The sequence below is a fragment of the Lactuca serriola genome, chromosome 7 (genome assembly GCF_051521515.1).
Source record: "Lactuca serriola cultivar US96UC23 chromosome 7, Lser_US96UC23_V15, whole genome shotgun sequence".
Taxonomy (NCBI): domain Eukaryota; kingdom Viridiplantae; phylum Streptophyta; class Magnoliopsida; order Asterales; family Asteraceae; genus Lactuca; species Lactuca serriola.
Genome location: NC_136414.1, coordinates 32,179,802 through 32,251,890, shown reverse-complemented (window position 1 = coordinate 32,251,890; position 72,089 = coordinate 32,179,802). Strand labels below are relative to the sequence as shown.

At 34.7% G+C, this 72,089-nt stretch overlaps 2 protein-coding genes across 2 annotated transcripts; one reads left to right on the top strand and one right to left on the bottom strand.

Moving 5' to 3' along the window:
* The first annotated feature begins 2,746 nt into the window (after positions 1 to 2,746).
* Positions 2,747 to 8,270, top strand: LOC145061985 (glutamate receptor 2.7-like). Its single transcript, XM_079009578.1, has 5 exons — positions 2,747 to 3,049; positions 3,224 to 4,503; positions 5,364 to 5,673; positions 6,639 to 7,030; positions 7,535 to 8,270. The coding sequence occupies exons 1-5, from the start codon at positions 2,794 to 2,796 to the stop codon at positions 8,057 to 8,059; spliced, it is 2,763 nt and encodes a 920-aa protein (XP_078865704.1). The 5' UTR covers positions 2,747 to 2,793; the 3' UTR covers positions 8,060 to 8,270.
* Positions 8,271 to 25,849: 17,579 nt separating this feature from the next.
* On the bottom strand, positions 25,850 to 56,915 carry LOC145063847 (ATP synthase F1 complex assembly factor). The gene is made up of 8 exons (XM_079011421.1): positions 56,850 to 56,915; positions 40,028 to 40,088; positions 39,350 to 39,499; positions 27,690 to 27,907; positions 26,919 to 27,200; positions 26,483 to 26,562; positions 26,289 to 26,347; positions 25,850 to 26,216 (listed from the first exon to the last, which is right to left on the bottom strand). The coding sequence occupies exons 1-8, from the start codon at positions 56,913 to 56,915 to the stop codon at positions 25,912 to 25,914; spliced, it is 1,221 nt and encodes a 406-aa protein (XP_078867547.1). The 3' UTR covers positions 25,850 to 25,911.
* Positions 56,916 to 72,089: the final 15,174 nt, after the last annotated feature.

Below are 72,089 nucleotides of genomic sequence, written 5' to 3'. Positions count from 1 at the left end.
ATTTTTGGGCCTGCAAAAAGTCAACACAACCCTGGTTTTTTCTTTCTTTCTTTCTTGATTATCTCAATTTTTTTCAATGTCGGTTTGTTAAGATTAAAAAAACAATTTAACAAGAAGCAAACGTTAAGGATTTTAATACGATCTAGCAGATTAGTGAAGATTTCAATAACTCTTATGCTTAAAGAGTATCATACCATTAAATTTCTAACCCAAAAAAATTATATATACACTAAAGTCCTAATATTTTGAATGATTTGACAAAAAAGTCCAAAACTTTATTTTTTTGACAATAAAGTCCTAATTGATGATTTGACAAGAAAGTCCTAAATTTTATTTTTTTGACAAAAAAATCCTAATTACCGGCTAACCGGGAAAAAAGGGTAAAAATGTCAAAAATTGCCGGTAATTTGGACTTTACTGTAAAAAAAAAAGTTTAGGACTTTCTTGTCAAATCGATGAAAAAATTGGAACTTTACTCTATATATCCCATGAAGAAACGACAGATAAGTTACAAATCTATATGGAATTGTTGAAGCGCAAAGGTCATGGATTCAAAATCGATCGGAGATGAGAGATAGACAGTTTACGGAGGCACCCATGGATTTCAGACGGTGGTTTTGGATTGGGGAACAATCACCAATGACGCTATGAGAGAAAGAGGGATGGTGAATGAGACGATTGAGGGTTTTGGAGAAAGAGAATCGATTGGATTTGGGGGAATGATCTAATTTCCAAGATTAAGTTTTTGTTTTTTCCATACCCATATTACCGTTAGGATTATGTTTACAAAACCTAATATGTCAATAAACATACTCATGTTTACAAAATATTCCGCTGATTATCTAAGCCATCAAAACAATTGGTTAAACGTTCAACTTTTAGTTATCGGGTTCTCATAGAACTATGAGTTCTCAAATGATCATTATTCCTACTCCTCCTCCTCTTCCCCCCTCTCTCTCTCTCATAAAACTATATAGATCCGGTAAGAATTTTTTTGGTAGGAAGGTAAAAAATGTTTTTTCGGCATATTTTTTTGGCGAACAAAACAAATGAATCACTAGATGAATTAAAAATAAGATGATTCATAAAAAATACATAAAAGATATTTTGATGATTCATTTTTACGATGATTTTGTTTATATTCACTAAAATTGTCATAGAAGTGATTTTTTTTCTTGATTTACTTAAAAATAAATCATGAAAGTGTTTTTTTAGGAATTTTTTCTTATGAATCATCTAATGTATTATTTTGTTTGTTTGCTAATATATATATATATATATATATATATATATATATATATATATATATATATATATATATAAATTCTTACAACCCTACAAAAATTTTCATTCTTATTTGATCTTTCTTATTTGATCTTGATATATATATATATATATATATATATATATATATATATATATATATATATATGGTTAGGTTATTTTGTTTTCACTATCTATTGTGTGCATGTATGATTGATTCTGGACCAATCATTTTAGTTATTTTAAGAAAGTAATTAATGCATATTACATGTTGAAGATATAATGAATATTAATTACATCTTCAACATTTAATATGCATTAATTACTTTCTTAAAATAACTAAAATGATTGGTCCAGAATCAATCATACATGCACACAATAGATAGTGAAAACATCTGAACCTAACTCTTTCTCTGTGTGTCTCTCTCTCTCTTTATATATATATATATATATATATATATATATATATATATATATATATATATATATATATATATATATAAGATTAAGTTATTTTGAGATCCAACATTTATATGATAACTTTAGAAAAAAAATCGGCTTTTAAAACCAATACCACCACACAACCATAAATACATCGTCTATGCAAACTACACAAATTATGAAAAAATGCCAAAAAGGAAAAGAAAAATATAAATGTGCATATATATACATTTGAATGTGCATAAACAACTGTATAAATATGCATATATGCACATTCAAATATGAATTTTTACACATTAAAAACATTAAAAAAATCATATTTTAGTAATTCTTAGCTTGCGATCAACCTGGATGATGGGACTATGGTTCAATGGTTGTGTTAGTTTTAAATTTTTTTTGAAAGGATAAAAAGTATTCAAGTTTTTGAAAGAACTTACTACAAACTTCATTTGTATCCACACTAAATTTAAATGTTTGAATACTCCACGTTGTGGGTTGGAACATCTTGATCACCTTGATTTTTCTTCCCACCATAATGTTATTATACGAACCTTTAACCTATGTTAGATGATGATCGGATGATTAATGTTACAAAAGATAAAGAAGATGAATGAGGTTTTCTTTGGGTTGATGATGGAGTGTGTCTTTGACAAATGATGGTATACACATCAAAAACTCAATTAATGTTGGAGTATTATGGCGACAAATTGTTGGACGTATCAAGTTCCAAATGAAAAAAAAAAAAAGACAACTTTACCCTCATGTGACGTACACGATCTCTTCATTAACGGTGTATATTAAATGCTAAGAGACTCAGGTGCAGGATTTGGAAACCATAAGGACCAATCATATGAATTTTTTCAAAGTTGGACCAAATGTGAAGATTGGAGCAAACAATAGGACCAAAACAGTAATTTACTCCAAATGTAACAAATTGTGTAAGCAACAAGCCAACAAGTATTCCAGAATCAACTTTGGTCACTTCTTTACATTTCATCATGGACTAAGTCTTAAGTTGAAATTTTGACAACAAATTTCATTCGCTATAAATTCAGCATCACACAATATCCAAAAACATGTAGTCCCAAAATGCCTTCCTTTTCACCTTCAAAATTCACCTCCGTCTTCCTCGTATCAGTAATTCTATCATTCAGTTTGACCACACTAGCCGAAAACCGAACCACGAACATAGGAGTGATCATCGATGAAAGAACCCGCGCAGGAAAAGAACAAAAAACCGCCATTGAAATCGCTGTCCAGAAGCTCAATTCAGGCTCCAAAGATCGCAAGTTAGCGATTTATTTTACAAATTCTAGTGGAGACCCTCTTGAAACTGCTTCTTCTGGTAATTATTCAACTTTTTGATTTTACTTTTGCATTTATATTTATACCTTTCTGTTGGGGTCATATAAGTTGATTATTTATTATAGTTCGACTCATATTCTCTTTATTTTTCTTCTTATATATCTCGAATTGCAACAACTAAAGCTTTGATAAATTTGTATGTTGATTGTTGTAGCGAACGAATTGATCGAAAAGCAAAAAGTGCGAGTAATAATTGGGACGAATTCATGGGAGGAAACTACAGTAGTAGCAAAAGTAGGAGAACGAGCTCGAGTCCCTGTTATTTCATCGACTACTGCCGCTTTACAACCACTATCGCATCTTCAATGGCCTTTCTTGGTACAAATGACTGATCTTGATATATCTAACGAAATAAATTGCATTGTATCACTCATAAAAGCTTATAATTGGAAACGAATCATTGCGATTTATGAAGACAATGTGTATGGTGGTGAATACGAGGGTTTCTCGATATTATCCGAGGCACTTCAAAAGATCGATTCCATAATCGAACACCGTCTAGTTGTTCCTCATTTCACTTCACCATTTGATCCAAAAGAGACTATTCGCGACGATTTAGCGACAGTTTTGACAACAAAGCAATCACGGGTTTTCATTGTGTTGAAGTCGTCTTTATCGACTGCAACTCGGGTGTTTGAAGAAGCTAATAAACTCGGATTAACAGGGAGAGACTCGGTTTGGATTCTTGGAAATGGGTTTTCAAGTATTCTTGATTCAATCGACCCATTGGTTTTTCGACCCGTGGAAGGTGCTTTAGGAATCAAGACTTACTATTCCGACAAAAACCCGCGATTTTTAGAGTTTAGATCCACCTTTAAAGCGATCTTCAAATCGAATTATCCTAAGGAGGATAAATCTGAGCCATGTATCTACGCTATACGTGCATATGATAGCGTAGAAACTGTCTGGCGTGCGTTAGATCATTTAGGAAATCTAAACGATACAGATAGTGGTTTCCAAGAGAAGTTGTTGGATACAATTCTATCAAACAACTTCTCTGGTTTAACCAATACGATAGCTTTCAAGGATGGAAAGCTATCAGAACCTCAAGTGCTTCAACTAGTGAATATAGTTGGAAAAAGTTATAAAGAGCTTGCATTTTGGTCACCCGGGTCGGGTTTTTCGAATACCAGTTTAAAACAATTATCTATAATTTGGCCCGGGGATCTAATAAACCGAATTCCAAAAGGATGGGTGATGCCTAACAATGTGAAGAAAATGAAGATTGGTGTTCCCGACTCTACTTCGTTCCAGAGGTTTGTGAAAGTCGAATGGATCGAGAGTACAAACGAGACCAAATATTCTGGTTTTTGTATCGCGGTTTTTAGGGCTGTTGTCGCTACTTTGGAGGAGCAATATGGATACACGTTACCTTACGAGTTTATAAACCATACGGGCTCCTATGATGATCTGATTGACAAAGTCTATTATAAGGTACTTCTTAATTTCATCATCAGAAAATTTAATTATTAGACATAGATAAACTAATAGGATATGTATTATGCATTGTCTTTGGGCGTGAAAATTGTTAATGACAAGCATTCTATATCATAATGGAAAGTAGGTTGTTATTTCTTGCATTTAGCCCATATTAGGTCAAATGCCTGAAGCAACAATGTACTTTTATTGATATGTTTATTGGCTTTCATTTCCTTCTTTAAAGCATTATAGCTTTGATAAATCTACCTAATTATAGAAATATCTTCAATAAAAACTAATTTTCATTGTGATAATTAGATAGATTATAAAATACAATGTCTTAATGAGACAAAAAAATTGTTCATATAATGCTAATAATTGGATAGATTTTTTAAAGTACGATGTTATGAAAAAAACATGGAAATTCGGTTCCCTGATGAGAAAAATAATTGAAAGTACAATTTTATAATATAAAGAAATGTGCGTATCTATGATACACAATTAAATGAAAACAGATTGCTATTTCTTACATTTAACCCTTTAATATTTGTCATTTTCTATCGAACATCAAAAGCACAATGAACGAACCTTGTAACAATGTTTCACATTTTTCGTAATTTAGCATTTTGTCCTTAAGTATTTCACATTTTTAGATGAACATCAAACATCAGTTTGTGCATTTTTCCTAGGTACAATGTATGCATATTTTCATCCTAAATGACACGTAGTTGCATATTTCTTTTAAACACCACTTTATTGCATAAATCATGAAAATATGAAATATTGTTGCATAAAATGAGCATTTAATATGAAATATTACCAACCGACATGACCTAATGATGTTTGTTGTTTATGCATATTCGTTCGATGATAAGACATACGATGCGGTTGTTGGTGATGTCACAATACTCGCAAACCGCTCAAAGTACGTTGAGTTCACGCAACCATTTACAGAGTCGGGGTTGTCGATGGTGGTGCCAGTGAGAACGGACCCACAAAGGGCATGGAAGTTTATGAGACCATTCACGATAGAGATGTGGTTAGCCTCCGGTGGCATATTGTTCTACACAATGTTTGTAGTGTGGTTCATGGAGCACCAAGTGAATCGAGAGTTTAGAGGACGATGGATGGATCAACTCGGGACTGCATTATGGTTCACCTTCTCTTCTCTTTTCTTCTCACATAGTAAGTAATTCAGTTTAATATTATTTGATAAAGAGAAATTTACAAAAATAGCCATTTACACTAATGACATTACAAAAATAGCAAAAAAAAAATCGAAATTACAAAAATAGCCAACGATTTCGCAGATGGAGATGCCTCATCTGCGAAATGAGCTTCTCATCTGCGAAAGTACAAGCACCTAAAACACAGTTGTGCTTTAGGTGCTTGTACTTTCGCAGGTGGTTTTAATTTTTTTTTTAATATTTTTGCTGTATATATAGGGGTAATTTCGCAGATGGAATAGGTCCATCTGCGAAATACTCTCACTCTATCTGCGAAATCGTGGTATTTTTTGTATATATATTTTTTTTAAGTTTGACTATGAAATGAATTGGTTTGACTACGAAATCATGTTGCTATATAAAAAGTTTTGTAGAAATTATACAAAAATTATAATTTCATAGTCAGACTTTAAAAAAAAAAAAATACAAAAAATACCACGATTTCGCAGATAGAGTGAGAGTATTTCGCAGATGGACCTATTCCATCTGCGAAATTACCCCTATATATACAGCAAAAATATTAAAAAAAAAAATTAAAACCACCTGCGAAAGTACAAGCACCTAAAGCACAACTGTGCTTTAGGTGCTTGTACTTTTTTTGGCTATTTTTGTAATGCCATTAGTGTAAATGGCTATTTTTGTCATTTTCTCTTTGATAAAACTAAGTGTTACAAAAAGTTACGACTTAATGGAGAAAGCCCTACTTTCTTTATTAAGTCGTTATCTATGCATTAAGTCAGACAGGAACACTCATGTATGCACATGGTTGTTTCTTTTTGACTTAATCTGGATAAAATGATTTAACGGATTAAACTAATAAAATTCGGCTTAAAGTATTAAGACATCAACGTTTTACCTATTTTTGCTTCTTCTTTTCTTCCACTCAATGAGGAAAATACTTATGATATGGAAATATGATTATAGGAGAGAATATAAGAAGCAATCATAGCAAGGTGGTTGTGATGATATGGCTCTTTGTCGTGTTCATTTTAACCTCAAGCTACACGGCTAGTCTTACGACAATGCTCACGGTCCGTATGTTAGAGCCCACTGTGCAAGACATCGAGTTGGTAAGGAGAGAAAATGCACCCGTGGGATGTGATCCAGATTCTTTTGTGGGCAAGTACTTAAGGGATGTTTTGAACCTCAAAAATATCAAGAACATAACAAGCCAAGACGAATATCCCGAAAATTTCAAAAACGGAAATATAGTGGCTGCATTTCTAGAGCTCCCCTATCAAAAATACTTTCTCAAAGAGTATTGCAATAAGTACATGGCCATTGGTCCTTCCTACAAATTTGGCGGTCTAGGCTTTGTAAGTATACAAATGTGCAATTCTTTTTTACACAGGACATGACATAACATAACATAACAATATTGTATTGTATTTGGTAAGCAGTGAGTTAGACCAAGATATCAATGATACAAACTTATAACTTTTTGTCCACCACTAAAAAATGGGTCATTGATGTCACCCGAAAAGTGGGACATAAACTAATGTCAATAAAACAAAAATTACAACTTTTTTGTACAACCCCAAAATGTGAGACATAGAATCATAGACCGAGGTCAATGAGACAAATTTGTAGTTTTTTGTCCAATTCAATAAGATGGGATATAGAAGCTCACATCAATAAGATAAAACAATTCCAATTTTTTTGTTCCTTCCAAAAAGATGTAACATGGATTTGCTCTTGGTTTCCATCATTGTAAAAGACATGAATGTCCTCGTCATCAAAAATAACCCTAGAAAACTTGTTCTATCCTGTGTAACAAATGCTTCGATAACCGATGATGTCTTTTTCGTGCATCTTTGTAGGTTTTCCCTAAAGATTCTCCGATAACCGATGATGTGTCAGGGGCAATTTTATCCCTCTTGGAAGAAGGTAGGATTATCGACATGGAGAACCAATGGCTTGATACATCCCAAAACTGTTCAAGTTCCGATTCCGGGGTGGAATCGGAAAGACTTAGCCTCGATAACTTTTGGGGAATATTCGTCATATCCGGTGCCACTTCAACACTAAGCTTACTACTTTTCCTCTATCGGTTGCTCCACAACAAAATTGAACAACGCATTATTAGCTACCATGGCTCTCAATGGAACAACAACAATGAGAGCCGTTTTAGAAGAGCAATCAGACTTGTTATGATAATGCTTAGTTTGAATCCTAGTCGAGTCCAACCGAGAGAAAACTTGGACTCATCGCAGGAATGGAATCATCAAAACCCGCCACAATGGGAATTGGTGAGTCCCACGGAGGTCCCGGAGCATTTGGAAATCGGTAGGCCTACTCAACTTGAAATTCCCATGAGAAAGATAGAGCATACTATGACAATTTGAGATTGGAATGATAAGTGATGGGAAAAAGAAGATATAAAAGGAGAAAGTAGTCTTTTACACCAAATTCGGATTTAGGATGTGAATGGAAACCACCATAACGTATTCTTTCAGAAAATACCTTGTGTATATATATTTATTTATTTATAACTTGTATTTGTTTGTTCTTTTTATTATTATTATTATTATTTTAAAACCTCTTTCCAATTTCCAAGCATGATGTTACTTTCTCTATGTTATTACAAACTTTATAATATTTAGTTTTTATGGAAGTACAATGCTCTAAGGAGATTAGGATGCTATAATAAACAAATCAATAGAAGAAATGAAAGTGATGCTCATATAAGCAAAAAAAAAAAAAGATACATTTGAGTCTAGTATCTTTTCCAAAGCATACTTGTTATATACATGTGTGTTCATTAATGTTTAGAACGTGGAGATAAAAGGCATTATTTGTGACTTCACAAAAAAAATGTTTGTTTAAAAGCAAAATCTTTTTGATTAGTGTACGACTATTATTTTTCCGATTGATACTACTTTTAGGCCTAAAAAAGACTGTTTTGTCACAATCATTGTAGTAAAGGCAAAGTTGTAAAATCTATTTTATCGACAAAATCTTTAATAAAAAAAAAAAGTCTGAGCCTATAATTAATGTTTTGGCTATTTGTTGTGATTTGCTTACAAAATAACGTGTAATTACCTTTTATTAAACAACAAAATTACAGAGTAATCTATATTGAAGTCTGTAACTACATTTGCAAAAACATGATAATTGCAGTATCGTGGAAACATGGGCTGAACTGACCGGGTCGGGTCTTGGCTATTTAATATTTGGTTGGGGCATTGGGCCTAATAAAAAATTAAGTTATATTGGGCTGATATTAAATAAAAGTATAAAACTAAGCATTGAGTGGGCCGAAGACCATACATTAACATGCAGGCTAGTCCTGCTATATTACTAGTGGATTGAATTTTGGAACAGGGTGAGTTTGAATTCTTTTGGTATACATTTAATTGGAGATTAACTTTTTTTTACAACTTAATCTTGTAGATCTTTGAGTTGGATATTCTTAGTATAGAAACTGATGTTTTTTTTTTGTGTTATATTTGGGAATTTTAAACGTTTCTAAAGTTATTAAAACTCATGAATCTATTATGTTTGTATAAAAAGAAACATAAACACAAACCTCAAATGGTGGAACATGTAATATTTAAAAACTTGTTGTTAAAGAATCCGATATATTTTTATTATAAATATATAAGCCTTATTGTGTTATACATAAATACTTACATGCTGAGGTGGTTGGTATGCTTGGTGAGTTGGGATACAACGAGACACACTCTCCTGACCATGCAATCTTGCAATACACCATAAATGTGATGTGCATGTAACAAATTTGACAAAACGTGGGCCATGCGATATTACTTTACACTCAAGGGCGGATCTAGGATGCATCCACAGTTGGACCCCCTTTGAAAGTAGGTTCCACCTTATATTTTACTAAAACAGGCGATGTTGATGATATAACCCTTTTTGACACTGTTTTACTGAAAAACCTCATAGTGGCACTTAGGTAGGGTTAATGTCATAAATGACAATCAACAAGTCACAGTTTGCTTACAAGTCACAAATATTTTGTTTATCCTTTATTATATCATCTTGTTATATCATTGAGTTAGATTTCAACCAACTAAACTAATATATTATCTCACATGGTGTCTACCGTGACATTCGATATAAAAGAAACTATTCATTTAGGTCTACCAATTGTGTACACCGTAGCATCCGATATAACATAATTATCCGATTGTAATGCACTTTAATAGTGTAATGGGAACCAGAAAAAAATTAAATAACCTATTGAACACAGTTAAAGGATTACGGACCTAAAGCGCAAATTTTGTTTTATTGATTGTCATTTTATCTTATTAACTCTGTTATACATCATGGACCCAAGTTATATTTCGTTCTTGATCCAACGCTGCTGTCAGAGATGTTGATTAGATAGAATGTGTACTCAACTACTCATTCTCTAGACTTTTACTAGCGCTAAGTAGATAGCTCAAAATGACCTTGTATCATGTTGTTAAATCATTTTTATATGAGAAATTGAGTAATCTAACCCTTATAAATGACCATTTTAACAAAATAACAAACATTTTTTTTTTGGTAAAATGACCACTTACTCCGGAACATAGTATTCCGGAGCTGTGGTCTCCGTTCCAGAGTACCTATTCCAGAGTTCCTACTCCGGATTATAACCTCAATCTTTTGTGTGTGTCTATATATATATATATATATATATATATATATATATATATATATATATATATATATATATATATATATCCTCTTCAATAAATGAAAGTTTTGTTTGCCATTTATCACACTCTCATTCAATTTGTCAAATGTTATTTTATGGTTATTTTGAGTTAATTTTTTCCACATGTCATTTTATGAGTTTTCTATTTTCTTAAATTCCATATAATATTTTAATATAATAATTGCAATAAATGTAATAATAAATGGATATTAATTTCACTAATAAACATACATTTTAATTTCAAAATTCCCAAAATTAAAGTCATTAGTTTCTTTTTTTATTTAGACTATTTGTTTAAATTTAAAAGATAAAAAACATTTTCATCATAATAAAATATTATTTTTCTTATTTTCTTATAAATTCAAAATTCTCAAATATTTTGACATTTATATTTAACTTTTTTTTTAAAATTAACTCATGTAATATATGAGTCTGACAACTAGTATATATATATATATATATATATATATATATATATATATATATATATATATATATATATATATAGGGTTAGAGAATATGTGGTTGTTATGTACCTAAGCTTATATATAGAACCATCTAGACTATGTAGTTTTTATCCATATATATGATGAGTTTTGAGCATTACAACATTCCTATGGTGCACATGCAACCCTATTTGTTTTGGATCTAGGTGTTTCTCAAGTTATACATGAAAAATAAGTTATCCAAAGCAAAACCTTAACCTAGCATACAATTTTCGAAATTCATAACTAAACATAGTTAGAAGAATACATTTTCTTTGTTGATTGTAGATCTTGACCTTCAAGAGCTTAGTGCCTCAATTCTTGCACCTCTAATGGAGTCACAAACACTAACTAGCAATGGATGAACAAGAGAGAGAGAGAGGATGAAGGTTATGGAAATTGGCCAAGGTTCTCTAAGAATGCATATGGGCCGATTTCAACTAGCCAATGGTCCTTTATATAGTTGAGTTGCTAGGGTTTTAGACTGAAACCCTAATTCTTTGCTTAGGAAATCTATGGAACCCTTCTAGAAGCCCCCCTTGGACGAAAAATATGTGGGCTTCACATAGATTTTCGTCCAACCCTTCTATTAGAAGTCTACAGCCTAACTTGCAACGACCAGTAAATTGCAATATCAGTCTCCTTATATTTAACCAGTTTTTGATCACCAAATTAATTTATGATCAATTCTAATTAAATAATATGATTTCTCAATTAATATATTATTCTTATAATATATTAATAAGAGAAATTAAATATCCTCCTACTATTTGTTCCTACAAATCTTCCTACTCAACTAAATGAGGACATGTGTCACATTTAATGTTCATTTAATGATATTTAAGTATACTAAAATGAAAAATGTCATTATTTAATTTAGTAAGAGGATTTGTAGGAATAAAAGTAGGATGATATTTAATTTCTCTATTAATAAACCATTTATTAACCTTTTTTTCATAATTTATCCTGTTAAGTTGCTATGGTGAAGGCAACTCAAAAGGACCATGCTACTATCGGGTCAAGTATATCCCAATTATAGTTATGGGCTTAGACACTTAATCCAACAGTCTCCCACTTGGATAAGTCTAATAACTATAACTGCTAATGTACCTTCAAAATCCGATTAGCAATCATAGTTCTCAAAAGCCGCTGTCGAACTCTAACCTAGTTAATGACGCGTCTTTTAGACAAGGGATCATAAAATCCTCCGTTTTGCAAGATATCGTGTGGAAAAAGACATGGAATAAAGTCATACTCAATGTCCAACAGTTTGTTTCCCGATTTCTAATTTGTTTGACATGGAACTTAAACATATCAATTCCGTCCTGACCGAGCCTGACACATAAGTCAACACAAAATCATCGAGAGGCCCAAGATATTGCTTTTAACCTCTTAGGATAAAAGGAACATATAAATTTTGACTTATATGCTTGTACTATTTACTCATCAAACCGTACACGACAATATATTTTATAACATCAAGTTACTGATGCATTTACGCATTATCAATGCACAACCAACTTGTAAACAACAATTCATATATCTTGGTTTAAAGATTATACGATATTATCGTCTCACAATCACTCATGATAAATTCCATGAAGTGATTCATATGAGCGTGGGTTTAATCCAATACTCAAATCTTATTTCAGAAGTACTCATGAATCGTTTACAGCAAACCTTTGCTATGTCTAAACACTTAGACAATCTACAAACCAATTCATGACAGTCTTGCATCATTACTTACTCCCAAAGTACGATCGACTATGGATAATTTGAACAATCCTATTATTCAGGAAGTAAAACATGCAAAAGTGAAACAATAGTAAACAATTGACACAAGATAGAAAACTTTACTCATAAATAAATCTCCATTACTTAATCATCAAATGTCAATTACATTTATCTATTGCAAGTTTCCAATCATCTATCTAATCGCTAAAACTAATATTGTCCTTCAAACCAATGCTCCTAGCATGTTTCAAATGCTTAACCCTGCTCAGACCCTTTGTGAGGGGATCTGTTGGGTTCTCCTCTGATAATACCCTCTTTACTACGGGGATTCCTTCTTCTACCCGATATCTGATAAAGTGTTATTTTTTGTCGATATGTCAGGATTTGCCATGATCCCTCGGTTCTGTGGTTAAGGCAACCGCTCCTTCGTTATCATAGAAAATCTCTATAGGCTCCTTTATGGATAGTACAACTACAAGGTCTCCAATGAAGTTCTTCAACCATATTGCCTCCTTTGAAGCTTCACTCGCTGCTATGTACTCTGATTCGTACTTTGAATTAGCCACGGTCTCCTGCTTGGAACTTTTCTAAGTAACTGCTCCTCCATTTAGGGTAAACACCCAGCCCAACTGAGAGCGGAAGTTATCTATGTCGATCTGAAATCCGGCATCACTATACCCTATCATTCTCAAGTCATCACTCCCACCAAGTGTAAGGACCTAGTCCTTAGTCCTTCGTAGGTACTTGAGAATGTTATTTACTGCTATCCAACGAGATCTACCCGGGTTCCCTTGATATCAGCTAACCATGCTCAACGCAAAATCCACATCAGGGTGAGTATATGTCATAGCGTACATGATCAAGCCAACAACAGAAGCATATGGTACTCGACTCATTTCCGCTATCTCAGCATCTGTACCCAGACTCTTAGTCTTACTCAACTTGGTATTTCTTTGAATATGCAACTCTCCTTTCTTGGAATTCTCCATGATAAAACGTTTCAGCACCTTGTCCAAGTAACTACTTTGACTGAGTCCTATCAGTCTTCTACCCCTATTTCTCAAAATCCTTATTCCCATAATATAAGTAGCTTTCGCTATATCCTTCATAGCAAAACACTTCCTAAGCCAGTACTTACCTCCTGCAAGGTCGGGATGTTATTTCCTATGAGCAGTATGTCATCCATATACAAGACTAGATAGCTAACTATACTCCCACTAGCCTTGACATACACATAGGACTCATCATCGCTTCTCGAAAATCCAAACTCTTTGACTTTCTCATCGAAACAAAGATTCCATCTGCAAGATGCTTTCTTTAACCCATAAATGGATTTCTCAAGCTTGCATACTCTAGTGGGGTACTTAACATTTACAAAACCTTCTGGCTGACACATATAAAAATCTTCAGCCAGCTTCCCATTAAGGAAAGCGGTTTTGACATCCATCTGTTAAATTTCATAATCATGAAATGCAGTGATAGCTAGCATAACCCTAATAAACTTGATCTTGGCTACTGGTGAGAAGGTCTCATCATAGTCAATCCTCGGGGTTGGAGTAAAGCCCTTCGCAACCAGTCGTGCCTTGAATGTATGCACATTCCCATCCATGTTGATCTTCTTCTTGAAGATCCATTTGCACCCCGACCGTCTTACGACCCGATACATTGTCAACCAAGTTCCAAACTTAATTGTCATACATCAACTGAATCTCGCTGTCCATTGCTTCTTTGCATTGCGCAGACTCTAGGCCTGCCATGGCTTCCTTGTAGCTATTAGGTTCATCCAAATTTATCAGTGTAGTATCATTGATAAATGTACCACCTTCAACTGTCATATGGAAACCATATAACACAGGTGGAACACTAACTCTACTAGAACGTGTTAGAGGAAATGTTTCGTCAACTCGTTCAACTGGAATCTCTTCCTCAGGTTGAGTGCTAGTGTGAGAGGTTCCTTCATCGCTTGATTCATGAAGCTCTTCAATATCAATTTGCCTCCCACTGTCCTCTTGGCATATGAGTTCTCTTTTGCAGAAAACCCATCTCTTTGCTACGAAGACCACGTTGTCACTAGGTCTGTAGAAAAGATATCCAAAAGATTTATGTGGGAAGCCAATGAAAATACACCGCTCACTGAGAGGTTCAAGCTTGTCGTGAGTCTTTTCTCTTATGAAATCCTCGCAACCCTAAACCTTGATATGTGCCAACGAGGGAACCTTCCCTGTCCACATCTCGTGAGGTGTTTTGGCAACCTTTTTAGTTGGGACTAGATTAAGGATATGGGTGGCAGTCTCTAAGGCATACCCCCAGAATGAGTTTGGTAGCGAAGCCTGACTCATCATGGAACGAACCGACATTTCGCTCCAGAACATAGCATTCCGGAGTTGTGGTCTCCGTTCCAGAGTACCTATCTCGGCGTTCCTACTCCGGATTATAACCTCAATCTTTTTTTTGTCTCATCTCTCTCTCTCTATATATATATATATATATATATATATATATATATATATATATATATATATGTGTGTGTGTGTGTGTGTGTGTGGTTAGAAAATATGTGGTTGTTATGTACCTAAGTTTATAAATAGAACCATCTAAACTATAAAGTTTTTATCCATATATATCCAAACTAATCATTATTTTGTTTACTATTCTTCCTTAATCACGTGACTACTAAACTGATCGAATTTATGTTCTTTTTTTTGCACTATGTCTAAGAACTTAAAACATTAAAAGTCATGAACATTGTTCAACCTTATCAAATTTTAACAAATTTTAAAAGAAAAGTAATAGAATAAAGATAAAAGAAGAACATACAAACTCAATCAATGTGTTCACAAATCATTGGATATACTTTTTTAATTGAATGACCAAACATTTGAATTATATTCATTAAAAAATATTAGTTTTTTTACTTTTCCTATAAACTTCGATGATTTTTACAATAAAAAGATATATAATTGATCTTTTTCATTCCATATTTTAACTCAATTCAATGGTATTTTATTAAAACAAAATTCAGAAAAAATAAATTTGGATTTGTTTTGTTTAAAACTAAGTCATTTAAAAGGTTTTATACCTAAGTTTAGGTATATAACAACCACACATTTACTTTTCCATATATATATATATATATATATATATATATATATATATATATATACATATATATATATATATGTGTGTGTGTGTGTATGTGTGAATTAATATGTGCTTAGAACCTTACTTTCAACCAAATAATTCGTAATTATCTCTTATAAAACTGCTTCAAAATGAGTTTCTCAGAGAGTCGGCATGAAGAAAGCTTTAACAACCTGTCTGTTTACATTCACAACCTTAGGCAAACTAACCCGCATGCTTACACTCACATCAAAACGGATTTGATGGATCGTTTCTAAACTTGTTTTGTGGCTATTGGATGGATGATATGTTTGTTTTTTGCACCTTTTTATTGTTTTTTTTTTTTTATGTTTCTACATCTAAATTAATTCGTTTTTGTACCAAAAAAATACAGGTCCATGCATTCATAGGTTGTTTCTTGCCTGTCATCTTCATAGGTAGTGTCCCTCTTAGAAGGGAGTACCTAAAAACAATGTTTGTAGCGGTTGCTATCAACGAGAACAACCAGACCCTCAATATAGCATTTGTTCTAGTCGTGGAAAATAATCTCTATTGTTGTATCTGGTTCGTTATAAGGTTAAGAGAAGCTCTGAGACAAGGTAGGTAAGTATCGTTCATAACAAATATGGACGATGTCGTTAGTTCTTGCATAGAGCATGTATTCCCTAATTCTTATCATGGGTATAATTCTAAAAGTGTGTTCAAGTATATGTGCACAAGAGGCGTCTATGGCAGAACATTACAACATTTGTTTTGGATGACATCCAATTCATATACCGTGTCTGATTTTTAAGAAAACTTCCGTCAGCTGACCCCTGATGCTTGTGAAATGCTTGCCAACATCGGTCATGCGAAATGGGAAATAGTCTATTTCCCTAATATCAGTTGGGATGTCGTCAACATTGATGTTCCCCATTTTTTTGTGTTCTTGGTAAATCAACGTAATGTACCGATAATAATGCTTACGGAGGCAATTCATGACTACATTCAGCGGACTTTTGATGAACGCAGATTAATGGAAGGTAAAATATCGGATGAAATATTAATTTATTTAAATACTTGTACAAGAACCTTATTTGATCATATTTACTTTTCAGTGAGTTTGACTGTCGTACTCACCCCGTATGCTGAATTGGCGCTTCATAAAAGGATGCAAAAGTTTGTTCGGTGGCAAACAACAAAGATCCCGCCAGAGATCCCGTCTCCGCTCCCGTTCGAAATTTATCGAGTTTAATTTTAAAAAAACTTGTGTTGTTGATCTGAATCGTCATACATGTTCATGTGGGAAATGGTGCAGTCTGGGTTTAGCTTGCGGTCATGCTATTGTGGCACCACGTCATTCGAATATCCATGAATTACTTGATATGGTTAAGATATATTACCGAGCTGATGTGTTTCAGACTGCCTACCAAACACAAACTGTGCACCCTCTTCCCCCTCCATTAGAATGAGAAATACCAGACCCTTTGATTACAATTTTATTGCCAATGTAATTTCAATTAATTATGTTTGTAACTGATTTGCATTGTGTAATGAAAAATATTATTATTGCTCTAATATTTGTTACATATTACAAAGATAGAAAAAACATAATTTATGTAACATCTCAATCTTCAGGTATGAAATTTAAGAATATATGTTTATATTTTCATGGCAACTCGACGAGTTGGAAGGCTCCAACTCGTCGTGTAGAGTTTTAATGACTGCGACTTTTATAGGACCTACTCAACGAGTTGGAAGGCTCCAACTCGACGAGTTGAAGGCTAGATATGAAAACCCTAATTTTTAGGGTTTGCACCCTATTTAAAGGACTTAACTCTCATTGATAGTGTCCCTCATCGTCCCCTCAGTCCAGAGAAACCCTAAATCATGCCTCTTCTTCCATTTTGAGTGTGTTACAGTTTAAAGAGTGTTTTTTTGGTGCTTTTCTTGAAGAAGTGTGAAGTTGGTGATGCATATTTGATTTAGTGTGCGACTTCTTTCAGAGTCTCTTTTATCTTGATCATTCCTTTGCCAGATCTCTTCTTTCAGAGTCTATCATGCCTTCATAGCTTGATCATTCATTTGCTAGTCCAAACCTTTTTGGACCAAAGTGACAATTTTCGACATACCACGGGGACCATTTGTGCAGTTTTGTCTAAAAATATTTAATAATAATAATAAACACTTCTTGAAACATATTCATAACAAAAAAAAACATAATTGCAACTAGTCTGTCATAATATTTGTCTGCACTTGCTCAGGTGCCATCTTTCAGATATCTATATACTTTCGATTTAAGTTTTAACACACTTTCTAATTTCTTTCTTAATTTTTTGGATGACTTTGTTGGTTTATTTTTTATCTTATTTGAAACTCAACATCTTCATTTTTTATCCGCAAAAACAAAATTCCAAAAAACATTTTAATACATTACCGTAAAAATAAATTATAATTATAAAATTATTGTATTTTAATTTTACCTTTATCGGACGCAATTTCGAAAGCTCCTATAAATGGAAGAAAACTTCGTCGTCCGTAAAACTCACTTTTTTAACAATATCCACACTCTTTGGACTAACATGAATTATTAAACAATGCTTAGAAAAAATTATATATTATAGTTATTCCAGATGATCATTCAGGAATAGATCATCAGATTTCGGACCACGTTCATCGTGTTCTTGACCTACATTACCATTTCAGAACCCCTATAATACCTAATTCCAGACTAAAACAACCGATTAAAAATACATTACAAAGTACTTACATGACATTCATACACGTACAATGAGAAAAAAAAAAAGATAATCCAGATATTTCAGAGTTGTTCCTCGTATTCCGGACGGTTATGGAATACGTAAATCATTTCAGAAAATCAAATAGAAAGTAACTTAAAGTGTAGATCTTACTTAGTTTGACGAATTCATGTTCAAAATTTGGTGCAAATTGCGAGTAGATCATGCTTCAGATAAGCTAATCCCAAAACACATATTTTGGAATTTTTGTGTGTGGGACCCATATGTATATCATTGGGTTATAGTAATAAGTTTGCGCTGGTTTTCGGGTCCGGAATGACCCATCCCGAACCAAAATGTTAGTTTTCAAAAAAAAATTGTAATATTTAAAAAAAATCCAAAAAATGGTTAGATTATTCGAATTTTGTTTTATTGATTGTCATTTTATCATATTAACTTTTTTATACATCATGGACCCAAGTTTTATTTTGTTCTTGATACAATGTTGATGAGATAGAATGTATACTATTCTCTAGACTTTTACTAGGGCTAAGTAGATAGCTCAAAATGACCTTTTATCATGTTGGTAAATTCTCTTTATATTGTCAATATGTATGAAACCATGAATTACTATTTATTTTAGAAAACAATATAATGATATATAAAATATTTAACGTCGGTTGCAGCTATAAAGGAAAGAAAAAGACCTAGGGTCCGAGGATTGCAACATCGAAGAGTCGGACCACATGGATATAGTAAATACTATACTTTCTTTATGTTGGACTTATCTTTGTGTGCCTATTTTTAACTACCAAAAGCCTACTTGTGTGATGTTCAAGTAGACAATGGTATTTAGTTATAACAATAATGATGATAGATCATGTTCCTAAAGGAGTTACTTCATAGGCCATCGGATTTAATCATAACACGAACATATATACACAACTTAATCGGTTTTAGCCATTTAATTATGATTTTTTATGATATATAAAAATAGTTTAGAGGTAAACCAATATATGTTTAGTAGTCAAATCAACAAAATGATAAATATACAGGTTTGTTATGATTTTATGTATTTTGTTATTACATATAAAGTGAATAATTACGATTAAGTTTGAGGGATTGACTGAAAATAATAGTTTAAAAAAATTATAGTTGTTAGTTGATAAAAAATAACGTTTGGTAAAATTAACTAATAATTAGCTAAACTATGTAATTGGACATAAAAAGACAGAATATTAAGTTTTTATATGATTAGTAAACGATACATTTTGGATAATTAAAAAAAAAAACTCAATAAATTTGTTGAAATGTTAGCAAGAACATTTGTTCTTTTAACAACGAACTTTCAGGAAAGTCAGGACAAGGACTCTAATTGTAACAGAGACAACCCCGTCTTCTCTTAGCTATATGCTAAACACTAGTCTTTGCCTTTCATCGCTGCGTTCCGGTTAGTTCAGGTCGGTCGATAAAATCCTCCGAGTGACTGACCATCACTGACGACTCGTGAGCTCGCAGGGCTCATAGGATGGGATCGAAGAGGAAAGCCCTTCTCTTCACTTCATTGACGGCTCCAGTAAATCAGTCTGGAGACTTGCTAATTCAATTCAATTGCCTTGGTTTTGACTAGTTAGGTATTAGTGTTAATACTCTAATTCTTGTTAGTATCAAAGATTGAACCCTGATATCCTCATTCTCGCGAACTAAGAAGATATGCCTCTACCAATTGAGCTATTCCCAATTGGCAACTTATAAACTATTTTTTAGTCAGTCAAACATGACAATCCATACAAAATTGAAAAATAAACTAGCTTATAAATTAATTGTGGTATGCCAAAGACATTTTTTTTTCAAAACTTTGTTATAAGACCAAATAAACTACTAAACACTTTCATGAAGAAAAAAAATATGCAAATGCAGAAATGCACAACCATTTATCTACCAGCATTTAGGAAAACCTTTCCAATTTTCTTTCATATTTAGGGTTGTTTACTATTTGGTTAAAATTGAATTATCCGATCTAACAATTTGGATTTGACTATTTGGTTTGGATATTCAAATTTTTGGATTGATTTTAAGCTAAACTAAATTATAATTTTGGATTTTAGATTGATTTTGGTTTATAAAATAAGAATCGAATAACAACTTATTATTTATTTTTAATATATATCTTTAATCATTTATAAATTTACTAAATTATTTTTCTAATCATTAGAAACTTTGATGCAATATAATATTTTAATATGTATTTCTTATCAAAAGTTTTTTTGCCAATGAAATGTTAAACTGTATTTAATTTTTCTTAATAGTTGTTTATAAATTATAATTCATAATTAAAGAGGGTTTTCATTTAATTTTGTAGAGTTGACTAATATTTAAGTTATATATATTTTTAAATGTCTCGCCTTTTTAAAAACCGATCCAAGTGAATTGTAATTTGGTTGGATCGTATCGAATTTGAATTTAGTTTGAACTATTCGGGTCCATGTTTTGGAAACCGAAATCTAGATCGGATCGAATCAAACTGATCCATTCAAACGAATAGCCCTATTCACATTAACCCAAATCTACGGTTTTTTAAAGAAATTATCGGCTGCTTTATGACATAACATTTATCTTTTTAGTTTAAAGATTAACATGAAAATAAAAATATGTGACATTGCCTCTTATCTAAGGTAAATTTGAGAAATATATCATTTAGTCAATGATCATTTGCTCAAACAAAAATAACTGACAACGGTTATTTTTTTCTCCATGTCAACCTAAAAACGATAAAGATAAATGTCATGTCATAAAACAACATAATATCTTTTAAAAAAACATATATTTTGATAAATCTGAAAGATAACTGAAAATTTAATGGTTTCTGTATATAAACAAAATATAAAAATTTATTTTGAACGCTGATAAATAAATGATTGTGTTTTTCTGTAAAGAAAAAACATAAATTTTAAATAACCAATTATATAATTATTAACTCTTTAATATCCAAACACTTCTTGTTTTGGTATATTCCATAAAAATTTCAATATTGCTAATCTTGGAAAGTTCCGAAATATAACTATTCTTGTTGTCATCATCACAAAATAAAATGTCTATCACTTTTTTGGGCTAAGTACACTAATGTTCTTGTATGTTTATCATTTTAGCGATATTCCTATTTAGTTATTTCCTTCGTAGCCCTTAAATCATTATAGCCCTTAAGACTTAAGTTACTACAGAAATAAAGAAATAATATTCAAGGTCTAATTGCTCTTTTTTTGTACTCCCTCCGTCCCAATATTATTGTCCACAGACAAAAAACACACAGATTAAGAAAAACATTAATTACCACTAACTTTATTTAATAAAATGACAGTTTTGTCCTTACTTTGCATTTAATGTTCCATTAAATGCTTAGTTGGTTAAGTAATAATGAAGGGGTATATTGGTAAAAATGTTATTTATTTTTAGAAGTGGACTATTATTTTGGGACAAACCAAAAAGGAAAGATGGACTATAATTTTGGGACGGAGGAAGTATTTTTTTTCAAAACTTTAAGACCTGTAAGGAGAGATGATTTTTTTTTTTCCTTTTTTTATATATAAATAAAAAACCTGAAAAACAATATAATGCTTTAATTAAAATACAAATAATAATAATAATAATAATAATAATAATAATAATAATAATTAAATAACTAGATAGATAGTAGAAAAATATAAAATGTTCTCATGTATTTTACCTTATTTTGAATTTAAAAAGACCAAATAATAATTCAAGGTCTAATTGCTAAAATATGTTGTCTTCTTTTGTATTTTTTTTTCAAAAAAAAAAAAAAAACAGAAAAGTAATGTAACACTTTAATTAAAATAGAAAATAATAATAATAATAACAATAATTAAATAACTAGATCGATAATAGAAAAATACAAAATGTTCTCATGTATTTTACCTTATTTTGAATTTAAAAAGACCAAATAAAACACTTTCTTGAAACCATGAGTCTGTAAAATATCACAATTTTCATGGGTTGAAAGGAAATTCCATTTGGTTTAGCATAATAACATAATAAATTATTGTAACATTTGAAAGATAGAAACAACCAAAGGGCTTCAAGTCCTGTTAGGAACATAGGTGGGTTTAAGAGAATAGTTTAGTTTAGGAGTAGAATAGATTTACCATCTAAAAAAATGAAAATTAAAAACAAATATCTTATTAAAAACTAGCTTATCAAAAATTATTTAGTTAAGTCAATAGACATTTTCTTATATAATCTCATTCAAACACTTAAAAGTGTTCTTACAAACACTTTAAATAGAATCAAATATTTCATTAACATTGTATTTTTTGTCAACTAAAAATCAAGAAACAAATGAAAAAGAAGAAGAAGAAGCAAGATAATGTCTATGGAATGAATGATAAGGCTTATTCTATATATACCCCTCCCACCCACTCTCAAATTGGTTAACATCCATCGACAATTGTTATTTGTTTTGTGACTTTAGATTAGCACTTCTAGTGCATATCCATTAGTTACCAAAAAATTGAAGAGCAAAGAGCAATTGCTACTTGCTTGTCCATCCTTACTTGGTGTTCTACGAGGTAGGTGTAACAAAAGCCCACTTGTGTAGGATTTGATACATTTAACTATCATATTTAATGATAACATTAATGATGAGTTGTCGCTTTAAAACCTTTTTCGGTTGTATGGAAGCCATTTGAGGTTCTAAAGGGCGTAGATACTAGTTGAGCCATTTGGGGCTCTAAAGGGTGTAGATACAAGTTGCCTAGTCCCCCCTTCAATGCAGTCATGATTATGTTTTGTGTATAAACTTTATATATATATTTTTTAAAATTATTATAATTTGGTGTTTGATGAGAGCATATAAATAATTTATAGTAACTTATAAGTTAGTAGTTTTGAATTTTTAATAAACTATTTGAGATAACTTATTGATAACTTAGTTTATAAATAAATAAAAAAAAAACTAGTTTTTCAACTAGCACGTCTATGAGGTGGTCGGTTAACCGTGATGTTCATATAGCAAGAAATATTGAATTGAAACTTGAAAAATGAGACCTCATTTATGAATTATTATATATTAACTCCTAAAATACATCAAATGTAAGAGTTACGGGCTTTTTTAACAATACATAAAAGATTAAGCCTTTGGCTTAAGTTCTTTTTATTTTATTAAATATAAAATACCATAAAGGGCTCAATGCTCGATCAAATGACACAACTTTGTCTTCATCAATGCACCAATCCAAGGTCTTCCCAGCTGAAAATGAAAACTCACAATCAATTGTTGCAACACCATTACAAACATTGCTAAGATATGGGCCCATAAGGCTTTTCATCATCTAAACTACAACATTAACAAGAAAAAAAAAATAGAAATTAAACCAAGTTAACATCAATAGAGAACACTTTAGGTATTTTTCTTGTTAACCTACTTCACTTATACATTGATGTCGTATCTTTGGTCGAGGGAGATGATGCTAAAGGTGGAATAGGTTGGTTCCTATTAAAATTACTATTTTGGGTTGGAGAACTTATGTGGATGCTTGCTTGCTAGATCTAATCTGGATAAAAAAGCAGTGGATTTGGATTTTATTCTTTATCCTATTTATGAAAATCATGTGGGGTCGGTTGATTTAACAATGGTAGTGTGTAGATGTGGTTGTTTTAACAACTATACGAGCTTACCACAATTCATGGCTTTTTAAATCAAAAGTTCTTAGGAAAGATGCAATGTTTGGAATGTGATTTTGAATTTTGATAAATTATTTGAAATAACTTATTGATAAACTAGTTTATAAGCTAAAAACTAGTTTTTCAACTAACTCGTCAAATAGAACCTATGAGGTGGTAAACCATAATACTCACATAGTTAGAAATATGATATTTATATTAGTCTGAAACTTGAAACCAAGACCTCATCTATGAATTATTATTTATTAATTTCAACTCCTAAAATTCATTGGATGTAAGAGTTATTCAATAGTATAGAAAAAGATTAATCTTTTGGCTTAATTTTTTTGTTGCTCCTAAAGAATAAAATACCGATCGACAGCTAGTCGACAACCCGATGCTCCATCAAATGATACAACTTTGTCTTCATCGATGCACCAATACAATCTCTTCCCAAATGAAAATGAAAACTCACAATACCATTGCAAACATTAATAAGAGATGGGCCACAAGGCTTTTCATCATATAAACTACAACATTAATTAGGAAAAAAATAGAAAGTAAAACAAGCTAACATCAATAGAGTAGACTCAAGTGTGTTTCTTGTTAACCTAATGGACTTACACATTTGGTCATGGGAGATGGTGCTAAAGGTGGAATATGGAGTAGGTTGGTTCTTATTAAAATTAATATTGAACATATTTTGATTACCTTACCGACAAATCTCAATATGACATGTACTTGACACGCAATAAACATATGTAGATAAGATATTTCAATACGTTTAATTAAACATGTTGACAAAAGCACAAATATTAAACATGTAAGATTTTGGTCCAAACTTTCAATACAAAAATGAGCATTTATATATGCAATTTCCTTAAATATTTTAAGTAAACTTGGCATGCCCAAATCCAAACCCTAATGTAAATGAAAACCTTATGCCCAAATCCAAACCCTAAAACATTTGGTAAACTTTGAAGCCCCTAATTATCCGCTTGAATCTCATTTGGCAACTTCTTTCACTGTGATTTTCCCTCTTCTAAATTTATTATGAATTTTACCCCCATTGACTTCCAAACTACTATTTATTTTATTGTTTTGAGAATTGACTTTTTCTTTTCCCCCTCCTGACTCATGCTTTTCCAACCTATTTAGTGTTTCAGTCTAACGTGACACACATATTTACAAGATTTAAACCCTAAACCTGACACGACTCAATACGAAAATAAATATGTTGATATGATATTAATTATTTAAACATGTCGACTTATGGTCTAGGCGTCTCAACCTGTTTAAGTGTTTAAGTTTTAACCCAATTGTCTCGACTCATTTAGGTTTGAACCCGACATGACACAATGCATTTGCCAACCCTACCAGCTACAATAAATTTATAGTAAAAATGAAAAGAAATTAATGAGGACAAATTTGTAATATGTTAGAACTCAAAGGAAAAGCCTTGGGACATTTTCTTTTTATTCTCATTAACTATTGTATGTATAGAATGTTGAATAGATAAATAATATATGTTTTAAGTAACAACTATATGAACAAAAGTTGTTTCTTTTTATTAAAGACCAAATGAAAGTCTTAATGAAAGTGTAAAGACCATTTCACCCTTCCTAAAAAGACAGAAAACCTTTTTCTTTCCTAACTATCTCTATTAAGTCGTTCTTTCTGCATCAAATCCAAAAAGAAACACATATATATAACTAATCATGTCCTCATCAAAACCCATTAAGTCAAAACAACAAACATCAACTTATTGTCATTCCTATAAAATAACAATTCAAAACAAATTACATCATAGGCATGTCTAGAGCTCGTAAAACATCTTTAAACTCAAACTCACTTGTGTTTTTGTTAAAACGTTCAACCAATTTGTACCTCGTGTCATTTAAATAAAAAGATTGTGCAGTTTCCAAAAGCCATTTTGCCTCTGAATCGGTTAATTTGCTTGTAAAGACAACATCACCTCTAATAAGAACTAAATCCTTTGTTTCACAAAACTCTTTGTAATGAGAAATAGTGAAGTAAGGAGAAGCTTGAGTTCCTCTTGCTTTGTAATCTTCAAGTCCAGTAAAAATAATATGTGGCATTTGTACTGTTTTACAAATTCATAAATATTAGAAAATAAGACCAAAAAAAAAACTTTTCTAACAAAAAAAAATCAAACCTTGCATAAACATCGTTGTATAACCGCTTCCTTTCCACACTGGAATCACAAAATATCGGCTACAAATTACAAAATAAGTATTTTGATCAGTTTGTGTAGTTGTGTAGGATTCCACAAATTAAAGAATCAAATTTAATAACAACAATAATGATGATAGAGGTGTTTGAAAAACATTGCTTTCAGTTGTCACTTACCAATCAGCAGCTCTGTGTTCAAGCAATTTATACAACTTTGTCTTCATTGATGCACTAATATGACCTCTTCCAATGTGAAACTGAATACAAAGTGTAAACTCACTATCAGAAGGTGAAATAACATTCATAATAGATGGACCCATAAGGCTTATCAATTATCATCAGATATCTTCAGCAATATTATAATGGAAAACAGCTATAGTATTCTATCAATCTTTTGTTCCTGAAACTGAGACACCTTTCATTATCTAGATCACAAATAATGGAAATCAGTAGTAAATGGAGTTTCGAATTGTCAGCAAATGTTCTTAATAAATGAGTTGAAATGTCAGACACAACTAGCATGCTCATTAATCTAAGGGAATTGAAATTTAAAGAAAAGAGATAATTTAAAGAGAGAGAAATCAACAAGTTGGTGAAAGTGAAAGGAACATACATCATCCCAAATTGAAGCTAGATCCTCTGGAGTTTGAAGCTTTGCTCTTTCAACATCAATGAGGGATTCCAATGGCTTGTGCTTCAATGGAGTGAAGCCAGAGGCAAAGCTTGAAAAGCTGTGGGTGGGAATTGAAACCCCTTTGTGAAAGTCCCCTGGAATGGAATGCTTTATTCCCGACTCTCTTCCCACAGAAATGGTGAAAAATGATGAACGACATTCGGCTGAAGATAGTGCGCGTCTTGAGAGTCTGGTTGCTACACGTAGCATCGTGATTCTTCTCTGTTATGCAATGTAAAAGAAAAAGTTATAGATCTTTCAGAGCTATACAGATAAGATATCAAGAAACAAAGTGTATAGTAATAACTATAGATCGATCGCTATTTGACTATTTCCCAATTGAAACGTTTCATGTTTGACATCGACAATCAAAATGCAGCTCTCTAACTGTTGCTACAGAGAGAGAGAAAAAGACATTTCGAAGTTGGATTTGGGTATACTTTAACCTAAAAGCAACACGTGTCTTACACGGGCTTGATCAAACCTCTTACAGGCATTTCGTCGAACAGTTGGAATGCATGATATGTATGCAACATCGGTAATTCAGCAGAAAAGAATCGAAACATGTCACAGTCACGAAATTGAAAAGACTAATTACAAGCGTATAGATCTTTATTCAACAACATACTTTTGATAGATCCACCCCTAAGCAACTTGTGAAAAAAATGTAAACTTCCCTATAGCTGTGTACATAATAATCAAATCAGTAACCTGTACTCTGTTGTTATACAAGAGAGCCAACTGCAGGAGCTGATAAACGGAGAAACGGTGGCCGGAATGAGATGCCGGAGCTTCTTCGCTTGGTGAGAGAGACACAAGGCGTACGATGTCGTTTGAGCAACTTCTCTGTTCTTCGATCGATTCATTCAATCCCGGACCTACAAAGGCTACAACTTGAATTTTTGCGGTCTGGATCTTGAGCCCAATAACTTAAATTTAATCCCAAAGTCAAAGCCCAAGATTTATTCATAAAACTAGAACCCTAATCCATTCTCATCCCTATCTTGGCCAATTTTTGATTAAATTGATGTTTGGGGAGTGCCATTTAAGTGTCTTTTGATGTTAATGGTGTGATGGACTTATGGAGGAGTTTAATATCATCAAATCAAAGACACCATAAAGCAAATACCAAATCAATGAATAAGACAATGAGATATTACTATAATAGATTTGATAGTCAATTTGTGGTTTTTAGTATTGGTCGTTTATGCAATTGCCGACTTCCATACGACCATATAGGGACCCATATAAATATATCATAAAGTCATATGGGGCACTTGGACAACAATTTTGATATTTTGTGTTTTGGTCTCTATTTGCATTCCAGTGGTTATATGGGGTCCTAAGATTTGTGTAAGACGTATTACAAGTTTGTATATGTGACTTGATTTGGTTAATCGAGTCGTTTTGGATGTTGCAGGTGTCATCAAGATTTTGACATAGTACTTTCTCACCACATGTCCTATAAAATAATGACTAACAAAAAAACACATTTTATAATAACATATTTAAATTATGATTTTAATGATTTTTTATCATGAGGATCATATCCTATATGGGATGCATACAAAGTCATGGGGAATTGGTGTTTTGATTTTAGTACGACTTGAACATTTGATGTGAGATATGAGGCTGTCCGGAGTGGTCACCAAATCACACGTGGGATGCTGACTTGGACACCTTGGAGATACGTGAACACCGACCCCAGGGTGGGTGGGTTGGCTGTGACGTGAAGGGTGAGACGGAAGAAGACGCAGAAGATGATTGGCTGCTTGTTTTCGACCATTGCTCATGACAGTTTCCGCTATTAAAAAAATTGAATTAATTATTTCTTTAATTTCTATCTATATATCCATTCACTTACACATAATTTTCAAACTAAAACACACACGTACAATCTTTCAAAACAAACACTCTCTTCTACCTATGGATCCAAACCAAAATACCCTACCCACCCCAGACAATCCAAATGATCCATTATCAAATCTTAGCTACATGCAACTAATAACATCTATAGTTCAACAACAATCTCTATTTATCAATCTTCCATACCACCCACACTACTACTAACACCAACAACCACCACAAATCAATCAACCTCAATTTCAAGCCTTTCAATAACAATATTCTCCGCAATTTCAAGTCCAAACGTCCCAACGCCAACAAACTTCATAACCATCTCAAGTTCCGTTATCTCAACCCATAAACCTCGACAATGACGACGACGGTGAATGGGTTGAAGAAACACAACCAAGTCGTAGAAGGCAAAAAAATCAAAAGATCCAAAAAAAGTACGCAATGGACCGAGGAGGATGAGGAAACTTTAGCTAAAGCTTGGATTTTCATATCACAAGACAGGGATGTCGGCAATGCGAAAACAAGTCAAAGCTTTTGGAATCGTGTTTTAGACCACTTCCACACTTTATTAGGAAGGAAAATGAGTCGGACATACGACTCGGTCAATGCAAAATGGCGTGTCCTTCGAGCGGCTTGCACCAAATTTAACGACATATTTGATAATTTTAAAAATATGCATAGAAGTTGTAGCAACAATTTCAACATTTTTATAAACCGCGTTGTACCAATACAAAATTACCAACAATGGTAAAACATTTTCCAACCAAAAGCGTAGGAAGTTTGTCGCAATGGTCCAAAATGAGTCATTTATCCGGAAACAACGCATTCAGGATCTACCACCGGTTCCAACAAAAGGCCAAGAACGTCCGAGACAGACATTGGTGTTAACCTCGACCTCAATGATGAGTTCAACGCCACCGAGGGGGAGGATCCACCGGACGTCCAACTTCGTCGACCACCGGAAGGGTAAAGCGAGAAAGGGGTCGTCTTCTAGCGGAAAATCAACCAACGAAGACGTATTAGCGGAGAAAATCGACAAAACTCTAAATTTTTTAGAAATTGTTTTTTTAGTCAACGGAGGAAGCTCGTCGACGACAATTGACACTCACCGATCTTCAAATTATAAACACGGTGTCGCAACCAAATTTCGACCCAAAAAATTTAAGAGTGTTTTTAAAAATTCAACAAAAAGTTCTCGACAAATGTCGCAACTAGATTCTATGTTTTTATTTTTTTAGTAATTTAGGTTTAATTTCTATGTTATTTTTATGTTTTTTTTTAGTATTTTAGTTTTCAATTTCTATGTGTGTTTTATGTTTTTTTAGTAATTTAAGTTTATTTTTCTATTTTTTTAGGTTTAATTTCCTATGTTTTTTAGTTAACGTAATGTGGTTTCAATTAATGTAAAATATTTTATTATGTTTTTGTTTAATTTAATCATAAAAATATAATAAAATAAAATTGTCGAGTGGTGACTATTTCTTATGTCTAGTGGGTTGGTAGTGAGTTGACGATGAAGTTGACGTGTCGCAGAGGCGACCGCACTTTTCGGTGAGTTGGTGGTGACCACTCCCTATAGCCTTAGTGACTCTTTGATCACTTTTGTATTGCAATGTGCTATTTGTTTTTAAAATAAGTAACCGAAGCATCTCTGTAACCATTTGCAAAAGAAAACATGGATCACACCTGTATGTGGTCTGTAACCATTTGCAAAAGAAAATATGGATCACACGTATGTGATCCGTAAGATGAAGATTGTTTTTTAAATTCTACAAACTGTTAAAATAAATTAATATTTAAATAAATTATTTTAAAAAATGTTTTTTTCTTCATTAATTTTTATCAATAGTTTTATATATATATATATATATATATATATATATATATATATATATATATATATATAAACTATATTGTTAATTCGAGACAATATTCATGAATAAATAGAATCAGTCAATTGATTCAAATCGTTTTCAAAAAGAAAAAAAATGCTAGGCAAAAATTCATGAAACCATCAAATTATCCTTAAAAAGAGCTAATTGCAATATATATATATATATATATATATATATATATATATATATATATATATATATATATATATATATATATATATATATAGAGAGAGAGAGAGAGAGAGAGAGAGAGAGGTTTAGGTTCTACGGAAAACAAAAAATCCTAAAAATCATAAAAATGCATAAAAAAATACGTAGAGATCACAAAAAAAAAATTGAATTTTTTATGAAAAAATCGCTACTTTTACTATAGATTTGTTGAATTTTTTTTTGAAAAAAACCAATTTTTTTTTATAAAAAAAATTGATTTTTTTTCAGCGATTTTGTTAAAAAAGTAGCGATTTTTTCATAAAAAAATTTAAAAAAAAGTTTTGTGACCTCTAAGTTTTTTTTATGCATTTTAAAGGTTTTTTAGGGTTTTTTTTTTGTTTTCCAAATAATCCTTCCATATAGTCGGTCCATGGGGAGTTCAGAAGGTGTTCAGCCAATGAACATGGCCCATACTTTTTTTTAGCATTTATAGTAAGTTGTGTTCAGTTAAGGGCCTAAATAGAAATTAGGTTTGGTAAGCATCAAGCGACACAACGCAAGGAGGAGCAGGAAAACCAATTTTTTTAGGGAAAAGAAAAAACGCTTCGATTTCTTCTTTTTCACTGATAACGCACAGGTACAAATTAAATCATTCTCATGACAGGAAACAACGAGATTATTATTGCTTAATATCAGTAGGTTTAAGAGGCAATCATCAATCTTACTAGTTACTTCTCTCTTCACGAAATTCTGAAGGCTGAAGCAACGATTTAAGATGCAATCATCAATCTTGAGGTTTCAAAATCAGAAGGTAAAGGATTTTTGAGTTTTGAATTTTTCTGATTTTTTTTCTACTTCGTTTTTTATGGGTTTGTAATAAGAAAGTAAGGAGCTCTTATTTTTTGATTTTGAAGGCATAGACAAAGTATTTTTGAAAACCGAAAGGCAGAAGGAAGTCGGTTTCGAAAATCAGAAGGAATAAAGAAATCAAATTTGATTCTTGAAGGTACAATCAACTCAACTTCTATTTTTTCCTTTTGGGTTTGTTTTTTATTTTTATTTATGATTATTTATGATTTATAAGAAGTAAATCAGTTTTTTTTCTTTCATTCTTTTTGAATCCTATTTTCTTGATTTTAGATGCATTGAAGCAAAAATCTTTGAATTGTTAATCTTTCTTTGAGGTTTAGAAGTTTATGATTTTTAGATTTTTTTTAGTTTCAGAAAACTAAAGGGTAACTTTATGATTTCTGATTTTTTAGATAGAAGCAAATTATAGTTTTATTTTTCTCATACTATAATATAACTTGCTGGTTTCATTTTGTTCTTTTTACAGTTTTATTAGAAGCAAATCATCGATCAAAGTTTTATCTTCAGAATCAAGAAGAGAAGCAAATCCACACATCAGAGCATTAGAAGGATTACAGTTTTCAATTTGAAGCAAATTTGCTGCTTTTTTTTTTTTTTTTTTTTTTTTTTTTGTGTGTGTGTATTATTTTTTCATGAAAATTTAACTTATGTATTTTACAATAAAAATGAAAAAGTATAATTGGTTTACTTAAATGTTTAGATCTTTCTAGTTTTAGGGCCCATTTTTTGTTAAAATGCACAGGGCCTTCAAAATCTTCCGGCCGACCCTGATATATATATATATATATATATATATATATATATATATATATATATATATATATATATATATATATATATATATATATATATATATATATATATATATATATATATATATATGCATGAAACCTATCTATGGGAAAATTCAAACAAATGATTCAAAGGTAATCAACACAAAAAATTGAATTTATTAGCATAATCTTTAAACATATGATAATCGAGTTGGTTGAACAAGAATATTTGCTATTGTTTGCTAATTGATATCGTCATTTATATTCATATATTTTATGTGACATATTAGTATTTTTAGCTTTATTTTGGTCTTAAATTAAGATATATGATACTTATTATTTTTAAATTTCATTTTGTAGCCATAAAGACATTTTTGGATTAAAAGGAATTGACATGTACGAAAGTTGGAGTGTTGTAATGGATCAGTAAAAAAAAGTTATATTGCAAAATATAGAAGTCTGCGACACAGAATATAGAAGATTGTTTACATAATAAACCAGCATATGGATATTTGTGCCAAGCTGACTTGGATAAATCGAGAGTTGGAGGAATCGATAGATTATTATTGGAGCGAGATTTGGAGGAATCAAGAGTTGATACACATTGAATCATTTGGTATGCTTTTATACAATATGTTTAGCAAAGTTTTATGATTTATATTCGTGTTTTCACTTGGGTTATAGGCTAATAACTCTAATTTTGTTTAGAGTTGATGATCCTCTAGACTATGTGTTTATTTCGATAAATTTGGATTAAAACTAATTGTTTATTCATTATATTTAGTTGATAAAGATCATCATGTGTTAAAGTCATTACATTTACAATTTATTGTCGAGTATTAAAACGTTTGATTAGGGCTCTAAATAACACGACATGGCGTAGCCAAGGCATGTCATGGCGTTGAGACGTGGTGTAGACGTCCCGAAAACGACCTAGGCGGCTATATAAAGCTTGGCACTCGAATAACGTGGTAAGGCGTGAAAAGGTGCATGTTTTTGTGTAACACATTTTTTTGGCCACCTATGGAGCCGAGGTTCCAACATGCTTTGCGAGTAGCCATAGTCATTGTAGGTGAACCTTCGTGGCCACAAAGGGGGTTTTTGTTCCTCCTTAGATTTGATCTAAGGATATAACATGTTATTGTAATGCTCATTGACTTTTTGAAAGAATAAATTTTTGTAAAGTTTTATTATGATTGTAAATCGATGACTATATGTTAGATTAAATGTATATTAACATGAGAAAACATTAGGTTTTTGTTAACATATGACTTGCTTATATAATTAGATGATAGTAAAAATATACATACATATATATAAAATTATAAATTATATTAAAATTTTGTTGTCTTGTCACACCTTGAAAAACGTCAAAACATCACCATGTCTTGCAAGGCTTAAGGCTTGTTTATGTTGTCAAGTTATGTCTTATATTATTTATAGCCATGGTTTCGATGAACATTTTATACATGTTTACTTTAATCATTTTGATTTTATGAACATAATATTGTATGTCTAGAGTTTGATAAAAACGTAGAGTCAAATAGTAAATTTGGCAACTCTAACGTGTGAGAATGCATGTGATGACCATTCATATTGTAACACCCCATTTTCCCTACTTCCACAAATTGTAATAATAAGCAGTTATTATGAAATATGGATTAGAAATATGTTACTTTTGAGCCAAAATAATCATCATAAACATGTAGAAGACGTCAATACGATTTTCGTAGATATATTAAACGCTTAAATCCGACTTCATATGAAGAAGTTATGCTTCTTCGAAGTTTCGCTATTAAATCGACACAACTCTGCGTATCGAAAAAGTGAAATTTAGATAGATTGCGTATTAGCCTAAGCAATCTAAATGAAAGTCTTAGAAATCGTAAAACCGAGAGCATGCATATAAAGAACGTCCAAATATGATTATGTATGGGGAAGTTATGATTTTTAGAAGTTTCAACGCAACGGTGTGCGACATAGAAACCAAAATTAAGATCAGTCGATTGTTAGAAAAAGCAATCTAAACGAGTTGAAGATCCCGTCGATATGATTTTTTTCAATATAAAGAAAGCCGACAATGGAGTCCGTATGAAAGAATTATGAATTTTACACGGTCGTCAACAATGTAATCTTCATGGACTGTTAAATTTAAGATCGGACGAGAATTATCCAACAAAGTCTAAATGAAAGTCGTAGTACTCGTCGATAGTTATACGTGGATTTAAATAACGTAAAAAAATGGAGCTCGTATGAGAAAGATACAATTTTTAGAAGATCTGTAATTTTACCTGGCTTGGAAGGTCCAGAGAGAGACACGTAGCAAGCCAGGGTCCATCCAACCCACCTACCAAAAGGCGCGGTGCATTTGATAGGTGGCGCGGTGCGGCCTGCCTGATGTTGTCCTATAAATTGCCTGCAAGTCCCATTCACTCCTCACACCCATTTCTCATACCTCTCTCTTTAGATCCGATTGTTTAGGGAGTTATCGAGAGTTTAAGGAATTCCACCCTTTAGTGAAACTCTAAGGCATCTAAAGGTCGGTGAAATAAAAGTGTTCGGTATCTAATTCCTGCCAACGCAAATCCCAATTTTCACTAGAAACTCATATAAGGTAAGCTGCACTTACTACACCTTAAATGTAAATTATATTTATATTTGTACTCGTTATTATGAATATATAAAAATAAGATTATCAATATTTTCAATTACAATACTGAATGGTCACACTGTCTTGGTTGTTGGATTTCAGGAAAGCTAAAAGCTGAAATGATCCTACCTCCCAACTGTCCTGTCTGGTCTATCCTTATGTGATAGAACTCTCACTATTCATTGAAATTAGTAAAGGATCTAGCCTTTCATTACTAGATTCCCATAGGAACTAATAAACTATAATATTATAGGTAAATCCTCGTTGACGTGTTGCTTTCCAGTTGAATTTTCTGGTTAACTGTTAATCCTATAAGAAATTGTTCAGGTGAGTTCTTCTCATTATATTGTATACTCCATTATGTATCATTTGTATGTTAGGATATAGTTGGCCTGTAGTATGAAGTTAGACCACTAGACTAGCTTAATTAGTTTACTGTCATGTTGAACCATTTGTCTGTTATATGAGTGTTAATATATATATATATATATATATATATATATATATATATATATATATGTGTGTGTGTGTGTGTGTGTGTGAGTTATGGGCATACCAGCTTCGTGTTGAAGGCCAATGTACTTGGGTGGACCAGTGTTACGCTGAAGGAAAAAGGTTGGACCAACTTTACGTTGAAGGCAAAAGGGACAAACCAACTTTATGTTAAAGGTCGTTATGTTTATGCATTGTATCTGTATTGTGGTATGTGGTATCTTGGAGGAATTCACTAAGCCTCATCTTATAGTTGTTGAATATCTTCTTTTCAGGTTGTTCTTCGGATTGAGGAAAGGCTTACGCATAAGTGTACCTGCATCGAAGGCATTAATAAAATATTTTAAGACTTCCGATAAAACTATCTTTTATAATTAAATATGTGATATAACATGTGTAAGACTTATATTTTGAATAACTAAAAATAAAAATTTTGCCTTGAAAATCGGGACTTTCCAAGTTGGTGTCAGAGCCCTGCTTTAAGAGAATTAGATGAACACTCATGTGATTTCAGAGTCAAACTAAGGATCTGAGTATCAAATAAACAATTTTATAAAAAGAAATTATGCAAAAAGGAAGAAAATGTGATGCGTACAGTCAATCAGAGCTAAAAAAGGAACGTGATTCCCAAAATATCCATATTATTATATCTGTTGATATATGGTCTGTTAGAAACGCATGCTAGTATATACGCTAGGGATATTTTCAGGAATTACAGGAATAAGAATTGTATGATACTTAAGATACCTTATAGCCTAGATAATTATTTGCTAATTGTTGCCTACAACCTATATTGGTGTTGATTAGTTATTCGATAAATACGTTAGGTTACATGCTCCTAGAATTAAAATGTTTGATTTTAGCGGTTAGGTTACATGCTCCTAGAATTAAAATGTTTGACTTTAGCAGCATGCAATCGTATTTCGTCCGATAACTAGTTAGATTCGGTATAAGTTCTTCCTCAGAAAATAGTAGGATGAAGTAGAAGGAATCCTAGGAGAAGAATTTAAGAAAATAATAATTAGGTCCTTATAACACTATGCGTGCGAAAAGACCTAACGATATGTATAACAATTGGGAATTTCCCGCCACCAATTATCACTAAAGATTAACATCAACAGATAATAATGATATAAATTTTCATACCAAAGGAAAATATGATCTATTAAATAATTATAATAGGGTAAAAAATGAGTGACCCAAAAGTTATATCACTTTTTATGATGGTTAGCGTATTTGGAAAGTACACAACAAAGTGATACCAAAGATATAAGCATTGCATAAATTTGACTCCGATTAGAGGAGTTAATATTTCATAAAATATAAAAACCAACTGTGTTAATAAACACTATTAACATCAAAATGACACAAGGAGAACGATTGAGTTTCGGCTAACGTCACAAAAAGGAAAATCGTAGTACTCTAAGAGATAAGTACTTTGAAAGGAAAAAGGTCAAAAACGGAGTTCATATGAAGGAAATACGATTTTTAGAAAATTATAAAATAGGGGTTAAAAATGAAAGTCAAAATCTGGCAACGCGGGTTTAAGGAAAGTTGCAGTACTAGTAGAGAGCTACACAAATATATATAGAGAAGGTAAGAAACAAGATTCATATAAGGAAGATATAAATTTTTATAAAAGATTTAGGGGTGCATGCCTAGTGTGCATCATGCCCGTCGCGCACACCTGACACCCAAATTCTTCAAAGATTAGCGAGACGTGGACCATCAGAAGTGCGACTCGTGGCAAGCTCTGGATGGAGCCATGACGCAAGTGCACGTTGCACATGAAGTGTGTTGCACGCACAACCACTATAAATAGAGGTGCTCAAATTCTGATTTTCTCATCCCAAACACTCTCTATACATTACAAGCTGTTTCAGAGACCCTCCCGATGATGTGAAGCTTCGGATGCAATGACTCGGATGCTTCAAAATATGCTACTAGAGTGAGTTCACGACCCCTATTTTACTATTTTAAATGTTTTACCGCGGGGGGGGGGGGGGGGGGGGGATACATTTTTATTAAATAGTTTTATCAAAATATATTTATATTAATAAATATTAAATTGTTTTAAAGCTTAGAGCCTTAGGATAATGTATCTATAGATACTATACCTAGTTATAAGCTATGATATTATGCCTAAGAGATATGATGCCCAATAGTCTACAAAAAGATAATACCTATATCTTATAATGTCCAAATCCCTATGATAACATAATACCTAGAAGTTATGTTGGTCAAATATATGGGTATGCACCGTACTTAGTTGTTACTCTGCCAAAATATCTTGTTTTCAAATAACCATAATTAGGGTATATATATATATATATATATATATATATATATATATATATATATATATATATGAATACTTATATATACAAAATAATTATGAGGTCTAAAAGATAAAAGATAAATACTTAATGTCAATGTGTTAGTAAGCTGTTATATTCATCCAAAGGCCTTGATTAAATTGGGCATTCCCCGATACCTATAATCGTTAATCTTGTGACAGATAGGAAGATATGTATAGATTTATATGGGGTCTGACAACCTCACTTATGATTGCTAACTACAATTCCAGAAAGATAACTTTCTTATTATTCAGTATTCGACATCCGATGAAACATCAGGAGGGACAAAATTATTAGTCAAACAACGTCGATTATGGGGGCTCATGGTAATACATTAGATCACCTTAGAGATCAGACTACCATTAGGGACGCCTTAGAATGGTAAATAAAATACGTTAAGACTAGATAAATATCCTAAAAGATAATAAGATAGGATCGGTAGGTATCCTAGAAGATAATGAGATAGGATCGATAGATACCCTAAAAAAAATTAAGATAGGATAGTTAGATATTCTCTAAAGATAATAAATTAGGGTTACAAAATATCCTAAAAGATAATAATATAGGAGGTGATATAATAAAACATAGGAAACTAGGAAGCTAAGAATCCCAAAGAGTTTATTATACCTTTACCTCAAAACCTGTGAACTCACCAACATTAAGTTGACGTTTTTCAAAAATCGCATGTCTTCCTAGGATAGAATAAAGATCAAGTCAGGAAAGGATTATCGACATGAAGACTTGTAGATTTTCATTTAGATAGGTAATTATGATTAGCGCTCTGTGATTTGGGAAATGTTTGTACCGTCACCACTCGACATTTCCGCCATCGGCAGGGGAGGGTGTGACAAATTGGTATCAGAGCTAATTGTTATAGCGAATTAGTATTTCTCTAGGAATTATGACTATAGCTTAGGAAATAAAATCCGATTAGTTTTGTTCTCAAACCTATAAACAAAAATATTACTGCTAATTACCCTACTGATAGACTACGTACTGGAGAGGTGCCTAGGCTGGAATTGTCGACTTGGGTTTTTGGATTTCAGAACATCTCTATGCCAAAATGGTCCTGCCAACCGAATTTTCCTACTTGGCTGAACCATACATAGTTTACAAGTACAAAACAATAATAATTGGCAATCTCGAATAACATATACAAATCATACATAAGACAAATATCCAGGATGGTTCGATATGAAAAGGTTGAGTCACTCCTAAAACATAGCCTGATCAACTATGTTTAGTCTTAACTGAACCAATACATCGACTAAATTGGGGATTGATAAACCATAAAACTAAAATCATACAAATATAAACTTGTAAGTACCATAATACAAAGTATCAACCTCAACATACTCATCGTTTCTCTCATACTCAGCCTCCTCGTCCTTCGTACCATCGTCGTCATCATCATCAGTATCCCCATGATGTGTGCCTAAAGGACAAGCACCATCATAATCGGCGCCCTTGTAACGTCCTAAAAATCAGAGTAAAATTTTCATTTTTAAAACATAATTCCATAAATCCATAATTTACCAAAACATTGTTTACAAATCATAATAAGTCAAAGTATTAAATCATGGTATGAATCAACATAAACTACAGGATGATATGTACAATCACGCATTCGCTTTTCCCCGCTTATAAGAAGTACCTAAAACATTGAAATCCAAACTGTAAGCCAAAGCTTAGTGAGCTTTCTAAAATACCTCACACCACAAATAAATACATATACAATACAAGCATGCATACAGGGTTTATTGGTCCTTGACCTCAAGCCAATCGTACCGGGTTTGTTGGTTTACAACACATAGCAGTAAAACCTCAACCCAACCATCTAGGGTTTGTTGGCACATGGCCTCGAACCAACCATCCATATGTCAACATATACACAAACAAATCACACATAGAACTATCATAACAATCCTACATCCTAGGATACATAAAATCAATAAATGGGTCGGCCTTGGTGCCTTAGAGCCATCGACATAGTGAGAGAACTCACCTCCCAGTCTAAAAAGGTCGTTGAACAGGACACTGCTCCGAATATCAGCTCTACCGGTCACCTATTTATCAAATCGTAACCAATCTCAAATATAACTCAAAATACCCTTAGGTCAAACTTGGTCAAATTCTGGTCAAAGTCAAAAAGTCAAACTTGGTCAACAAAGTTGAGTACGCCCAATGTACTCAGTTGGTATGCACAATGTCCACGAGGCTTGACCAAAACAGGCTGGGTTGACCTCGTACGCCCAACGTACCTGGGTTACGCCCAACGTATGTGATGGGGTCTTTTTCTTCTTATTAAGAGCTTAATCCTTAATCTCTTTTGCCCATATTCCAGATTTAGTCTTAATAATATGTCTTTAACCATAAAGTTTCCAAATTTATGGCCTTGTCTGGCTATTAAGTGCCCAAACACAAAAACTCTAACTCCTTAACCCATTAAGATAACCTAGATCATGCATGGAAGGAAACTAACAATCAAGGCTACATTTTTATGTTTCCTAATAGCTCCATAATGGATAAAGTTTCCAAATTTATCCATTTGAATGGTCCAAACAACCAAGATCTAGTAATTAAGTCTCAAAGGGGCCCAAAATTGCATCTTTATCAACTTAATCCATTAAGTCCAAGTCTCCAACCTTCAGATCTGAATCAAAATGATGTTTAAATGGATAAAGTTTCTAACTTTTGATGGGTTTTGAGCATTCTAACACTCCTATGGTGTACATGCAACCCTAGAAACCTTGGATCTATGTTTTCTCTAATATTCATGCAAATTTGATTTTTCCAAGGTTCTCATCCTAACTAGCATGGCATGGGGTATTTGTAATATAAAAACTAGTAGAATGACATACCTTTATTGTAGCTTGGATTCCTTGAGACCTTATGAGCCTAGCACCCCAAATGTGATGCCTCAAATGTTTCACACAACACCACAACTCTTGGAATAACTTGAGAGAAGAACACTTTCACTCAAAATCAGCTAGCCCTCCTTGTTCTTGTCTTAGTGGCCGATTTTGCTTACCATGAGGTTCTTTATATAGTGTGTCACATGTAGGGTTACACCATGTAAACCCTAATGTGCATGGATTTTCATTTCCCCCATGATCCATGGGTTTTAACCTCCATGGAGCATCCATGGAGCACCCAATTGGTCCTATCCCAATCTAGTTAATCATGGACCATAAGCCCACTACATAAGAATGAATGATTTACAAATCAATCCCCATATATTTAATTAGTCACCTTTTGATCACAAAATTAATTCCAAATTAATTCTTGATCAATACTAATTAAATAATATGATTTCATATTAATATATTAGAACTTATAATATATTAACAAACCATAAGTTTCCTTTTCTCATTTTGTCTATCCAATTGTTATGATGCCATGCAACCCAAATGGACCATGCCAATTTGGGTCAAGTACATACTAAATATAGTTATGGACTTAGACACCTTATCCAACAGTCTCCCACTTGGATAAGTCTAATAACTATATTTATAGGTATGACTTCAGGAACCGACCAACAATCGTAGCTCTTTCAAAGTCTCGTGGAACTAAGATGATGCGTCATTTAAGATAAGTGATCATATAATCCTCTGTTCTAGATATCAACCGGACAAATACATGGAACAAAGTCCTACTTATTGTCCAACAGTTTGTTTCCTAATTTCTGATTTGTTTGACATAGAACTAAACTGAACACATCAATTTGGTTCTGACCGGGCCCGACACATAGGTCAAAACAAAGTCATCGAGGGGCCCATATATCACTTCTAATCCTCAAAGGACTAGAAGGAACATATAAAATTCAACTCATATGCTTGTACTAACTACTTGTTGAATCATACACAAAGGCACGTTTTATAACATCGAGTTACCGATGCATTTCCGTACAATCAATGCATAACCAACTCATAATCAACAAATCATATCTCTAGGTTTGAAGACTTATATGATATTATCGTCTCACGATCACTCGAGATAAATTCCATGATGTGATACAAGTGAGTGTGGGTTGTATCCAATACTCAGAACTTATGAGCACTCATGAATGTTGTAGCAACTTTTGCTATGTCTAACATATTAGACATGTACAAGCCCAATTCATGACAGTCTTGATTCATACCTACTTCCAACATATGACTGACTGTGGAGAGTTTGAATAAAGTAGTTATTCGGGGAGTCAAAACATGTAAAGTGAAACACAAGAGTAATACTAATCCTATATGGCCACAAGCACATTTGAGAGTACATAAAACACCTTTTATTTAAACACCGTATTGATTACTCATTATTCATTGTATAATGTTTCAAATAATCAACTTAATACTTGAACCGAAACAATAGTCATGCCATGCTCCAAGCATGCACACTATGTTTGTCCAAACTAGGGTGTTGATCGAGTAATTTTTTCGGGTTTCGGGTAATTCGGGTTTTTCATGTTAATAAAAATACCCGTTACCCGACCCAAATTAAATTCGGGTAATTTGGGTTTGGGTAATTCGGGTATCGGCTCGAGTTTAGGTAATTCGGGTATTACCCAAAATATATAATTTTTTTTTGAATTTTATCTGAAAATAAATTTAATGAAATAAATACGTCGTGCTTTATTATCTTGTTTATATAAACAAAGGAAACATAAACGAATTACTCAAGCTTTGAACATTGAGATTATTTAGTCAATAATACCTGAGATATCAAGTAATTTTTTAACAACTTAATCTAATCTAATAAGATGTTAAAAAAATAAATACTTAAAGATCTTAATTTAAAAGTTTAAAATGTTTAAGATAATTGTAGCCATAAGTTTTGCCATGTTCTGAAGTTTCGTCAAGATAATGAGTTTGTTATTTGCAATAAAAACTATAATCTAGAAAACAATTAAGTTTTACAAAACATGATGATATATAAACAATAACTTTTAATATTACTAGTGTCATATTTTCATAATAAAAGATATTCATGTTTTACAAGAATGATAGTTAGTTTAAGCGTGATCAAACATGATGATCAAATACCTACTATGAAAAGGGATGCCGTAATCATAGTCTCAATTGTTTAGACCTTTGCCATTTCTCACAAGTCCATGTTAGTGTGTCTGTTAACCACACACGCTCCACTAATGACTTTGAGAATGCAAAGATCACAATTGCTATCTACTTAAAAATTTACTTAGTGAAAGCGTTTCCTCACCATCATTTTCATGAATCGGATAGAAACCTAATGAAACTTAGATATTATGGTGTATGTGTTCCTATCCATGTGAATTTGTCAAAACCATAATCACAAGACAAGGTTAGTGACAAATTTAAACTCATATGGACTGAACTTGTTCGTTCTTAATTTCTTGCCACCTGGCAGCACAAGAGCCTACCATTGCTTCCAGGTTGTTATGCAACCAATTGATAATTCTCAGAACTCATATGCAAAGCCAACTTTAACTGGAATGGGTATAGGATCAAGAATATGTCAACAAGATAGGCTATAAACCTCAAGTCGTATGCTAGTGATAAACAATAAGTTTTTATTCTTGATTAGTTCTTGAAACTTTTCAAGATCTTTAAGACTCCCACTGACCTCATGACATATAAGATTCTCTTGTCAAGAACCATTCCTTGACAAAAAAATATTCAAGAGTTAGTGCGGATTCTTATCAAGACAAACACTTCATACAATTAGCCGTAGTTGGTCTTTGTTTTATCCAAAACATCACAATTCACCAATTTCAAATGTACAACAAGAGTAGAAAACATTTTACTCTGCACTTAATAAGTGTTTTAAACCTTCTAAAAATTATGTCAGTCAAGTCTCGATCTTGGAGTGTTACTCTAAGATTTGTTTTGGAACGAAGTATGACTCATCTTCTTGTTTTAACCATTTCAACAATTCATGATTCCTCTTCTTAGCCATAGGAACGCACTAAGATGTCCTTAGAGGATCAATTCCGATATGGTTTCTTAATCATTAAGATGGTCGTAAAACATGATACTAAAGTACTCTCCCATCTTTTCAGATTTGAGAAACTTTTATCTTTCTGTCTAATTTGATTCTTCTTATTCGTTCTGCCATACATTGAAACTTTTCCAACGTTTCAGAATTATACTTAAACTTGTAAGTATAACCATATCTACTAAATTTAGTAAATCATGACGAGTAGTTTTATCGATCTTTGTGGTGGACTTGACCAGTGCATAAGAATGTGTACTCGATCCCTTAGTCCTTCACTTGACTCACATATACATGTGAACAAGGAATTAGTCTTAATTTTCCAAAGATGAAAATTCTCATTCATCATACAACACAACTTGCATGATTCCAAGTTTCTGTCTAATTGAAACTTGGGTGATGAGAATCTTTCCTTATTTGGTAAATTTAAACACTACCACAAAAGAAAAAAATCAAATTCATATTTCCAATATTGCTAGAAACATACAAACATCAATTTTTCATAAATGCCATTGCAAGGAGATATAATAAAATAAAACAATTTTTATTTATTTATAAAATGCGGAAAAAACTTTTTCCTTACAATGCAACTCTAAATGAAAACTATGCTATTACATATTTCCTAGCAATCTATCATAACTCCTAAGCAGCAGCTCAAAAATCCGATCTTCGAACCATGCGATTGAAATCCATTGTAACAACGTAAATTTTCAAAATAATTCTTCATTTTTAAACCATATTTTCAATCATCAAAACAATATCAAACAAACTGTATCCAATGTCATCATAACAAACAAACCCCAGAATCTCAAAAGGTCTCAAATACATAAATCCTCTCAGTGTGTACGGATCATGCCGACGCCTTCCCACGATCCTTGCTAGTACCTGAAACACACAACACAACAATTATAAGCATAAATACGTAGTGAGATTCCCAAAATACCACATACAACACATATGCCTTTCTAGGCCATAACTCTGTGGGACCTTCCGATCCATGTGTCTCAGAGGACTTCCGTCCCGAATCCCAGTAGACCTTCCGGTCCTACCCGTATCGACCTTCCGGTCCGTAACCTCCTGACCTTCCGGTCCATATCATCTTGATCTTCCGGTCCTTATCATACATAGCATACATATCACATATCAGCACATAACACATACATCTCATAGCATATAAGACCTTCCGCTCACACATAGGTACCCTTCCGGGTACAGTATAGTGAGAAGACTCACCTCGGGTATCTTGGATAATCTCTCACACGAGAACACTGATCTAGCCCCCGCCTAATCACATAAACAATACTAATAAATAATGGCTCTCAAAGGCTAGATTAAATCCATTCCTACAATCATGTAGAAGGGTAAAAGACCTTTTTACCCCTCCCTGACCCAAAAGTCCAAATGTTGACCAAAACCCTAAAAGTCAACAAAAGTCAACCCTCCGGGTTATGCTGTGCGTACCAAATCTATACGCTGAGTGTACCCGGCGATGTCACAGAATCGGGGAATGCGACCCCTTACGCTGCGCGTACTGGGATTATGCCCCACGTAATTCTCAGTTTCATACTCCTTTAGATTTTGGGTCTTAAACGGTTAAGACACACGTCCAACTTTCAAATATGATTGTCCCTAAGCCTCTTAATCCAGTCGGTGACTTTAAGCCTTTGCATGGCTGTAAAAGTCACCAACACCAATATCATTCCATTTCTAACACTTAAGAGCCCATAACTCAAGCATGACTACATAATTTTTATGGATCTACAACACATATATCACTAAAATGGGATAGATCTAGGTCCATGGAGTCCCTTATGTTCATAAAGTCTCCACCTTTAGGACTTTAACCCTAAAAATGGACCATGAAACACCAAACCAAAATAAAAGGAAAGTTCTGAGCTTTTTACCTCTAAGTGAAGCTCCTCTCTCTGAAGAACTTAGATCCAAGCTTGAACTTCAAACCCTAGCCTCCACAAGCACCTCCCCTTCTTCTTCACTAACACACAAAGGCACTTTTAGCTCAAAAAACTCACATACAAGCTTTAGGATGAAGGAAATGCTCTCTTAGGGTTTCACTCGCTGATATGGTGGCTGAGGATAAGGCCTTAGCATTCCTTTTATAGTGCACAAGCCACAATTTAGGGTTTGCATCTGGGCCCGCTACGCCCAGCATAACCCTAGGTACGCCCAGCGTACCTAGGCGAGTCCGCATCCAACTTAAGCACATGAGTACGTGCAGCGTACTCTCCAGTACGCCCAACGTACTCATTTGCAACATTTTCCACTCAAGGGCTAATTTTGACAACTTGACAAGACAGAGGGGTTAAATAGCTGTACCTGAATTTCAGGATGTTACATCCATCTTCGCGATCAGATTTATCACACTGTTCCTTTAAGTTTCCTTCCCTTTGCTTGATACTGCCAAAAATCAAAATGCAACCTAGTCACATCATGTATTAAGAACCAACAATTAGAAACTTAACAGAGTTAGATAGTGTACTTACCTGAAGCATAGTCAAAATTTTTGATTCTTCCTTCTCTTAGATCTTTCAGGTAGTCAGGGAAGCTTCACCACAAATGCCCCTTCTATTGACAATAAAAACATATAGACTCTTTTGAAATGGTACACGAGACTATCACAGACTTAGCCTTTCCCTTTACCTTTTGGTCAACCAGGTTGACTAAGGCCGATCCCTTTCCATTGGGAAGAGAAAGCTTTTCCGGACTTCCAATGTTACCATTATCAATGCCCATGGAAGTTTGAGAAGTAGATCTTCCACCCAAATTTACTTTTTTAGTGCGCCAAAACATTTCTGATTCAGCAACAACAAGCAAATAAGTAAGATCAATAAGGGTCATGTCGTGGTCAGTTACATAGTAGTTCTTAATGAACTCACTATACGACTCAGGAAGTGATTGAAGAACCCAGTCAATAGCCAACTTCCTTGTGACTTCGACACCCAACACTCTCAGCTTGTCGATTTGTGTCTTCATCTCTAAGACATGAGAACACACAGGCCTACCATCTTCATGTTTCATTGCAAGTAGGGCTTGAGTGACCTTGAATTTTTCAAGTCTTTGAGCTTGTGGGTCAGAGAGAATAATTAGAGCAGGTAGAAGAAGAGATGTATGATTTCTATGATCCAATCACGGGACATCATCTTCATTAGGAAAGCTTGTTCCAAGAGATTTGGGAAGACCATAGTTGTCTGATCTAGACATCTACAATGGGAGAAATTCAAGTTAGTTGATTTAAGTCCTTAATACAACACCCAATATGAAATATTAAGGCTAGGACCCAACACAATATTTTATAACTTGGAAGAAGGATGCCGTAATCAAAGCTATAAAATATTTGAAGGTAGGCGAACGACGATTCACTAATTTCCACCATGAAAAACGAAATGGGAATTAGGTTTTAATTGGATTGAAACTCCTAGATCTTTTGAGATTCATTGAACTTTTCAATGGCATGTTTAAATCTCGATTGTGCCCTCTCAAGTTTGTGACGGGGATACCGAGGATCACAAACAAGGTGTGAATAACCATGCAGATTAACTTGGTGCCCTTAATTTTATCACCTAATCGATGTGTCGGTTACCCACACGCGCTCCAACGATCTATGATAAACATTAAGTCACCCATTGCCACTCTTACTAGTCCATGTTAGTGTGATGGTTACGCACACACGCTCCACCAACGACTTGGTAAGGTACAAAGTGTAATTTCATGGGTTAGCACCATCTTCACATTTTCCTAAAGTAACTTAGATTGGGAATTTATAAAAGGTTTAGTTACTTTATATTTATCATTATACTTATAATGAGAATTATAGTCCTTGTGCTACCCGTTCGGCTAACAAACCTCCACCAGTCAAGGAAGCGGTGGGTGAGAGTGGACACCCATTAAGTTGCCATTTTATAGGCAACAACCTTATACCCCCTTATAGACCGGCTTCGTGAATGAGGCCTACTAACAGTAAGACTGACTTGCTCTTATACACACACACACACACACACACACACATATATATATATATATATATATATATATATATATATATATATATTATTAACTTATAATGCTATAAAGTATAAGGGTTGAATTTTAACTTTTAAAACTCTAAGGTTTGGGATTAAATTTTTCTAAAGTGACTTTACAATTTCCAAAACTTGAGGGAAAGTTTTGAAACTATTCAAGACTTTTCAACTTCATAACTTATGAGTTTAATGGTCTATTAAAATGAAGACTCTTCATTTTTTGTAACCTATGGTTCTTTAATGACATTTTAAAGAAATGACCTTTGGTAATCCATAACTTGAGGACAAATTATAGACTCCATCAATAACATTTAAATCAAGAATTACATCATCAAACAATTTGCAAATAATTCCTATGATCTACCAAAACTCATAAGCATAAACATTCATATCAACAATTTCAAGAATCATATAAACATGTATAAAACTTGAAATTTTGATAATAACCATTGAAAATGGATTAGCATAGTCATTACCACATCAAAAACATGTTTTATAAGTCCAAAACAGTTTAGGGTAATGATTCCAGTCCATTTCCAACAGCAAAACTCGAAAATTTGCACACAAGGGCTCCTACTCGCCAAGTGCAAGAACCTACTCGACGAGTAGGATGCATTTTCACTTGGACTCGTCGAGTCCCCCCATGGACTCAGCGAGTTCACTGTAAGATTGCAGAATTTCGACTTTTTTGAAGCAGTTTACATCAAATACAAAGAAAACAAACCTGGGCTCTGATACCACTAATGGGTTTTGGGTATTCTAACACTCCTATGGTGTATATGCAACCCTAGAAACCTTGGATCTATGTTTTCTATAATATTCATGCAATTTTGATTTTTCCAAGGTTCTCATCCTAACTAGCATGGCATGGGGTATTTGTAATATAAAAACTAAAAGAATGACCTACCTTTCTTGTAGCTTGGATTCCTTGAGACCTTATGAGCCTAGCACCCCAAATGTGATGCCTCAAATGTTTCACACAACACCACAACTCTTGGAATAACTTGAGAGAAGAACACTTTCATTCAAAATCAGCTAGCCCTCCTTGTTCTTGTCTTAGTGGCCGATTTTGCTTACCATGAGGTTCTTTATATAGTGTGTCACATGTAGGGTTACACCATGTAAACCCTAATGTGCATGGATTTTCATTTCCCCCATGATCCATGGGTTTTAACCTCCATGGAGCATCCATGGAGCACCCAATTGGTCCTAGCCCAATCTAGTGAATCATGGACCATAAGCCCACTACATAAGAATGAATGATTTACAAATCAATCCCCGTATATTTAATTAGTCTCCTTTTGATCACAAAATTAATTCCAAATTAATTCTTGATCAATACTAATTAAATAATAGGATTTCATATTAATATATTAGAACTTATAATATATTAACAACACATAAGTGTCCTTTTCTCATTTTGTCTATCTAATTATTATGATGCCATGCAACCCAAATGGACCATGCCAATTCGGGTCAAGTGCATACTAAATATAGTTATGGACTTAGACACCTTATCCAACAACTTTATCCATAACAAAGTCACAAACTTTCAAGATCTAAAATTTATGCACTGAAATGACCAAAAGCTCATAATATCCAATACTAGATAGATCTAACAATGCATCATCAGATTCAAGCTTTATACCTTTAGAAGAAAGATCAAGGTGAACAAAATCTGGATCTACAAGCAGCAATGCAACCAACACTTCCCCCATGAGATCCTTCTTCTCCAAGATGCACCAAAAACACTGTAAGGCACTTAAAAATACCTACTTTTGCTTATACGGATTAAAATAGGGTTAGGGTTTCAAGGGAGGGTGTTGGAGAGGTGGAGGCTGAGAATGGAATAGGTGTGGGGAAGTTAAGGAGCTTAAATAGGGCTCAAACCATGAAAATAGGGTTTAGGCACTTATTGCGTACGCCCAGCGTACTCGGGGATGCCTTAGTATGCCCAACGTACTTGCACGTATGCCCAACATACACGACTTAACCCAAAACCGTCCTAACTTCAAACGGTCATAACTTCTTCGTTCTAACTGCATGTTCGACAATATTTATATCCACAAAAAGGTATTGAAGATCCCCACAATATTATCTAGATATCTTGGACTAAAAACTTCCCGAAAAAATCCATATTGCATGCAAGAAGTCTGAAACATCACTTTTCCCATTTTGCCCCTTTGACTCCAACACTTACCAAGGGCTTGGATCGCATAACCAATATTATCAACATCTAATAGGGTCTAAAACCTATTCCCTTGAAACATAAGGCCCTTACTTGATCCATTTGGTGCTCATAATCCCGAAATAAGAAACTTATCAAAAGAGGATGTTATATTATGGTTGAGAAGGTGTGGAATAGAAGGAACTGCCCTAGGAAAATGTGGATGGTCTATCCCCAGATGTCGCATCACCGCAAAGACCGAAGCCATATTCCAACGACACTCCTCCCGTGCAACAATCAGATACTACAACACGTCATGTAGAGTTGGCTCCGGCTGGTCAGTCTCCACATACCTAGGCCTCTGACGTCACACAAAGGCAGGATCAAGGATGTTCTCCGACTCCACCTGTTGAATCAGATCGACAATATCGTCCTACATAATCCTCCATTGCTACCCCACTCCCCGAACCAACACTCACATCTTCCCGAGAGAGGTAGTACCCAACTCCCGGATAGGTATATGAACCATCCCAATAGTGTCAACCTTATAATATAAGGCCAACCTAGTTACCCAGTGACCCCTGCAGATCCTGCTAAAAGGTGTAGAACCTAGAGCCATGCTAGATAAGTGGAGAGCAAGAGCAAAAAGAAGATAAAGGCAAACCTCTGTTTGAATGAGGCACCACACATAGAAAAGTTCGCATGGGGGAACCTTGTCACACTCCTGTCTGTGACAAATGATAGAAGCGACCAATTGGTGGATCAACCGATAGATAGGAGAACGGAAGACGCTTTCCTTGGCCATTCTGGAAACATAAGTCCCATAAGCGTGGGCCCAAACCTGCATGTAGTTGTACTCATGTGGTTGTGTAGTAATACAATTGTCCATATAAACATAAAAATGAGGACTCAAAGTCTCCTCAGTAGTGTAAATCCGTAGACTCCTCCTCTGCTCGATCAGGCTGCAGGATCGGGATGCGCCTCGCAGGAAAAAGTAAAAGTTGATCGATCTGCCCATCGCGTCGAATCCTTGTTGAAGCAGACCATAGAAAAGAACTCCCATCAGAGCTCCTTGTAGACCATCTCCTGAACCCGACGATCCATCGCCATCCATGGAAGATAAAAAGCTCGGGACCACTATCATACCACAATACACAGGTAAGGAACGGTGCTAATCGAGCCATCAGCCTAAAAGCGTCTGTCAATCACCAGGAAAAAGGCTGGGAATACTAATCTTCTTGGACAGAAGAACAGTAAGGAGAGAAACGAAAGAGCTTCAATCAGGAAGATCATCGGGGAACTCTAGAAAAGGATGTGAAAGCCAGTTTGGAGGTAACTGACTTGCAGCGTGTCGAACTCGTGTAGCCATACCTGTAGAAAAATAGGCCAAAAAGCAGTTAGGAATAAGTTAGAAAAGGTAAAAATTACATTAGGTGTTGAAATGGACCAGACACGCCAGATACGTGTTGCGCGCGAGTGTTATACATTGATTTATGATATGCTGAGTAGAGGATATATATGTATGATTCTATGATAATTGCTGATATGCATAGAATGGTAGATCTGTAGGACCAACTGTGATTTCTGGTTTCATGATTATTTGTCTGTTTATTGTGTATGTTATTTGTTATATGTCGAAATAGGGTTTTGGGTTGAGACTTTACTGCTTTGTGTGTGTATCAAATGACTAGAGGTATTCTAGTCCGATGACCCAGTGAACCCGAGGGTATTCCAGTATGATGACTGAGTGGACCTGTTATATATTGGCATTCCATTCCAATGACTGATTGGGCGATAGGTAATCCAACCTGATAGTTATGGAGCCGTGGGTATTCCAGTCTGATGACTGATTGGACCTAGCATGCTTGTTCTTTTATGATATGTGTTTTGTATGGTGGTACTTTGGGGGAAACTCACTAAGCGTTGGCTTATAGTATTTGGTTATAGTTTTAGTTACTTCCGATGATTGTGGGAAGGCGAAGGTGTGACCTTAGACATCCTGATTTTTATGTTGTTGATCTTGGGAGACTCTGTTTTGAACAATGTTTTGAAAAAAATGGTTTTGTAAACACTTTTATTAGTAAATGGGTTGATTTGAGAAGTTTAAATTGGTTGTGATTTTGGAGATGTTACAAGTTGGTATCAGAGCCTTGGTTTGAGCGAATTGGAGGAACACCTGTGTGAATCCAGTCTCAGACTAAGGAACTGCAAAAGTTTTAAAAATGATTTTCAAAGTTATTTTAAAAAATAATAAAGAAAGGATGCGTTGTATACGATCAGCCGAAGCTAGTAAGTATACCTTAAATTACCACACTGTTATATGGTATTATGATATGTTAGAACAACAGTCTAGTGATAGGCTAGGGATCTTTAGGAATTGCATGATTATATGATGCGTGATAGCCTAGGCTTTCTTCTTTATATGGAATTGACATGATTTCTGTAGTTACTTAGTGTATGCATCAAAATTATACATAACTAAAATTTTATAGCCTATGAATATTTGATTTAGCCTTATTTCATGTTCCTTGTTTGGTTGTGGACATTAGGTAGAATCAAGTATTCGACTATCTATAGGATCCAGTGTTATGTATGATTAGCATACATAAGTGATGCAGGGTTGGTGGAAGTTTCATGGATGAGTTATGTGGGGTCAGCCGACCAGTTAAGGGATATATAGCATTCCTATAGGAAGTGAGAATAGGGTGTATGCGTATTTCAGTGAGTATGGTTAGGGTTGTTGTAATGATCTTATGAGACAAATACGGGTAGGTGTAGAAAGTAGTATGGGCCCGTACTACTGGAAGCACAGAACCCGTACGTATAGTAGGGAATTCATAAACCCTAGGGTTTTGTTGGGGTAATGGTTCATATGGTCTCTTTGGTTTATTTTCAATATGGTGGTTACGAGGCAATTTGAGTAAGGATCTAGATGAGGAGTCGGAGCAGATGGTCATGATGGGCCATGATTGACTGAGGACTGGGTTATGGAGATGATTCATAAGGATGTTGTTTCTATTGTCTGGGGGCAGATACCAGAGTTTTTTTGGGTCTATCAATACTACCATGATGTATTTCTTAGATAACCGATACACTACACTTTCCAAGGTTGCTGCTGCTGCAGCCACCGCGACCATCGTTGTGGTAGGGATTGGCGCTAGGAGAGCCTTTTAGTACCAGGACTTCGACAATACAAATCCCCTGACATTTGACGGTGTTCAAGATCTTATCATTACCATGAGGTGGTTGTCAGATGTTGAAGGATGTTTGTTTACTTGCTCCTGACCAGCCGACCAGAGGGTCAACTACGCTCTAAATCTTCTTAGATCCAAAGAGAAGGATTGGTGGAGACTGATTTTTAGTTCATACACTCCAGAGCAGAGGGCTGCAGTATATTAGGAGCAGTTCTCTAAGATGTTCCGCTCGAGATATGTTCCACTGGCAGAGCGAGAGAGGCTGGCTCAGGAGTACTTGGATCTGTGACAGGGGACCGAGTCGATGACTGAGATCACCAAGATGTTTACAGAGAGAGCCATGTTTTTCCCTGAGTTTGTTGCTTCTGAGCAAGCTCAGATGACCCGGTACATGAGCATACTCAAGATAGACATTCGTCAAATTGTGTCTACACAACGTTATGGTTTATTGGTGGAGTTGCAGGAGGCCGCTAGGCGGTGGGAGATCGAGATGGAGCTCCATACGAGGGAACAAAGACAGGCCCCATAACAATCGCAACCTGCGACGAAGCGATTCAAGGCTGCTGATGTTAGATTTGGGAGTTAGAAGGGCCGAACGTGTGGGAAGTGTGGTAAGGTTCATGACGGTGCTTACCGATCTTCTTTTGGATGCCACAAATATGGCAGACAAGGCCACACTTCGAGGGATTACCGTCAGTAGACTTCAGTACCCAACACCAGGATTTGTTATCACTACGACCAGGTTGGCCATGTGAAGGCCAACTGTCCCTTGCTTGCTACTAAACAGGCGTAGGCTCTAGCGCAAGCTACTTTGAGGATCACTGATGGGAGCCAGGGCACGACGGAGTCCCGAGGGATCGAGGTCGCGTTTTTTAGCTCACGGCAAAGGAGGCCAGGGTGGTGCCAGACATCGTGACGAGTATTTTTCTATTTATTGTTCCGTCGATTATTGTATGGTATGCTTATATATATATATATATATATATATATATATATATATATATATATATATATATATATATATATGATTCTGTTAGGTACTTTCCTATTGAACTCTTTGCTTGCTCTTGTGCTTTTTGACTCGGGTGCGAGTTGGTATTTTGTATCCTATATATGTAGTAGGGAGTTTGATATGCCTATTGGGGAGTTAGAGTGTCTGTTGCTGGTTTCTATCACCAACGAACACATAATTTCTACATCCACAGTGTATTGGGGTTGTGTATTGGAGATCTTCAGGGTGCCTTATACGATTCATCTGATTCCTATCCCCATGGGGGATGTATGTGTGATAGTAGGGATAGATTGGTTGAGCAAGTTTGGTGTTATTAAAGACTGCAAGGGCCAGCAAGTAGTAGTTTAAACCCCAATTGGGGGAGAACTCGTTATCTATGGAGAGGATACCAAGGTTGGTTCAGGGTTTTATCCGGCAGCCACAGCTCCATAGTATATTCATCTAGGGATGACAAAAAACCCCATACCCAACGGGGAACTCGAAACCCGCACCCGTTTTGACTGGGGAATCCCCAAGTTGACTGGGGATGGGGATGGGGACGGGGAATCCCCAAATAAAATAAGTGGGGATGGGGATGGGGATGGGGATACCCTTAATCCCCGACCTTGGACCCGCCCCCGACATATATTCATATATAAAAATAATACAGAACATATATTTATAGTACAATTTATAATACATAAAATTTGATCTAAGTAACCTAACTCATTAGTAATTACTTGGTTGAAATTATATTTTTACTTTTTTTTATCTACTTTAAACTCGTGTATATTTCTTTTTCCTCTTTGGTTGATCTATTTTACCTAAAATATCAATTTGATAATTTTTTTCTACTTGATTTTTTATGTATGTATTTAAATTTGGTAGAAAATTTATTTATATTTTTTATGCAATTTATGAGTACTTATATATTTTATAAAATCTTTAAACTTATGATGGTAAAATTGAAATTTAGAGTTTTTTCTTACGTAAAAGTTTGCATGTTAAAAGAGAAATAGAAATCCCCGTTTCCCCGTTGGGGATCCCCAGTCCCCATTGGGGGTGGGGATGGGGGTTTATTCATATTCCCCGATGGGGATGGGGGTGGAGATGGGGATTGGATTGAGGATTCGGGGATAGGGATGGGGATTGGGGTCCCCTGTGTTCCCCGCCCCCGTTGCCATCTCTATATTCATCATAGGTGTATGTGTTATCATGCCTATATGGATGATACTTAGGTGCGAGAGTGGGTCTCGATTTTAGATGTGCCGTTGTTAGGGAGTTTGCCGATGTATTCCTGGAGGAGTTACCCGACGTGCCTCCCGAAAGGTAGGTTGAGTTCAGGATTGATATGGTGCCAAGTGCGGCTCTGATTGCCAAGGCACCATACCACTTGGCACCACCCGAGATGCAAGATTTATCCTCTCAGCTTCTGGAGATGTTAGGCAAGCATTTCATCAGACCGAGCAGTTCACCATGGGGAGCGCCGATATTGTTCGTCAAGAAAAAGGATGGTTTACACCGGATGTGCATTGGTTACTGGGAGTTGAGCAAGTTAACAGTGAAGAACCGTTATCCCCTTTCGCGGAGTGATAACCTCTTTAATCAATTGCAGGGTGCCTCTTAGTTCTCTAAGATCAATATGAGGTCTGTATATCATCAAGTGAGAGTGAGAGGGGAGAATGTAGAGAAGACATCATTTTGGACTCTTTATGGGCATTAAGAGTTTGTGGTGATGCCATTTGGGCTCACCAATGCGCCTACAGTGTTTATGGATTTGATGAATTGAGTGTGCAGGCCGATGCTCGACCGATCTATTATTGTGTTCATTGATGATATCTTGGTGTATTCCAAGACAAGTGAGCAGCACGAGGAGCACCTTCAAGAGCTTTTGGGAGTATTGAGGCGGGAACGGTTGTATGCTAAGTTCTTGAAGTGTGAGTTTTGGTTACGAGAGGTCTAGTTCCTGGGACATCTTCTTAACCAAGATATGATTTTGGTCGATCCGACCCAGATCGAGGCCGTGATGCAGTGGGAGGTTCCAAAATATCCCTCAGAGATCAGGAGTTTCTTGGGTTCAGCGGGATACTATCAGAGATTTATTCATGACTTCTCTAAGATCGCAGTACCCCTGAGCGGATTTCCGATAGGGCCTTGAGCAGCAGGTTGTTTTTGAGATGCTGCGACAGAGATTATCTGAGGCCACAATGTTGACCCTTCCAGAGGGTGTCCAGGATTTCGTTGTATTTTGTGATGCATCCATCACTAGTTTAGGGGGGATGCTTATGCAAAGGGGACGAGTGATTGCTTACGCTTCTCGAAAGCTGAAGATGCATGAGGCGCAATATCCTACTCATGACCTGGAATTGGTGTTAGTGGTGTTTGCCCTCAAGATTTGGATGCATTATCTTTATGGGGTACTTTGTACCATTTGCACAGATTACAAGAGTTTGTGATATCTTATGGACTAGCCAAACCTGAACATGAGGCAGTGCAGGTGGCTGGACATGGTCAAGGATTGTGACTGCGGGATCCTTTACCATCTGGGTAAAGCGAATGTGGTAGCGGATGCCATGAGCCGCAAGTCATCATAATCTTCAGTTGGAGAGATGTGTATGAGGATATCCGTTGATTCTCCACTTTTGGGTTTGATTAGGGACGCACATGCAGAGGGAGTTAGGAAGGAGAACTGGAAACAAGAGAGGATTAGGGGCGAGATAAACATGTTTGTCACCGATAGTCGAGGGTTGTTGATCCGGTGTGGTCGGTTTTGTGTTCTAGTTTCTGGTGGGATCAGGCAGATAGTGTTAGAGGAGGCTCATAAGCCTCACTTTTGTATACACCTAGGAGCCATTAAGATGTATTGGGATTTGAGATTGAGTTACTGGTAGCTGTGTATGATGAGGGAGATAGCCTAGTATGTTGAGAGGTGCTTGACCTGCAGGATGTTCAAGGTCGAGAATCAGAGGCGTATGTCGAGCTATAGCCTTTGGAGGTTCCCATATAGAAGTGGGAACATATCACCATGGATTTTATCACTAGCTTGCCAAAGACCGCTAAGGGTGTTGATACTATATGGGTCATTGTGGATCGATTGACCAAGAGTGCCCACTTTTTTGCCATCCGGGAGAGCTCTTCGGCCAAAAAGTTGGCCGATGTGTATGTCCGGTAGATTGTTACTCGTCATGGGGTTTTGGTCTCTATTGTTTCAAACTGAGATGTTCGGTTCACTTTCCGTTTCTGGTAGAAGTTCCACGAGGAATTGGGCATGAGGCTACATTTCAGCATTGCTTATAATCTGCAGACCGACGGTCAGAGTGAGCAGACCATCCCGACACTTGAGGATATGTTGTAGGCTTGTGTCATAGATTTTGATGGGAGTTGGGATTCCTGCATACCTCTTGCAGAGTTCTCCTACAACAACTATCACTCAAGCATTGGTTCCCTGACTTTCGAGCTCTTGTATGGTCGGAGATGTCGTATCCCGGTATGTTGGGGAAAAGTTGGTCACAATGTCATGGGGAGGACCGAAGTAGTCCTTCTGTTGAGTATTTGAGATATTGAAATTGATTTAGCATGTTTGGTTATCCAGGGAAGTCTTTTTGAGGTTAATCGTTTTGTGATTCCCTACGGTGCCTTTACAGTAGAAGTTCTTCATCAAGCTCTTCTAAGGCATTGGTTTTATACTTTTGGTAAATATTTTATATTCCCTATAAATAATCATTAGGTTAGCTTTTGATAAAAGCTTATTCTAGAATAGGGTTTTCTTTGTATGTATATATCATAATCAATATACACAAAACCTTTATTAGATTACTTGCATGTGACGGTGATTGATTCTTGATATTCCACATTCGTTATCTCAAATTTATTCCCAACAAGTGGTATCAGAGCTAGTGGCGAGGGTTCGATTCTCTCAGGGATCAATTTCTGATGGGGGGGATTGTTGGGGGTCAGAAATGGCATCGACCAAGTCCTCGCATGATGGCCTAGAGTGCCGCAATTGAATGTCTGTTCCTGGAGGGCTAAATGCAATATATGGGTTAGGTTGCGCCCTTTCTAACACCAATTGGTTTTAGATCAACCAGTAGCATTGATGCTCAACAAGTGGTATCAGAGAGGGTTCTTGTAGATCTCAATGATTATTGCAAGAATCGATCTTGTTTATGGCGATATTTTTTTCGTGAATCTCACGTTGTTCTTCAAATGTTGTAAGTTTTCTGAAAAGAAAAAGTCTAATATCTCGTATTATTGCAAAATCTTGTTCAGACCTGTCATCTTCTACCCATTCTATCATATGATTTGTTCTTAATTCGTGTTTTGGAAGAAAAAGAAGAAGAATTTCGTGTTTTGTCAAAGTATTTGTGTTCAGATCTACTTTATCTCTCTAGAAACCATCTCAGATCCATTTTCTCTCTCTATAATTCTTATCAAATCTACTTTCTTTCTCTTCAAGTTCTGCCACTTGTTAAAGATCTAATGGATCTTTTGTTCTGTAACTCCATTTTAGAACTTGGATTAAAGGTTACTAAACCAATCTATGGTGTCGACAAAGTGACTATGTTTCATATTCTTGGTGATTATACGTTGAGGAGTGTTACTGAGTTATATAATCTTTTTGTTGATGAGAAAATATCTGAATACGCACGTGTTAATGAACGTGAATTACAAAAGGATGAGAGAATAGCAAAACAATTTTGTATTATCTTAGGACATTTAGATCGAGAAAATAAACAATAGATTTTGAAGATGAAAATAGCTTAAAAGAAAAATGAAGATGTTATTGGTGTTCTTGGTGAAGTTCATAATGTTCCTCATGTTTTTGAAGAAAAGATGACTCTAGATGTTCTTATTGAGGGGGAGTCAAGTGGTTTATGTTTTTCAGAAGTTTTACAATCCGAATCCAGATGTTTTGAAGACGAACCTCATTGCAAAAATTCAGAAGTCGGGAATGTGAAGAAGTTTGGTTCAGTTGGAACTCAAACAGATGATTTTTTATGTTTTGATGATGTTTTTGAAGGAATGAATCCTTACAAAAGCCAATACTTCATGATGTTCAAATTTATCAAACTCCAAAAGTTTGTGTACCAAAGGTTTCTAATGTTCAGATTCGGAAAGATGAAGAGGTTGTTCAGATCCGAAATTCGTTTCTGAAGCCTAGAAATCAGAAAAGAAAGCAGAAGAAGAACAACAAGAAAAAGAGTAAAATGAAGAAGGTTTGGATGCCCAAGGTATAAGTACCTAATGCATGTGAAAAGATTCAGAAAGCTGAAGTCAAGAATGTTCAAAGAAAATTCAATTTTTCTTCAGATGAATATGTTAGAAGTTGGAGAAAAGAGAAAAGAGAATTTGGTTGGTTTAATGAAATCTATGGAAATTTTTGTTTTCCAACTAAAAAGCAGGTATTATTTTCTGAAGATGATTGATTCTCTTCAAATAAATGAGTGTGCAAGAAACCAACTTCAATCTTGAATCTTAAATGAGTTCCAAAAGTTTCATACAAGTTTTGTCCTTTATATAAAAAAAAAAAAGAAAGAAAAGGCAACATTATCTTGTGAAAGCTTACGAAAATTGAGTAAAAAAGAAGAAATTTTGTTGAATAAAATCAATTTTTATTGATTTTTAATGGTTGAAAATGACAAAATTTGAAAAAGTTGGAAAATGTGGTGAAAAATGACATTTTCTGCAAAAAGAGGGCTGTCATCTGACACTTTTCAGCAAAAAGGGTGCAAGCTGTCAATTCACTATAACAGGAGTGTCAGATTTGGGAATTTTGGAAAAATAGGGGTAGATTCGGAGTTATTAACGAAAAGAGATTGTTTTTGAAATTTGGGTAAGAACTGCGAATTCATTAAACCATTAAGGGTTAATTTCGGATTTTATCAGGAACTCGTGTGAGTGGACTCGTTATTCGACGTCGACTGTAGGAATAGGAATATCCATTGGACATCCGAAATTGATTCAAACTCCGAGCATTCGGAACAATTCACAATCGGACTCGTTTTTCCTACGAACGTTCGGAACCAATTGATTCGGAGTTTGGAATCTTTGAAACGGAGTTGACGAACAACACAAGATGCGAAAGTCACAGTCTCGGAATTTCTAATCGGAACTGGAAATCAAATCCGAAACTGCTACGTTCGGAGTTCACTGTTCATCTCCGAACGTTCGGAGGCATTCACAGTGCTAGGTTCGGAGGTTGCAATCGATTCGCAATCGGTGTTTCTGTCTCAAAATTGAAATTGCATTCGGAGTTCTGGGATTAAAAAACTGCATTCGGAGCTGATCATCAGAGGGGCTAAAGATTCGCAATCGATTCGGAATCGGAGTTTACTGGCATCGGAAGTTTGAAATTGAAATTCATTGATCGGAATTTCATGAGTATCTGGTTTAGAAACCAAAATCGGAAGTTTCAATATGAATGAATTTTGATTTGATTTCGGAATTTGATCTCGTAATTAAATCACGAGTTTTCTGGTCTTCATATCTCGTCGTTATTATTAATGGTGATCGGAACCAACGACATTGAAGATTGATTTCGTTTTACAAGCTTTTCATTATCGGAAATTTTCTTTCACGTATTTGATTTTGACTCTACAAAGTCAAAGAATGTGTTGATCTCCGTTCATATGAAGATCGTGGCTTTCTTTCAAGATTCAGCCCTCAGAGTTCGGTAAACTTAACAATTTCAACCCAAAATTTTAGATTCCTTTACAATTTCTTGGATTTTACCACTTTTCACCCTGCTTTCCAAAATATTTTCATTTCTTATCCTTTTCTTTGGTCTTAATCTTTTCAAACCCATTCTCAATAATTGCTTCTTATTCTATTCTTTTTGTCTAATATTTAAAAATCGAAAAATACAAAATTAATTTTTCGTTATTTTTCTGGTTTTAATTTTTGAGAATTGCGAATATTCTATAAGAATTTATTTTATCAAATCTGACGGGTTTTGAAGATCAATTTTGGCAAGCTCGCTCCTTATGACAGATAGGTCTGACAATCGTGTTGTGTTCGAGTTGGTGTGTTGCGGGTTGGCGGGTCAAAATATGCCAACCCAAATACGACCCATCTAAATATACATGTCATGGGTTGGCGGGTTTTGAACATAAACCCATATATGACCCGCCAACGCATTTATTTATATCGGTTCACAGGTTGGCGGGTTCATGGGTCAGATTTGGGTTCGTTGGTCAGATTCTATAAATAAAATTGACAATTAAACATGAATAAATTCTTGATGGTTGATTCAAACATATCTGAATTTTTATACATTTAAGTCTTAAACATCCAAATGAAAATCAAAAACATTCATAGACACATGTTAAAACCAAACATTAATACAAACATAGATAATTCAAGTGCTAAAGTAATACCTACAATTCCCATTTTTTTTCTCCCAAAAAACAAAGTCAATTCTCCAACACCGTTTCGATACATGATTTCGATCACATAGTAACAGAGGGGAGACTGGAAGTCTGGAAGAGGGAGATACACTCATACGTGATTTGATTTTGAGATTATTATTTAGGGCAAATGGGCAACATGGTTACAGACTTAGCCTTACAAGTTACGACTTATGACCTTAGGCCATCCACCACGAGTCAAAATGTCAAAACAGTCAAATGGTCTATAAATCAATGGTATGTATTATATAATACTTATTAAATATTAATACTTGATACATAAATACACTTAAAAATAAAATAATTTTTTTTATTAAAAATATAAACGGGTTGGCGGGTCAACCTGTTTATTTTTTTGAGAAACCCATATATGAACCGTTTAATAAATGGGTTGGCGGGTTAGCAGGTTGGTGGGTTGAAAAACTCAGCTCAAACCCATTTATTTTGTCTCGTGTTGTGGGTCGTGTCAAGAATTGCCAGCCCTAAAGACAGAGCTGGTTTTACGACTCACTATATGAGCTAGCGAAAATTGTTGGTGATTCTTCATTACTTTCTGGATTCTCTCAATGGTATTTGTTGACGATTCAAGGGGGAGTGATGATTATTCAATGGGGAGTTCGTATTTGGAAGATATTATTTGTTTCTCTCGCTTTGAAGACCCCATGGGCAGATGAGTCTCACAATTTAGGTGGGGGGGGGGGGGATGCCTAGAAGATCGAAAATCGTGATCTTCATCAGTTTCATCATCCAGGGGGAGATTGTTGAGTATTTGGGATATGGAAATTGATTTGGCATGTTTGGTTATTTAGGGAAGTCTTTTTAGGGTTAATCGTTTTGTGATTCCCTACGGTGCCTTTACAGTAGAAGTTCCTCACCTAGCTATTCTAAGGCATTGGTTTTATATTTTTGGTAAATATTTTATGTTCCCTATAAATAATCATTAGGTTAGCTTTTGATAAAAGCTTTTTCTAGATTAGAGTTTTCTTTGTACGTTTATATCATAATAAATATACAGAAAACCTTTATCAGATTACTTGCATGTGATGGTGATTGATTCTTGATTGTTCTTGATATTCCATATTCGTCATCTCGGATTTATTCCCAACACCTTTAGACCTCGGGGCTTATTCAACAGATTAGGCAGAGATAGTAGACAACTCAGAGTCGGAAAAAGAGTTATGCCGACCGGTGTGACATCCCCATTTTCACGGCCAAAAAAGACTGATTTGTTTATGCTTTATTTTCAAATCACAGTAACTTTTTAAAGAAAAGTGTTGCAAAATTTGTTCCCCGAAAAACATGATAAATATGTTATCAAAGCATTTTCGAAGAAATTTATTTATTCATTTTAAAACTTTGGGATGTCATCGTCAATACAAAAACATAAGCATAAACAGAACTTACATTTATTTACACTAGGGATCTACATCTCTTTAATCTCTTGGTGTAGTGCAACTTTATATCGACACCTATGATACAAATAAACTGAGTGGGTCAGTTTGGGAAACCTGGTGAGTATATAAGGTTTTCAACCCACAATAATATAGTTATTATGTTTAAACATTAAAAAAATCAACCCAATTACCCATCCCCACTATTTTCTCTACTCTTAAGGATCTACCCTAAGAATCAACCAGTCTTTATTCATTCATTCCTAAGGATTGTCCTAAGGAATAGGCACGAAGTCCATCGTCGTCAGGGTTATATAACAGACACTAAATCCATAGTTACTAGGGTTTATCCGATGGGCGCTAAGTCCATATCTACTAGGATTTATCTCATTTATCGACAATATTATTTACCAGAGTCCACCCGTAATACATGTCAATGGGTTTTTAGAGTACACTGGGTGAACATATCGTTCAGAACACCTACAAGTTGCGAGCCTGCTAGTGTTCCATCGGACCGTCTAGAATAGTACGTGGTTGTCATCCATACTCTGCTAGATGACGGGGCCAACGCTTGGGTAAAGGCTTGTTAGGTGTGTCAAACCCAACAAATAATGGGGTACAATAGACTCCAAATACACTGCTTTAATGCACTAAAAAGTAGTACAAGGCAAGCAGGGTCGAACCACAGAGACACGGGACAAAAGTCTATACCTTTTTGCACAAGGTACTTTGGTCACAGATGGGGGTTTTGTTTGCAAAAGTCAAATAAAAAAAAATAACAATCAACTTTGAAACATGTAGAAAATGAAATAGATTTGTAAACAAGTTGTAAAAGTGCTTCCAATTCTAGTTCTCTATGTTGTCATTTAACCTGATTATGACTTGATGTAATTTGTGATTGCTATTCTAAGTTGGTACTGAAATATATTAACACGCTCTAATACCTCTTGCTTGCCAAATTATCTAACCAAAACACGCTCTTTGACTAGACCTAGCTTTACTAATTCAACCTAAACACGCTCTTAGATTGTATTGAAAAATTGCATTAAGTTTTGTACAAGCTTCCCAACAATGTTAATTTCTTCTCATAAGCTCGGAAGTATGAAAACATGTGATATATGTTTTACAATAATAAAACTTATTGCTTGTCACCAATTATTAACTCAATAGAATGATTAGGCGCCCTAAAAGTTAATTAACTGCACAAAAATTCAATACATGAAAGTGGCCAATCAAACACAAACCAAATTCAAGGATTCTAGTTTAAACAAAAACATAATCACTAGAATAGAATCACAAATCGAACATCAAATCATATGCTTCAAGTCAAGCAATCAACATGTTTTGAACAAGAATTAGAGACTAGGGTTTCTTAGCCACACATGGATAAGAACAAATCAAACAAGAATAAATATGGAATTGCAATGTTTAATTCTTACTAAAATGAAATCAAAAGTGTTTGCAATGATTAGGTCTTCTCAAAAGCTTTGAGAAATCTCCCAAAATTGCCCTAGATCGCCAGAAACTGCTCCCAAAACCGTTCTCTCTTCAAATGACGTCTTTCTCCTGTTTTAATTAAAGTTCGCGTGACTTGCCATAAGGCCATGCGTTTTTAGCATGGCCATGCCTTTTGCCCATGTGTTTTTGGCAAGGCCATTTGTCATGACCATGTGTTTTTGGCATGGCCCATGCTTTTTGCTAGGAAGCAAATACATCTTCACTGTGGCTCCCTCTTCAGTCTAGCTTCACCATGCGTCATGTTGCTCAAATATGAGATGATAAAAGACAAACACGACCTGTGTCAATGTGACAAGAACCGCATTTTAAACGTAATCCTTTGCTATGATGACAATGCAACAATGACTCGGGTTAATGCTTTCATGTATTCTGCCATGGAATGACCGGTTCATCTTCTCTTCATGTTCCAAAGCTCCATGCTCCAAGCATCCATGCATCCAAGCTCCACGTTCCATGCTCCATAATGCCTGCAAAATAAATCAAAAATAGTGAAGTACCATGCATTCTTAATGAAATATGCAATTACCCTAATAATCAACTAAATGCAAGAATTATGAAGTAGAATGCTATAAAAAGACGGAAATGAACATGCAAAATAGGTGCATAAAATGCACCTATCAAACCTCCCGAAGCTTAGACCTTTCTTGTCCTCAAGAAAGAACAAAATTGAGAATCTACCTAGAGAAGATGATAGGTGACTAAAAAGAAACTAGGATGAAAAGTGTGGAAGGAACGAAAAGGACTAAATGGAATTAAGAGTGCATGCATGCAATAAAATAAGAACTAATGAAAATAACATATGTACAAAAAGATTTTTTTTTTTCAAACATTAATGCAATAAATAAAACAAAATGAACATATTCAATCCAATTAACCTCATTATGTCATACAGTCAAAGGTGTACCTGTCGGGTCTTGAGATAACTTGACATTAACCCCACAAAAATATATAACATGTAAAACAAGGTTTTTAGCCATTCCCTAACGCAACTCAACAAAATCAAAAGTTACAACACTTGTTCACTTTTACAGGTATTGGGTTAGCACATGGAACAAATTATGGTCTTACTCTTGTGAAAACATGTGATGCAAAATATGCTCATTTTCATTTTTCAAAACATGACAATGACCGACTCCAGCTATTTGTTGGCTAACAACAATCTTTTTCTAAAAAAATATTTTCTAAAAATTCCATAATATTTACCCAGATTGGTTATATGTTTCAAACCACTTACACCAATCAAAGTAGTTTACAGTCAGTCCCAATGTTTACAGCCAAACATTTTTTTTTCAAACACATTATTCAATTAAACTATAAACATAAATATATACAAACTATCTAATTATATCTTTCTACAAATAAAGCTCATGACTTTATTTGAAATCCATGTAACGGGCTTCCAACCAACACATCCAAATCAGATGACCTTAGTGTGCTAGATTTAAAGGGATCCCTCGGGTTTACTTGCCCGAACCTCAAAGGCCACATATTAGCTTTATTTGTTATTATTAAGTTCATGACTTTCTATGGAACCCGTGTAGCGAACTTTCAACCCAGTCAGTCCCAAACAATTTTGCTTTAGGCAATTAGGTGTAGAACACCCCTCGGGGTTTACTTATTCGAGTCCCAAAGGTCACAGATTAACTTAATAATAATAATTTTTTTATTATTTTTTTGTTTTTTTATTATTTATTTATTTATTTATTATTTTTTTTATCTTGTTTTCCAGGTTTATTTCCTTATATTTTCATCTTGACTCTTTTAGGGGAACTGATGTAAATGCACAAAGACCCGTAAGTATAGTTGGAAACAATGTCCCCAAGCAGGGTATTTAGAAGGGAGTAGGTAGAAAATACTTTTTAGAGTGTTGGAGGATTCGAGTCACTGAAATTTTATATTCATTTTATGACTCTTTTGAATTTGGAGTTTGGATATGAAAGAGTTATACTACTCATAAGACCGATCGTGTGTTCCAAGGGCTAAACTATATCTGTCGTTATGCTTCAGTGTTGATAACCTTATCATTTTTTGTTTTGCATGAGTAGCTTCGGGAGACGTGTTCGTGTGAGATTAGGTTGCTTCAAGCTTTTGAATGAAAAACGAACAAGTTCTAATCTCAAGCCACGACTAATTTACCACTTCAACTTATTCAAGAAGATTAGGTTTCTTTAGATTAAATGTTTTTTTTTTAATTTTTTTTTGTATGCTTTGAAATAAATGCATGAGAAAATGAAAGTAAGAAAAGTAAATTTTTTTTGATGAAATTCATGTGGAAACTAGAGGCTAATGTACAAAGACCCCTCCCCAAGCTTAAGATTAAGCATCATCTGCGATGCTCGGAGAGGGTAGGGCAACCTACTAAGATATGAATGTATAACTATATAGAACATATGAATGGATTCTCAACAATTCTAGTCAAACAATATTAGGATTCATGCATCAAACTTAAGATATGGAAGGAATGTACCATTCAAATACTTGAATTTGTGATGTGTGCTTGACTTTTTCACTTCATCTTCAACCTCAAGAAAGCTTGAACTCTTCAATGGTGGAATGCCTAATTGGATGAAAGCTGCCAAGTTTCCTTCCCAAAAGCACCTACCCAAGCTTGTTCTTCAAACCCTATACAATAATTTTGAAACTCAATATAAGAATCAATTCAAACTTTACAAATCAAGAACTAGGGTTTATGAAGAAAAATTTGATTTTTACCCACTAATGGATGAATTCGACCTAGATGATGAATGAAGTGAAGTTAGGAAGCGATAGTAACATACCTTGGTGGCTTAATCTCAGATTAATTGAAAGAAAAATTGTGCCCTAGACTAGGGTTTAGAGGTTCGGCCGAGGAGTGATAAAGAAGGGAGAAGAAGCGCACGATCGTGAGGGATAGAGAACTATAGAGAATTGAGTGTGAGGTAGAGGTAAATCAAAAACGCATGGGCCGTGAGTTTTTAGATGTGCCCATGTAGTTTTTTTTAAGGCCGTGCTCTTTTTTTTGTTTGAAAAGTTGCGATCAAAAGGCATGGGTGATTTCAGCCCATGCGTTTTTGTCCTTGCCCGTGCATTTTTAACATGGTCTAATGTTAGGCCATGCTTTTTTAGCATGACCCATGCGTTTTTAGAGATAGCCCATGCTAATTTATTTTTTCCTTTGAAACTTACGATAGCCACACATGGTCTAAAATCAGGCCATGCGTTTTTGAGTCTTGCCCATGCCAATTTCACATGCCCATGCTTTTCTTTCTGTAATTCTAAAAATCACGTTTTTTTAAATGTTAACCTCACAAAAACGTTTTCTTTTGTACACATGCATCCCTCTCAATCTTGTAGATAGTTTTTTTTTTTTTTTTTTTTTTTTTTTTTTTTTGCAAGGGACTCTAAAAAGACTTAAAAACATTGCAACACAATAAAGTAAATAAAAAAGAATAGGAAGAAAAATACTCCCCGAGTTGCCTCTCGGTTAGCCGCCCTTTTTTTCAATTCTTTGGCTCGACTTGGCCCTTGAAATATGTTATTCTTTGAATATTGGGGGTTTCCAACTCAATGAACTTTTTGCCGCCTCCTTCAATGGAACACGTATCTTATACTTGACTTTCTTTTTGCATGGGAACCATGTTGGACTTAGACCCTTAATGACAACAATCGTCCAGCCGGCCCGTTTCTTGTACTTGTCTAGTAAGGTGGTAAAATCTTCCTTCTTTGACAAGGTGGTCGATTTGATGACCGGTTGGGTGTCTTCCTTCTCGGGGTACATATCCCTTGAAGGGTCCAAAAAATGTATCGTTTTCGGCTCTTGTGGTTGGTCTACCGGCGAAAGGAGTTTCTCATTGGTAATTGGTGGCTCAGCCTCTTTTTTGTCAACCTCCAACTCCTCCTCTACAACTTCCATGTCAGCATTCTTAATTTCTACTTCTTCCTTGACAACCTTTTCCACTTTTACTTCTTCCTCCTCTTCCCCATCTTCAAATTGCAATGTTGGGTCATCAAAATTTTTCCCATCGTTCAAGATCATGGCAGAAACGGTATGCCTTGGGTTCTCTTCAGTCTGCAATGGTAATTTTCCTTGAGTTTCTAATATACTCACAGATTGAGCAAGTTGTGCAATTTGTTCCTCTAAGCTTTTGAGGCTAGCTTTGGTTGTTTCCTGGAAGATTTGGGTAGTAGTGGCAATGCTTTTCACAATGTCTTCCAAAGACATGCTCAAAGTTTCAGCTTGTTGGGGAGGTACAAAATATGGTTGTTGGAACTGTGGAGTTGGTTGGTATTGGTCATTTCCCAAGCTTGATATGGGTTTTGGCATTGGTTGTTTCCCTAAGCTAGGTTGTTTTCCCACCGTTGATCATGTTGAGGTTGATCGTGACTCCATTGATTTGGCCAGTAGTAGCTTCCCCTTTCCTGCACTTCCACCCATTCTCCTTGTAAATACAGACACATATCAGTATGATGTCTATTTTGAGTGCAAAAATTGCAAGGAATAGGCGTAGGTTGCACACTTTGGTCATTGCCAATCATCATAACTAACTGAGCTAGCTCAGAAAGTTGGTCTTCAATGTAAGGAGTATTCATCTATGCGTGAAACTTTCAGTTTTTTTTATAGAGATGTACCTAATCACAAAAATCTTGGCATAAACAATTAGTAACACCGTGCCCCCGGCAATGGTGCCAATTTGTTAGGTGTGTCAAACCCAACAAATAAAGGGTACAATAGACTCCAAATACACTGCTTTAATGCACTAAAAAGTAGTACAAGGCAAGCAGGGTCAAACCACAGAGACACGGGACAAAAGTCTATACCTTTTTGCACAAGGTACTTTGGTCACAGATGGGGGTTTTGTTTGCAAAAGTCAAATAATAAAAAAATAACAATCAACTTTGAAACATGCAGAAAATGAAATAGATTTGTAAACAAGTTGTAAAAGTGATTCCAATTCTAGTTCTCAATGTTGTCATTTAACCTGATTATGACTTGATGTAATTTGTGATTGCTATTCTAAGTTGGTACTGAAATATATTAACACGCTCTAATACCTCTCGCTTGCCAAATTATCTAACCAAAACACGCTCTTTGACTAGACCTAGCTTTACTAATTCAACCTAAACACGCTCTTAGATTGTATTGAAAAATTGCATTATGTTTTGTACAAGCTTCCCAACAATGTTAATTTCTTCTCATACGCTCAGAAGTATGAAAACATGTGATATATGTTTTACAATAAGAAAACTTATTGCTTGTCACCAATTATTAACTCAATAGAACGATTAGGCGCCCTAAAAGTTAATTAACTGCACAAAAATTCAATTCATGAAAGTGGCCAATCAAACACAAACCAAATTCAAGGATTCTAGTTTAAACAAAAACATAATCACTAGAATAGAATCACAAATCAAAAATCAAATCATATGCTTCAAGTCAAGCAATCAACATGTTTTGAACAAGAATTAGAGACTAGGGTTTCTTAGCCACACATGGCTAAGAACAAATCAAACAAGAATAAAGATGGAATTTAATTCTTACTAAAATGAAATCAAAAGTGTTTGCAATGATTAGGTCTTCTCAAAAGCTTTGAGAAATCTCCCAAAATTGCCCTAGATCGCCAGAAACTGCTCCCAAAACCGTTCTCTCTTCAAATGACGTCTTTCTCCTGTTTTAATTAAAGTTCACATGACTTGCCATAAGGCCATGCATTTTTAGCATGGCCATGCCTTTTGCCCATGTGTTTTTGGCAAGGCCATTTGTCATGACCATGTGTTTTTGGCATGGCCCATGCTTTTTTCTAGGAATCAAATACATCTTCACTGTGGCTCCCTCTTCAGTCTAGCTCCACCACGCGTCATGTTGCTCAAATATGAGATGATAAAGGACAAACACGACCCGTGTCAATGTGACAAGAACCGCATTTTAAACGTAATCTTTTGCTAGAATGACAATGCAACAATGACTCGGGTTAATGCTTTCATGTATTCTGCCATGGAATGACCGGTTCATCTTCTCTTCATGTTCCAAAGCTCCATGCTCCAAGCATCCAAGCATCCATGCATCCAAGCTCCACGTTCCATGCTCCATAATGCCTGCAAAATAAATCAAAAATAGCGAAGTACCAGGCATTCTTAATGAAATATGCAATTACCCTAATAATGAACTAAATGCAAGAATTATGAAGTAGAATGCTATAAAAAGACGGAAATAAACATGCAAAATAGGTGCATAAAATGCACCTATCAAGGCTTCTCTCATTTTCACCTCTCACCCTCTCTCATGTTCTATATCACCTTTCATCTCATCCTCCAACTCACCTTTCTTCCCACACCAACTATTTCATCTGTCCATGTTCTACCCAACATATATGTAGATATAAAATACATATACAACTTAGATATGAAGAAAAGGTTTAGATCTGAAAAGAAAATACAATATACAGTTTAGATCTGAAAAGAAATTACATATATAGTTCAGATCTAAAGAAAAGTTTTAGATCTGAAAAGAAAATACATATACAGTTTAGATTTGAAAAGAAAACACATATACAGTTCAGATCTGAAGAAAAAGGTTTAGATCTGAAAAGAAAATACATGTACAGTTCAGATCTGAAGAAAAGGTTTAGATCTGAAAAGAAAATACATATACGGTTCAGATATGAAGAAAGGGTTTAGATCTAAAAAGAAAATACATATACAGCTCAGATCTGAAGAAAATAAAAGTTAAATCTTTCTTCCAGCATAGATCTCAAGATAAACAGATATTATGCACACATAGCATGTAATTTATATAAAATACTTCATATCTATGTGTAAGATGAAAGTAACTATGCACTCACTTGATAAGGTGGTGATTCCAACTTGAACAACGCTTCGCTTCATAAAAATATGATTTCCTTTGACAAAACCGGGAGGTTTGTTTGAAAACCCGATTCTGCATGGGAAGAGTTTCAAACCGAAAAACTTTTTTTCTCAAAGCCTTCGGGCGCTCCGGGGCTTTCTTCTAGTGCTAGGGAGGTTTCCTATGCTTCGGGGGTGTTTAGGGAGGCTTAGAGAGAGGGAGAGAGAGTAGAGAGAGCAAGACAGAAGTTTGAGGTGTGAGAAATGAGGCTACCTCACACCCCCTTTTATAGGGCCGAGGCTTTGGATTACGATGGGCGTACCCTCGGTGGTACGCTACGCATAGAGACACGTGTCCAAAATATGGTGGGGCGATGTGGCTCGCTTTGGAACCACTCAAAAGAAGACCGTCGGGCGTACCTTCGGTCTACGTGGGGCGTCGGAAGCATACGCGGGGAGTCCAAAGAGACAGGTGTTAGCATCCGAGTGTGAGAACGTGGGGAGTAAGGGAGGGTCCGAATTATGCCACATCATCACTTCTCGCAACAGCCCACCTCTAATTTCTAAATTCCGTAACTTTCAC

Bases quoted from the DNA above. Each gene is read 5' to 3' on its own strand.
- LOC145061985 (XM_079009578.1), top strand. From the start codon at position 2,794: ATGCCTTCCTTTTCACCTTCAAAATTCACCTCCGTCTTCCTCGTATCA. The intron at 4,504-5,363 runs GTACTTCTTAAT...TTCGATGATAAG, and splicing joins TTGACAAAGTCTATTATAAG to ACATACGATGCGGTTGTTGG. The intron at 5,674-6,638 runs GTAAGTAATTCA...ATATGATTATAG, and splicing joins TTCTCTTTTCTTCTCACATA to GAGAGAATATAAGAAGCAAT.
- LOC145063847 (XM_079011421.1), bottom strand. From the start codon at position 56,915: ATGGTAAAGGATCCCGCAGTCACAATCCTTGACCATGTCCAGCCACCT. The intron at 27,908-39,349 runs GTACTTACAAGT...ATTAAATTTAAG, and splicing joins GGTTGATACTTTGTATTATG to TTATTGGGCTCAAGATCCAG. The intron at 26,217-26,288 runs GTTTGATTTTTT...TTTGTAAAACAG, and splicing joins TACAACGATGTTTATGCAAG to TACAAATGCCACATATTATT.